Source organism: Vombatus ursinus, unplaced genomic scaffold, assembly GCF_900497805.2.
Source record: "Vombatus ursinus unplaced genomic scaffold, bare-nosed wombat genome assembly UNPS02014798.1, whole genome shotgun sequence".
In the NCBI taxonomy this organism is placed as follows: Eukaryota; Metazoa; Chordata; class Mammalia; order Diprotodontia; family Vombatidae; genus Vombatus; species Vombatus ursinus.
This window is the reverse complement of record NW_020954576.1, coordinates 53059818-53129666: the sequence shown is the minus strand read 5'-3', so window position 1 is coordinate 53129666 and position 69849 is coordinate 53059818. Positions and strand designations below refer to the sequence as shown.

The window sequence follows — 69849 nt, the reverse complement described above, 5'->3', positions numbered from 1 at the left end:
TGTGAGTCAAGAATCATGGGCTCTCAAGCAGGGATGGGGGGTGGTGGTGTTTGAGCCAAATTCAACATCTTGCAGAACTGCCTCACCCTAAGCAGTGTTATGACATCTGCTGGGTCAGAGGGTTTGTTTGGCTGGGCATCACTGAGAAATGGAACCCAGGCTGGGGCCTGTTCACCTGAGTCCTCTGCCTCTCACTCTTGGAGGGTTAAGAAGAACAGGGATAGGCAGGACAGTGGATTCTAGTGGACACGGAGAGAGCAGAGAAATAGAGAAAGAGAGAGAGAAAGCGAGAGAGTGTTTGTGTGTGAAAACTAGGAGGTAGGACACCTGGCTCTGAGAAGTGAGCAAAAGAAGATGGACACAGGAAGAAGGGGAAGTGTTTCCCAACTGACTTAGTTGCCTCCAGTCTTTCCCTGTCTTGAATTCATCTTTCATAATGGTTACTTAAATTAATTTACTTAGGTAGAGATTTGATCTTGTCATTTCCCTACTTAAAACCCTCTAATGACTCCCTATAAACTTTCTTGTTTTGTTTTTGTGAGGCAGTTGAGGTTAAGTGACTTGCCCAGGGTCACACAGCTAGTAAGTGTCAAGTGTCTGGTCTGAGGCCGGATTTGAACTCAGATCCTCCTGACTTCAGGGCTGGTGGTCTATTCACTGTGCCACCTAGCTGGCATCTAGCTGCCCCCCCATAAACTTTTTATCCTAGTATTTAATGCCCTTTATAACCTAACTCTCTCCAGCCTTGCTTTGTTGCATTCTCCACACTCTCCATTGCAGCCCAACTGTGAGACACACACACACACACACACACACACACACACACACACACACACTCCCCAAACTACTCTGCACAGAACAACCCTCATGCCCAGATCATGGTTCCGTCTCCTGTTCATAGGAAACTAGAGTTTGAAGCCAGAAGGGGCCTTTGAGATCATTTACTCCAGCCCCTTAATTTTATAGAAAAGAAAGTTGAGCCTTGGAGAGGTTGGGAACTCTGCCCAAGGCTACTTAGGCAGTGAGGAGCAAAGCTGAAATTCAAACCCAGATCCTGACTCCAAAACCAGAGTTTTGTTTTTTTTCAACATCCTCTTCCTTCCAGCTCATCATGTCTCCTCGGAGAAGTCTTCTCTGATCCTCCTCAGCTAAAATTAACATCTTCCCTCCTCAAATGTTCTTCCAGAATGTTGTCTCAGCTTCTCCTACAGTCCTGTCACATTCTCCTACATTTTTGATACTCTGTTGTACTTATTTGTTTACATGTTGTAGTTCCCTTTAGTGGGGTGCAGGCTCTTTGAGGCCAGGTGCTCTTATTTTGTCATCTTTGGTTGTGTTTTTAGCACCTAATATGGTGCTCTGAAGAAACAAGGGTAAGTACTGGACCCGTAATTTCAGTGCTATGCAGAATTCCCTGATGGGGAAATTCTGCTAATGCAGGCCTCTATCTGGAACTTCTGGTCTTAGAGAGTTTGTCTAGAGCACTAAGTAATTAAGTGACTGTCTGGGAGTGGGTGGTGTCACAGAGCTAGTGTGTCAGAGGTGGAACTAGAACTCAGGTCTTTCTGCCTAAGGCCAGCACTCTATCCTCTATGCCTCAGCCGCTCCTCAACATGTAACAGGCATTACTAAATAAGGACTTGGTGAATGAAAGAAGGAAGGAAAGACAAGACAACTGGATCTTCTTCTCTCATTCCCAACTGCAGAGAAATGGATTGGGACTTCTTGTGTTCTTTATTCCCAGGAACACTAACCTAAAAGGCTAGATGAGGAGCACTGTTTCTGGAATCCAGGACCTGGGTTCAAAACCTGACTCTGCTATTTCCTACTTTTGCCATCTCAGGCAAATCACTTCAACTTTCCAGATCTCTGTTTCCTCATCTGTAAAATGAAGGGGTTGGATTATGTGATCTCTACGGCCCCCTCCTTCTCCAAATCTGACATTATGACCTTAGTATTACGTTCAGTATCTCAACCCTATTTCAAGTTAAGATGTCAGATCTCTTGCTGCCCAAGAAGACTGTTGTTATGGTATGGGGGTGAAAGTAAGACGACAAGATCTTCCCAATGGGCATCTGGGAAAAGAGGAGAAGATAGACAGGAGAAGAAGATTAATAGCTTCCTCTCTGGAAGCAGAGCTGGGTTAGGGAAAACGCTACCTGACGTGGAGGATCCATGATGGCTTTACCAGGAAACCCTGGGATCTGAAAGATGGTTTTCCTTGAGAGATGTGGGTGGGAGGAATCGGGAGATGGAGGGTGAGAAGAGACGGGATTGAAGGTAGACAGAGAGCAAAGAGCCTGCCGGTTCCTGGGCTGGGATCCTGCATTTGTTGTTCTTGGCCCCACCTGCCCAGTTCCCAGCTCCAGCTGCCAACAACTCTCCCCAGGGCTGGGCTGGGCTAGGCTAACTTAAGGGAGGAGGTGGGGACTGTCGGGCTGGGAGGTCAGGATGCCTGGGTTCTTGTTCTAACTGGGAAGAAGCACCTAGTCCTGACTCTGCTTTCTGGTAAATCGAGGGAAAGCAGGACTATTGAGTGCTTTGCGATTTTTGGAAGGTGAGTCCTGTCCATTTGTCTCCATTTTTGTCTCTTCTCCTGACACTGGTGTCTCGGTCTTTCTACCCGTCCGTGAATGTCTTCCCTAAGCACTCCAGTCTCTTCGGTCCCATTCAGCACCCTCTTCTTCCACTCTAAGGAGATGTAGGTTAGACTTCTCCCATTTTTGTTCCTGCAAAACACTCAGTCCTGCAGGAGAGAGTGCAGACCCCTTAAGGAAGAAGAAAGGAGAGGACGTCAGGGGTAGGCAGTAAGGGAGTTGTTTGGGAACAAGGGAGGCAGCTGCCAACATCTGGTGCTAGGCAGGTCCCAACTTGACTGTGGCCAGCTGCAGCCTCCAAAGTGACCCTCCCCCTCTCCCCCAGGGCATTAGGGCCGGATGATGAAGTTAGTCAGTTCTGTGACCTGTAGTTAAACTCCTCTCTGCTTTTATGATTCAATTACCCAGGGGCCCCTGCACCCCTTCACAATCTTTATCTCAGTGCCTTCTCTTTTAGTGCCTATGCTGCCCCTTAACCCCAGGCAGCCTGGGTGGGAGGGGGTGGAGTACAGAGGAAGGCCAGGGGCCTGGTGCCTGGGTTAAGAAGTCTCTTTGAGGAGCATCTGGGAGGGGAAGCCCAGAGCCCTAGGAAAAGATAAACAGCCAATAGTCTAATCTCCATCCCTCCCTCTGCTTTTCACCAGCTGTAACTTTTCCTATTTGACTGAAGGAGGCAAAGGTGCCCTGTCTGCAGTTCCCCATCTCCATTGGTCTCCTCCCCAACCCCCAACCCCTAGAAAAACCTAGGAGGCCCCTAGGGAGAGAGGGAGATCAAAGTCAGATTCAGAGGAGGAGGGAAAGGAGGGGAGGTCATCTCTCTCCTCCCTGGGCTTTAGGAGGGCAGAGAACAAGAGCAGGCCTCCCAGGCTCAGAGGCCCAGAAAAGATCAAAGAGGACTGGGAATGGGGGGAGGGAAGAGGGGCTGGGGGTCCTGCAGGAGAGGATGCGAAGGGGGATACAGGGCTAGTCTCTGAAGGGGGATGGGGGAGCACAAAAGGAAGCTCATAAATTTTCTTCGCAGGTGGTGGCAGAAGCACATGAAGTGCTTGAGGGATAAAGGTCAGACAGAAGGAAGGTCCACTAATCAATAATTATAATAATAATAATAATAGCTAGCATTTATATGTGGCCTTAGACACTAGTTGTGTGACCCTGGACAAGTCACTGTTTGCCTCCATTTCCTCATCCATCAAATGACCTGGAGAAGGAAATGGTGAACCACTCCAGTATCTTTGCCAAAATAAAACAAAACAAAAAACCCCAAATGGGGTCACAAAGAGTTGGACATGACTGAAACAACTCAACAACGACAACAAAGCATTTATATAGCCCTTTGAGTTTGCAAAGCACCTTACATGCTATCTCAGATCATTCTCACAAGCTCCCTTCGAGGTGTTTTTATCTGTTGCATAGTTGAGGAAACTGAGGCTGAGGGAAGGGTCTCACAGACTCTGAGACGTGATTCAAACTCAGGTCTTCCCAACTCCAATGCTCTATCCATGGTGCTATCCATCTGCCTCTGCCTAGAAGTGAGATTAAACTAGAATGGAAATTGAAGTTTTCCCAAAGTCCCTTTTTCTTGTTTTCCCAGTATCTCTTCAAAATAGCTGCTTCTCCCTCATGGCAACCAGAGTTTAGGCTAATCCTAACCCAGCTGAGAACCTCTCTGGGATTCTCTCTATAATAGGACTGGGAAGGGGACTGATGACTTTAAGACATGAAGATAGGGAGAGGGGAACAAAGAACCATCAGCTCTAGCCTAGCCCCAGAAATAGGATCATATTGGGGTTCACAGGATTTAGGGCTGGAAGGAACCTTAGAGATCACCCAACCCTCTCATTTTAGAGATGAGGACACTGGGGCCTAGAAGAGGGAAAGTGATTTGCCTGAGGTCACAAAAATAGTAAGTACCGGGTCTTATGACTGCAAATCTAGGGCTCTTTCCACTATATTATGCTATCTAATTATTACCTATGCCACAAAAAAACAAAAAAGCAGGTTGCAGAAAATACCCCAGTGTGGTTATGGAATTGGACACAGGTCCAGCTCAGATCCCTTCACCAATCCCCACTTTCACTCCAGCTTGTGCATAACACAATATAATCTAGGACCCTATGCCCATACCTGAAGCTCCACTTCATTTTGGCTCTGCCCTTCCAGTGACCTCTTTCCCCCAGTATTCCCATGTGTTATGCAGGACCAGAGGGGTGGGAGAGAGGGACAGGAATAATAGGCAACTGGCCTGAACCTGACCCCAGGGCCCTAACTGGTGGCAAGATGGAAATGGGAAAAAGATGTGGGAAGCAGGAGGCTCTGATTTTCCCTCCCTAATGGGGGAATGGGGCTCTGGATACGCTCAGCTGTCAAGGGAGCTGAAAAAGACAGCCACCACCTACTGTGCCTAACTGCTGCCCTGTTCCCAACCCCCTCTCTGCTTCCCCACTGTCCCCTCAGCCCCTTTTCTCCTAGTATGTCCCCCTAACTCTTACCCTTCTTCCTCACTGTCTCCCCAAACCCCTTTCCCTCATAATTCCCTCAGCCTCTTCCCCATCAATGTCACCCCAGGCCTTTGCCCTTCTCTTCCAGTACATCTCAATCCTTTCTCCAATTTTCTGAAGGAGGGGTGGTGTGATTCTTGAATGTTACTGGGCCAATTATAGAGGGAACATGCAAATTGTCTAGTCCTAGTCCCCACCTCAACAACACCCCCCCCACACACACACCCCTGTCCAAACACACACATCATTCTGTCTCCTTTTACCAAGGAAGAGGGAGGCATCCGGATTGTAGCTTTGATAGCTTTGGGATCCGCAGGGACATGTCGCTGGGGGATCAAAGGAGCCAGCAGCTCCTGGATTTCACAGCTGCCAATCTCCCAGCCAAGGTCTCACACCTCCTAAATCCTAAAACCTTCAGATTCCAGATAATCTGATTTCCAAGTTAGTCCTCTGAGAGTCTCCAACACAAAGAACTATATCCTGGGCACTGGGTCCAGTGATCAATCTCTGAAATCCCTTATCACTTAACAACTATTAACATTTATTCAGATATTTCATCATATTCTACCTGGTGTGACCTGTTACCTGTCAGCAAGTCTGATCTCTTTAGAGAAGGGGGTCTATAAGAACCTAGGGTCTGCAAACTTGGTTTTTAAAAAAAATTTAGTAATTATATTGAAATGTAATTGGTTCCCTTTGTATTTTTTTTGTAATCGGTTTTTGTAAACCAATTTATAAGTGGTTTCCTATGTGTTTTATTCAATGCATTTAAAAATATAATTCTGAGATGTGGTCCACAGGCTTCATCAGACTACCAAAGGTGTCCATGACACAAAATGGTCAAGAGAACCTTACTTAAGACTGTCATCATTCTCCTCAATCTCCCACATTTTGCAGTGATAGATGGAGCAGGTTCTCAGTTAAATGTCTTAAAATTGAATGCTGAGGGAGGAAACACTATCTCTCAATGGGAAGTCCCAGGGTGAAAGGGGAGATAAAGCATTGTGCAGTAGAAAGGATAGGGTAAACAGTAGGGATTGGTTTGGGGGTTTTGGTATTCCCAGTGCTTAACCAGTGCTTTGCATTTATTAGAAACTTTGTTTGTTGGCTTTAATTTGGAGTCAGAAAACCTGGTTTAAATCTTAGCTTTGCCATTGTGACCTTGAGCACATTTCTTTTCTCTGGGTTTTAGTTTCCTCACCTTCAGAAAAAGGGGAGGGTATTAGAGTAAGTGAACTCATTGTCAGTTCTGACATCTTGTGATCCTGTGAATACCCTAAACACCATGCCCCACCAAACTACTTCAGGAGCCCTCCCCAAACAACATTTGCTCCCAAACTCTGGCATCCCCCTTTACCCATCCCGCTTCTTTCTCCCCAGGTACTTCTGTCTAGGACTGTCTGGCTTTATTATCTCTCCTTTGTCTTTGTTCTGGGTGTGGACTCCATCTTCCCCATTCCACAAGGGCAGGGACTGTCTTCTTTCTCTTCTCTGGAATAATTTGGCCTGTTTCATTTGGATACCTTTCCTGGAGTTCTTCCAAACAAGCAATAGAACAAGATTCCAGGGTGTGAAGGGCATTCCTTTATGAACCATGCATCCAGTATGGGATGTAGGATGAGCTATCTACCACTGGGAGTCTTCAGATGAACTGGATGACCACTTGTGAGGGACAGGGTATCCATACTCTGGTGGTGTTGAACCAGATGGTCTCTGAACCCTCTTCCAATGCCCAATTCTCAGATGCTCTCATATACACGTCTTGGACAAGTCACCTCACAGTAATAACTCACATTTAAATGTTTGAAGGTGAACAAAAAGAGCGTGGGACTATATCTTATTTCATCTTTTTATCCCCAGTACCTAGTACAGTGCCTCATACCTAACAGGTGCTTAATAAATGCTGAATTGAATTGAGTTTAACAACTCTGTGAGGAGGGTAGTACAATTATTATTTCCATTTTATAGATGAGGAAGCTGAGCCTCAGAGAATTTAACTCACATTCATCGTCACATGAAGTTACAAAGTATTTTATCTCATTTGAACCTCACAACAACCCTGTGAGATAGGCAACACAGGTGAAATAAACCCCATTTAACTGAAGGAAAACCAAGGCTCAGAATTTACGTAACTTGTTCCAAATCACACCTAGTAAATAGTACGCTGGGGCTCAAAGGTGCTACTTGAATTAGTGTTGAACCTTCCCTCCCATCTCAATGCTCCAGCTGGATATACAATCACCGACTGTTAAAACTGGATTCAAGGCCTTAGATATTATCTAATTCAGCTTTCTTATGGATGAGAAAAACAGGGCCAAGAGAGGTCATTGGAGCAGACTTTTGAGTGGGAAGGGCCTCTTGGGTATTATTACTGAAGCATGGAGGCAAAGAGTGGGAACTTCAGCTCGATATTTATTAAGAAAACACTGTCTGCTAAGCACTGTTGGGTACTGGAATGTACCCAATGGAAAGCTGTCTCAGAGGGGGAGATGACACAAATAAGCAGAACACAAGATAATAGATGGGTATTTAAAGTAGACAAGCATAGAGGAGCCGTAAACAAACTGTGAAGAGAAATCTAAGGTGGGGAAGTTTTTACTTGGAAGGAAGGAGAGGGAGATGGGTAAAGCTTTCTAGAGGTGGCATTTGAATTAGGCTTCAAAGAATAGGAATTCAAATGGGGTGTGGTGGGTGAGGGCCATACAAGGTGAAAAAAGGCAGTCAGAAAACTCTCCTGGGGAGTGCCAATAGTGTGGTTTGGTGATAGACTGAAAAGGGAGGATCAGGAGGGCCTTAAAGTGTTTGACCTTTGCTGTCAAGTACATAAGCACTCATCAGATACTATGTTTGAGGGATGTGCTCTAGGTGCTATAGATACAAAGACAAAAATGAAAGTCCTTCCCTTTAAGTAACTTAAATTCCCTCTCAAGAAATAACAAGGATACAAATAAGTAGATACAAGATCTACACAAAGTATATACAAGGTAGATGATAAAAGGTGATTTTTAGAGAGGGAGCACTAGCCACTGTGAGGGTTAGGAAAGGCCTTGGATACTGACAGTGGTGCAGAGCTGAGCTCAGAAGTAAGCTCGAGAAAAGGTGGAGATGAAGGAGAGCATCCGAGGCTCAGAACAGCCTCTGCAAATGTACAGAGATCGAAGATGATGGGCATGAGGATCAGCAAGTAGTCACCACTTCAGAGGGACCACACAGGATGTGACAGCAGTAATGTGCAATCAGCCTGAAAGACATGTTAAGAGTCAGAAGGGGAAGAGCTCTGAGGAGTTTGTATTTGATCCTAGAAGCAACTGGGAATGACAGGACCTTCTTGAACAAAGGAGTAGTGTAGTCAGACCTGAGCCTCAGGAACATGCTTTGTCTGGCAGCTGTGTGGAGTTGGGATTGGAGAGGGGAAGGACTGGAGGCAGGGTTCAGATGAAGCAGGCTATCACAGTAGGTCGAGCTAGAAGTCATGAGTGTCCAGGGCTAAGAAGTAGGCAACAGAGTCACTGATGGTTGATATGACCACCTCTACATATAAGGAAGTTTTAGTCTGGCCGAAGTCTGGATAGTTTGAACTAGGAAAGAGAGCAGAAGTGGAATGATGTCCTATGAGGCTATTAGTATAGTCTACATGGGTGGGAATGAGGGCTTTTATGAGGGAAAGGGGAGGAGGAAGGTTGCAATATAATAGGAATCAGAGGCAGAAGATAAGATGTGCTAACATTAAATATTGGCAATTGCTGATTAGATTGTATGGGAAGTGAAGGAGACAGAGTTGCCAAATTGATTTTTTTTCCCAACTTATCTTCTTAAAGAAAAGGTCTAGGGGGCAGCTAGGTGGCGCAGTGGATAGAACACCGGCCCTGGAGTCAGGAGGACCTGAGTTCAAATCCAGTCTCAAGACACATAACACTTACTAGCTGTGTGACCCTGGGCAAGTCACTTAACCCCCACTGCCTAACCAAAAAAAAAAAAAAAGTTTCTGTGGTTCCCAATTGCCTACAAGAAAAAATATCAACTTTTCCAGTTAGCATTTAAAGCCCTGGTCAGTCATGTGTCATGATTACAGGACATTCTACCTCCCACTTGTACCTCTGCATAAACTATTCCCTGGGCTCCTTCCCTTTACTGCCACTCTTTGGAATCCATGACTTCCTTCAAGGTTCAGCTTAAGCCATGCCACTTATCCCAATCACACATAAGCGAATGCCCTTGACCCCTGGAAATTACTTCAGATGTATTTGACACATACTATGTAGAGATTTTGTCTATGTCCTTTCTCCCCAATAAAATGTAAGTTCCTTGGGAACAGATATTTTCTTTTTGTCTCTATCCTCAGTGCCTCGGTGTGGCATGATGGGCCCTTTATAAATGCTTGCTGAATAAATTCAATTCCATAAACATTTTTTGTGCAAGGTATGATGCTGGATGTTGATGCAAAGATGAAAAAGGACACAGTCCCTGCCCTCAAGGGGCTAAGACATGCACACAAAACGGGATGAGATATACACAAGTAACCATGATAATGAGTGGGAAGGGCAGTGGGTAGCAAGAAAGGCTTTGTGGAATAGGTGACATCTGAGCTGGGCCTTGAATGAAGGGAAAGATATTAATCAATGGCAATGGGGAGAGCACGGAAGTATTGAGACAGCAGAGGACACAACAACAAACAGTCAATAATCCATTTTGGCTGAAGTGTTGAGCAGGTGGAAAGGAATACCAAGTAATAAAACTGCAGTCAGACTGGGAAGGGTCTTAGATTCCAGGCTAGGGAGTTTTACTTTATCCTATGAGCTAAGTCATCTCTGACAAGTTTCTGAATAGCTAGAACATGGTCAGACTTGTGCCTCAGGGTAATTTTTGGTAGCTGTGTGGAAAGATGGTCTGAAAAGGGAAGATACAAGAGGCTAGGAGAGGATCTGACTAGACAACTGTAGACATCTAGCTGAGAGGTAATGAGAGCCTGAACTAAGGTGGTAGTCATGTGAATGGAGAGAAGCATATGAATACGAGATGAGCAGAGAGAATGGATACATCTGGGTAATTGATTAGATATGAGGAGTGAGGGAGAAGAGTCAAAGATGACTGCAGTTTTCAGTCTGGGAGAGTGGCAGAGGGAAGCTAGGAAGGCACTGATGCTATAAAAACAAACAAACAAACAAACAAACATGTTTGTTATTCACAGGGGAAAAAAAAGGGAAGAAAAGGAGGCAAGGAATAGAGGAAGGTCAGATTAGATGCAATGGAATACCTGTCCTCAACCGAGGGCTCAGCCAGATTCTAATAAAAGAGGGTGGCAGAAGAGGAACAAAGATGATGGAGCAGCATAAGGAGAATCACGCAAGGATTCTTGTGGCTGTCCTCCTGGGGAGGGGGTGGAGCAAGAGAGAAGGCCAGTTTTGCAAATAAACACTAGGTTTTGTAGTCCCCCAGGGGTTTTTGTACCACAAACACCTAGACTGTGAAATACCCTGACGCATAAACCCAAATAGTGAATCCAACATGCTTTACATGGACAACAAACTAGTTATATGGTGTCTGCTGCTCACTTGCATTCCTAATGATCTATGGTGTTTTGTTAAAGACACTTAACTTTGACTAGAAGTCAAAGACCTGGATTCTAGTTCCAGCTGTGCCACTCAATACCTTGGGCAAATCATTCCACCTCAATTTCTTCATCTGTGAAATGAGGGGGTTGAATTAGGCCTTATAGTTCAGTGGAAAGAATTCTGACATAGATCCATGGATAGGAAAAGAGTTCATAACCAAACAAGGGAAAGGATCACAGAACGCAATTTGGACAATTCTGATTACATAAAATTAAAGTTCTTGAACAAACAGAACCAATTAAGCTAAAATTAGAAGAGGAACAGATAGATGGGGGAAATCTTGCAGCAAGTTTATCTGATAGAAGTCTCATTTCTAAGATAAACAGAGAAATGATTCAAATTTATAAGAATAAGAGCCATTCCCCAATTTCTAAAAGGTCAATGATAAGCAGTTTTCAGAGGAAGAAATCACAGCCACCAATAGCCATATGAAAATAAAAATGCTTTAAATCACTAATTAGAGAAATGCATATTAAAGCAACTCTTAAGGTTCAATCTATCCCTCAGATTGTCAAAGTTGGCCCAAAAAAGGAAAAAAATGCTGGAGATAGGAGGGCAGCATATTCCATCATGAGTCCTCTGGAAGCCTGACTGGACATTGAGTTGATCAGAGTTCTTTTAAAGAACAATGTTTAACTATCTATCTCTCTGCCATTTCCTTCTCTAGCTCATTTGACAGATGAGGAAACTGAGGGACACCTGGTTAAGCAACTTGCCCAGGCTCACACAGCTAGTTCTGAGGTCACATTTGAACTCAGGTCTTCCCGATTCCAGGTCAGGTGCTCTATCCACTGCGCCACCTAGCGGTCCAAGTTTTAAGTAGCAAAGGATTTTAACCAGGTCCCCTAATTTCAAATTCCATTCTCATTTCATTGATATTATAGGCAGACCACAGATGACCAGAGGTCATATGGACCAACTTTCTCATTTTATAGATAAGTAATCTTTAAATTCAACTCCTAAATCCTGTAATCTACATCAGTCAGTTGTATTTTAGCTACAACATATATTAGACAATGAGAAAATATATGTAGTGAGCTTTGCAAACTTTAAAGTATGTTACTATTATTATTAGACACATTATAGAAATACAGGATTTAGACTAAAAGGGATATTTCAGATTATCTAGTCCAATCCCCTCATTTTACAGTTGAGGAAACTGAGATCCTGAAATGAATGACTTGCTCATGGCCCTACAGACAATAAAGAGTAGAACTGGGATTTGAAAACAGGTTTCCCAACTCCAAATTCAATTCTGTTTCTGCTGTGAGGATACTTGGTTGCCCTTGATGAATTCAATTCACTTACTTGTCCCAGACAAATCAGATGCTCAAGAACTGAAAGAACTGGCAGACAGTGAGCCACCATCTCATAGTCTTTGAAAGTTTTTGGGAGAACTCAGGAACAGAAAAAGGTAGAAGGGTGTTTAAATTTTCAAAAAAAAGGGAAGAAAATGGAAACTACAAAAAACAACCAAATAGTTTGACTTTGATTTCTGTGGGGACTCAAGAACACGTTAAAGAGATGTGAATATCTAAAAAAGAAAGTGATCAGATTCCAAATAACCATCAAAAATCGGCTTATTTTCATTTTTTGACAGAATTACTGTACATCAGGAGAATAATCTGGTTTACTAAGATTTTAGCAAAGCATTTGATAAGGTCTCACATGTTATTGTTGTGGAAAAGATGGCAAAATGTGGGCTAGATAATATTACAATTAAGTGGATTCTGAAATGATTGGCTAGGTTCAAAGTGTAATCATTAATGATCCAATGTCAACTTGGAAGGTTCCTTGTGGGATCTGTGCTGGGTCCTGTGCATCTTGATGTCTTGCACAGATATGGGAGGCATGCTTTTCCAATCTTCAGATATATAAGAATGTAAAAAGATCTTAAGGCGAGCTAGAACACCGAGTCAAAGCAAATATGATGAAAGTCACAAGGATAAATGTAAAGTCATGCTCGATTTCATAAAGTCACTATCACAAGTACAAAATGGGTGTTAGAGAGTCCAGTTAATAAGGTGTAGAGGTTTTAGTGGGTCACAGGCCTCAATAGGAGTCCACATGGCAGCCTAGGAAAGCTAATGTGATCTTAGGCTACACAATGAGAGGCAGTATCCAAGAACATGGTTGCTATTACATTCTTCATTGGTCAGACCACAGTGGGAGTACGGTTTCAGTCCTGCACACATTTGAGTTAGGACAATGATAAATTGGAGCATGTCCAGAATATGGTGACAAGGAAGGTGAAGGTCTTCAAGTTCCTGCCATACGATGGAAGGAGCCAAACTAGCTTAGAAAAGACACACTGAAGTTGTATTCCAATATTTGAAGGGCTTTGTGAAAAGTGAACTAGACTTGATCTGCTTGGCACTAGAGGACAGAACTTGGAGCCATGGATGGAAGTTGCAATAAGGTGGATTTGGCTTTAATTTGAGTAAAGCTTTTCTAGTAAGTCAAATAATTCAAAAGTGAAATGGGCTCAGAATGTCTGTAGGTTCCTCTTCATTTGAGGTCTTCAAACAAATGTTTGATGACCACTTATTTGATATGTTGTACAGGAATCCTTTTGGTATAGGACGGACTAATCTCATTTCTAAGATCCCTTACAACTCTGAAATTCTGTGACACTAACACATTCATTAATCATGGTAGTGTTCTATTGTCAACTGTTGTCATTTGTTTGAGAAGCACAGTAGATAGTTACCTTAGAATCAGGAAGATCTGGGTTTGAATCCAACTCTGACAAGTAACGATTGACTGGACAAAATCACTTAAAAGCTCAGTGCTTCCAGGAAACTCTCTGAGACTATACATTGCGGAGCAGTTGGTTATCTGCATCGGTAATGGGAGTTTTCTCACTCAGACATCTCTAAAACAATGAATTCACAATTCTGAACCAGTCTCAGTCACTTATATTAAACTAAATGTTAAAATTCACCACTCAAATGAAATCTCAAAAAGAAGACATCTAAGTACACGCTGAAAAATAACATCTGGTGGACACTCAGGTTTTGCTCAAATTGGACCAATATGGTAAATACACTGTTTCTTGCCTTAGAGGAGTTTATAATCTAGTAGAGAATTACAGGTACTGATTTCAGTAAGGCTAGATATATGTACTATGAATTCACATGTATAAGCTGGAGTCTGGTCTTTTCCCCGCAGTGACCATGTCACTGTTTTCATAAATAGTTCCCATAAAGGCAAAAGATTTGAATTTTAGTCAATAGTTACCTGGTCAACAGGACCCAGATTCCATGAGTTTGCTAGTAGTTTTTCTTCTTCACTGACCTTGATGGATATTTGTAACTTAATTCTGTTTTCGTGTCCAATTCTGATTCTTGATGTGGCCAACATAGGTTACCCTTGTTCAGGTTATGCAGACTTCACAGACTGCCTGGTTCTCTCTGTTCATGGACCAGGCACAGTGTCACTCCTTCTGTGCCAACACTGACATTAATGCCTGCTAGGCTTGACAGGAACCAACTTGCTCAGGCCTTGCTGGCTGCCTGTGCACATAGACCATGTTAGGAAGGAGTCAATGAGCTAACGCTTGGGGCCTGGCTGGGCTAAAGGAAGAGATGTTATTGTGGTGAAGCTCTTCTTTTCTGATAGCAGCCAAAGAGGTAGCTCTGGTCACCAGAGGCAAGGCAGTGAATACAGAACTATGGACCTGGGTTTTTGTGTAGATAATAAAATGCCTGCACGGCCAAAGTGAATACAAACTGCACACCCAGATTGAAAGGGAAGAAAGAAAACCCTTTGGGTTTCCGCGCTGAACAGAGCTGGTGTTTACTGAAAAACTAGCCTGCAGTTGCTTCAGAATACCCTTTTTTTTATCCATTTATCCCCTTTTCTTGCACCAAATGATCCATTTTATAGAATTATTTAACCTCAGAACTGCAAAGGATTTCAAAGGTCACGCAGTCCAACCCTCCCTGGAAACATATATCCCATTTATGTGTCCAAAGGCAGTCATTCAGCCTCTGCTCACACACACAGATTGGGGAAGACCTCCAATTTGGAAAAAGAGACCTGAATTCAAACATCAGCTCTGCAGCTTACTTCTTGTGTTACCCTGGGCAGGTCAGTTAACCCTGTCCTCATCTGAGAAACAAGGGAGTGATTTTTTTTTTTTTTTTTTGCGCTTAGGCAGTTGGGGTTAAGTGACTTGCCCAGGGTCACACAGCTAGTAAGTGTCAAGTGTTCAGTCTGAGGCCGAATTTGAACTCAGGTCCTCCTGACTTCAGGGCCAGTGCTCTATCCACTGCGCCACCAAACTGCCCCCAAGGGAGTGATTTCTAAGGTCCCTTCCAGCTCCAATTCCTTCTCATATTAAGATGAAATCTGTCTCTGGGTAACTTTTTAGCTCTAACCAATGGAGTGAGGCAAAATAAGATTTATTCTTTTTCACATGAAAAACCTTGCCTCTAATGACATGGTTTTAAGCCCCCTCAGTACCAGCTCCAAGCTTATCAATATCCCTCCTAAAAACGGGGTATGTTTAAAATTGAACACAAAATTACAGACTTGATGGGATTGCGGCAGAGCACTCAGACATAGTCTCTGCTAAGAGAAATACCATCTAAACGTGCACATGTACTGACTTTGAGATGCCACACTTCTAGCCATTCTATGTATCCTGCTGCATTATTATCCACAATACATCTGATTTACGAGTGGGGATATGCAGCAGAGTTGTGAACAATAGGGCTCAGAATAGCAACCTGAAGATCCTTAGTAAATGTTTGTGAAGAGGAGATTGTGTGATTGGCCTTATCCACAAACAGGGCGCTGTTCAGGGCTTTTCAAATTCACAAACCAGGAAACTCCTTTACTGAATTACTTGTAGCTAGCCCATATTATACATTCTTTTACAAAATACACTGTCCTGAATCTGTTTAATGAGTAGCAAAAAACAATACTTCTTCCTTTATAAAAATTCCTTTGTGAGTTTACAAGGCAGTAACTTGGACATTTAGAGGCTTCACTTAACATGAAGGAGGGAGCATTGAAAACATAAATGCTTTCTCAGCAGGCACCTGGGACTCAAATAAATACCTCTTCCCCTTAGGAAAGAGGGTATTTTTTTAAAATGTAACCATGAAAAAGTTGATTTTCTTGCTTCCCATTACCCAGTGAAAAAACAGGGAATCAACTGATAATCAGAGGTGGCTCCTTCAGGTATCAAAGCTGGGGAGAAGAGGGTCCTGGGCTAAAAGTGGTATTAGCTGATGGTACTTTGGGACAAAAGTACTTAATCACAGCCATAATGCTTTAGGGGAGATTGGGGAAACTACACATCCCAGCATTGTTCTGTTAGCCAAGCTGCCTGGCTAAAGCAAAGAATGCTGGGACTGGTGACCAGCCTAAAACACCAATGCTAAGGGGTGGGTAGCAAGGGGCTGGCTTTCAACGTAGGGAGCTTCCCCTTACCCCACACCCCTTCACTGGGACTGAGAGGGGAAACACTCTAGACAAGTAGGACACAATACCTGTGGTAAAAATTTCAATGGTCTATGGTTGGAGAGATTCGGTCTGGGTTAGACTCATTTCCCAACAGCTCCAGCCTAAGTTTTGGGCTGTTGGATAGTCTGCTCCCCCTGGGGTAGCTGTTTACCCTCAGTTTGATGCCTTCTCTCTGCAATGACTACCAGTCTCACAACCCCACTTCCCCTATTCCTGAGAGGGAGGAGATCGGGCCAGCTGCTGCTCCCACTCAACTTCCACCAACTTGTAGAGGTCCATGGTTGCCTTGGCATCTTCAACTGAGGAATGCCCGCTCTTCCCTACCTAAGGGAAGAAGGGATGAGAGTGAGGCTTATAAGGTGCTGCTTCTCCATTTTCTCTTTATTTCTCTATGTGTCAACTCCTTTCTCTCAATCTTAATTCTACCTGGCACTTAATAAGTGATCTAAGTTGTACCCTTTAGCTACAAGGAGATTAAGTGGTGTAGTAGATGGAGGGCTAGCATCCGAATCAGGAAGAACCTGGTTCAGGTCACATCTTTGACACTTACTGGTTATGTGACTCTAGGGAGATCAATTTAATCTCTTATTGCCCCAAGCAGAACAGCTACTGATCTGCATTTTGTAGAAGGAGTTCCATCACCAAAATGATATCATAGGTTTTTAAAAAATAAACCAAAAACCCATCTCTGTCTCTCCTTTGATAGTCGGACCTCTCTGGAAATAAAGCCCCTATTGTGAATTCCTTTCATCTCTTCATTTTAGAGTTTCACCTTTGGGAAATGCATATTATTGTGTAATCTCTGTCCCTCCTATAGAATGCCCGCTAATTCCATTTTATTCTGCATTCTGTACTGATAAAACCTATCCTCTACTTTCAGAGAACTGCCCTTCAAATCACTGGAGTCTAGGACACCATTAGCCCTCAGTCATTTCTTCTCTGGGTTCCTGCTCTCAGTCCTTTTTCCCTTTTCTATGTGACTCAGGAAATAGGCTGAATTCTGGGAGAGATTGGTACTTCCCCGAGGTTGGTATAGGTAAGTCATATCTTTGTTTGTACTTGTTATGACTATTCTTTAGATGAAGGTCTACCCTTCTCCTCTTAGCCAAACTCAATTCCAGGGCCTATCTACTTATGGTTACCGTCATCAGTTTATTCCCAAAATCAAGCTGTGAAAAAATGAGAAGATATTATTATCCTCATTTGCAGATGGAGAAAATGAGGCCAGAGAAGGCAGGGGAGTTGAGAAAGGTCACATATAAGCAAATTAGAAGCAAGGCTAGGGCTAGAGCCCAGTTGCCTTGCCTTTAAGTCGAGGACTATCCCTATTAGACCTCCACACTAGAAACACACAGTCAGTCAGAGTTGAGGTGGCTTAATCCAGGAAAAAGAGGGCTGAAAGGACCATCAGAACTCTAAACTGGGGGGATAGGGGGTGGAGATGGCATTAGTATATGAAGGAGAGGCTTAGAGATGCTTTCTGGAGCTTGGAAAAATATTCACCCACCCCCAGTCACTTACCTGAATGTCCTGATGGAGCAGCTGCTTGGTCAGACGCTTCAAAGAGATTGACTCATTCTCAGGGAAGCCAGCCCGGGAATTAAGGATAGGGATTCTGGAAGTGTCTCGGGTAAGGGGCTTGGGGTGAAAGTAATGGAGGGCTTTGAAGTCATTGTGGATGGCATGGCCCACTACAATCTTGCCAAGGAGTATTTTCAAGATCTGAAATTCAGGGAGGAAGGGTGGTTGAAGTCTCTCCTCCATGTACAAATGCAACACAAACCTGCTTAGCTGATACACCCCTTCCATATCCTCTTTGTCCAGTGTGTGCCTCTCACTGTGTCTCAGTGTGTCCCGCTCAAACTGCTCTCGAAAGCCATCTCCACATCTCCACAAACTATCTTTCTCCTAATAGTCAAACTGTTTCTAAATTCTCTAATTCCCCTCCTTCAAGGCACCTCTCGCCTAGCTTAATTAGATGAGAGCAGGTGATTTCTCTTGCTCTACTCTATCTGGAACTAGAAATAGAATGGTTGATTCTCCCTTCCCCCCCACCAACTCTCCAACCCAATGATAAACTTACTTACCCTTACCCCCAAACTGTACTCATTCCCAATGTGTAAAGTTGTCTAAGTTTCTACTGGACTGCTAGGTTTGTCTTAGAACAGAATACTCAATGATTTTAGTGCTGATGACCTTGATCTGTCACCCTAATTTTGTAGATAATGGAACTGAGGCCTTAAGAAATGACTTAACCAGGGTCACAATGCTAATCCAAGACAAAGATGGGATTAGAATCTAGGCTCGTGACTCTATATTTAATATTCTTTCCACTAGACCAACTCCTATGACCCCTATCATATATGCCTCATAAGAAGATCACAAATTTAGGTGCTGTAGTGGATAAAGCTCTGGCCTTGGAGTCAGGAGGACCTGAGTTCAAATTTGACCTCAGACACAAGACACTTACTAGCTGTGTGACCCTGGGCAAGTCACTTAACCCCGATTGCCTCACCAAAAAGGCAAAAAACAAACAAACAAAAAAAGATCACAGATTTAGAGCTGAAAAGGACTTTAGAGGCTATCTAATCCAACCTCTTCATGTTATAGATGAGGAAATCAAGGCCCAGGTTAAATAATTTTTTCCCAGGTTACAAAGTAAAAGGTGGGATTTGAACCAAGGTTCTCTGAATCCAGGGTCAGTGCTCTTTCCACTATACTGTATTAACACTGCCTCCCTTAAAAAAACGATCGGTCTCACAATATTATAATCATAACTCTCCTTCTAAAAATTAAAGACTGCATCTTCCTAGTGTTATCACTCGATTTTATTGCCACACTTGGCTCCAAATGACTTCTGGCTATTTCAAAAAGTCAAAATTACCTTCAAAAGATTATATGCCACTACTCTGAGGGTCAAAAGAATAGCTTACAAGCTATAAAGTGAAGGTTCTTAAGCTGGAGTCCATGAATTTTTTTAAAAAATACTTTGAGAACTGTATTTCAACATAATTGGTTTTCTTGGCATATAACATTTAAACACATTATTCTGAGCAGGGCCATCAGACTGCCAAAAGAGTCCATAATGAAAAGTGAAGAATCCCTGCTCTGAAGGTAATTCCCCAGCTCAGTCCTCAGAATATCTCAGGCAGGGGCAGTGTGACTGGAATAGGCACATGGCCTCCTGAGGCAGTCTACTCTGCGAGGGACAGCACTCATGGTTGGATATGTTCTGATGGAGGCATTAATTCCATCAGTTTGTATGCCACCCAGCATATGGCTACCCATAAAAAGGCAAGGAGCAAATGCTTTCTGAAGATAACTCAACCCAGGCCAAGTATTCATGCTCCTCCTTTCTAGCAACAACTAGCTATCACCCTTATTTCTTCCAATCTCCCCAGGGTGAGCTCAGGACTCCAATTCAGCTCGACTACCTCGAGCTTTACAAGTCCTCACTACCTGGGACGCTTCTCCTTCTTTTGTATCCTGCTACATTCTCCTTCTTCTAAACCCTTTCCAGAGTTCAGGAAACCGTCTCTTGACCTAACTCAACCAATTATGACTTTATTTGGAATTTCCCCTACATATTTCCATTTACACTACACTGTATTGGCATAAACCAGAGAGGAAACAGAGTACCGGAAAGAGCCCTAGAGCAAAAGACCTGGATTTGAATTCTGACTTTGCCACTTACCATCTGTGTAACTAGAAGCAAATCATTTCCTTTCTTGGGACCTCAATCACTAAAATAAGGTTCAGCTAGATTGTCTCTAAGATCCCTTTCAACTCTAGCCCCTGGCTTCTAGTATTCCCCGACTAGACAGAGACAGCTTCACCAACAGCAGGGATTCTCTCCCCTCTACCTGGGTCAGTCTTGGAGATCAGAACAGGATTCTGTACACTGTGAGCTTATGGGACAGGCTATATGGGCACAAATAAAAAGGCACAACATACCAAGTACCTTAGAACAGCAGAGAGAACTGGCCCAAGGGCACCACCTGCAGGTTTCTGAAAATTACTGCAGCCAAAGACTAAGTTCTTACTGTGTCTGATACAGTTGGGTATGACAAGAGGTATTCAATTTGAATACTCACAAATTAAGGACTACCTTGGACAGTACAATGCTGATGTAATACAGAAACAGGTCCTATGATGGAAGCCAGGAAGCACGAAGCCCACAGAGTGGTATGAATGCTGGACTGTAAGCCCTAGTTTTGCGTTCCAGTTTTAGTTTTGCCTTGAATAACTGTGTGACTTTACTTCTCTGAACCTCCATTTCCTCATCTGTAAAATTATGGTGTTGGCCTAGATACTTCCTAAAGTTTCCAACCAGTTCTGACATTCTTGTATGACTTCTAGCCAAGTGATGCCAGCCACTGAGCATTTGAAAATTGGATGCATTCACCTTCCTCCAAAGGTACTCTTAGATCCCTCCTCTATGTGATAGGGAAAAGCAGTCCAAGGCCTGAGTGCAGTGATGGGAGTGAGAAGGGATCATTCAAGAGCATCTCATCACCCAATTCTGCATTGTGACTGAGACTAGCCACAGGACTGAGAAAAAAGCACCTAGGAACATTCCATCACCTAAATTCCGCATTATTATTCCTTTCATCGTTTGTCCTCTCTCCCAAAATTATTCTACATTTTTCTCCTAGTTCAGGAAGCCTTCCCAAATTGACATCCCTCCTTCCCCCATAATATTTAAATATCTCTGTACAACTTGATCCTTTGCTCTAGTCTCTGTCCAAGTCTTGGTGGGAAACCGGGAAGTAGGGTTACCCTGTCTTAGGGATCTAGTTCCAAAACAGGGCTCTGTGCTCAGCATATGTTAATTAAGATGCTACCTCCTCTCTCACTCTCTACTACCTTTCACCAAAGCCCAGGCCCTTCCTATCTAGAAGCCTTCTTCTTTACCTAACCTCTGTCAAGCCTTTTCCCTGACTATTCCCTTTTCGGGAGAAAGACCCCAGACATCCTACACCCCTGCCCTTCCCCATTCCCATCACCTCTTTCCGGGCTGCCTTGAAAGGGGTGGCATTAACCATGTGCTCCTTTTTGATACCGCTCCACTTGGTCCGGTAGTCCACAATTTTGCAGGGAGGACGAATGTATTCATCATATAACACGTCACCATTGTAACTTACAATGCTACATCGGGCCAAAGAACTGGTATGGCCTTTAGGCCCTGTGCCCACCATCTCACAATCAAGAGCTACCATTTTCTTGTTGCAACTCTTCTCTGATGCAGGTGGGAGGGTTCGGGCAGGTGGGAGAGGGCGGAGGCCACTCTGGAACTCTGACAGGAGATCTACTTTAGATGCCACAGATACTGAACTGGTCTTCCGTGAAGGAGCAGGTGTCAACCAAGACACTGTTGATACTTTCCTACTCAAGGGCTTCTCAATTCCATTTTTCTGACTGGGTGTCTCCCCTATAGGTTGCAGGAGGGGATGGAGTTTCTGTTTATTATTTGTGCTAAGGGCCCCCCCCTTATTTTGGAGTTTAGAATGCCCTGATCCTGAAGGCCTGGCAGGGACCTGCATCTGTTTCTGCTTAAAGTTCCTCTGTAACCGCCGTTGTCGCTGGATGAAACGCTGGTGCTTGTGGTTTCCCTCAGTTGCCTTCTTTGGGGGAGGACAGTCCCCAAAGTCCAAGTTGAGAATCAGGGTAGACATTGTCAAGAAAGGTTGGAGAGAAGAGTGACCAGGAGGGATCTTGCTTCAGACAGTGGCTTCTAAAAACAGGGAAGCTTGGGGGCTTATTCCTGGCCAAAGGCCAGAGACCCACATCTTGAGGTGTGTAGCATACCCTATGGAAAAGAAGAGTGACCAAGCTGATCCCAGAGTCTAAGAGTCCAACAGATGGATGGTGAAATGACTCTTTATAAGCCTCAGCATAACCTTAGATATCAGGAAAAATACCCAACCTGAAGGGTTTTAAGATAGGGAATAGAGGAATCATTTTAAAAGAGGAGGTGTTTGAGGGGAGTGAAGATGAGGCAAGACAACTTACTCAAAAGCACAGGAATGAAAGAGATGTTGAGAGACAGCATGATACAGATGAAAAAAAAACAAACAAACATTGGATTTAGAAAGAACATGTAAGTTTCAATTCTGTTCATGGTAAGTCAGTTTCCTTGGGAAACTGAGGCACTCAAGCTGAAAGGAAGTGATCTGCCTAATGTCCTGCCACTAGAAAGTGGTTACAACCCACACTGTTCAAGATTCCAACACCTTCCAAAAAATGTGGGTTGTCATACTTCCTACCTCTATTATTACCATGGGCGATGTCAGTCAACCAAAGTGTCCCTGGCCTACCTCATTCAAGTTTAAGTCCTAGAAAATGGGTCTGCTCTCTGCCCTTGTCCCGTACCCTAATCCTCCAGGTTCTTCCTGCTTCCCCCAGGCTCTTCCCCTTTCAGCACCTCAGAAGCCAATGTAACTCGAGGCTTCGGGCCCTTGGTGTCCACCTCCCCTTCTCTGGGCCTCAGTTTCCCCATTTCTAGAGTCGGGAGATTGGACAAGATGTTCTCTAAGAGGCCTGCGGCTTTCAATCGCGTGATTACGAAAACTGTCCTCCCGAGCAGAGGCTCCTGACCCGTGAAGGGGATGAATGAACAAGAGGGGAAACTGAGGCTGAGGCCAGGGAAGCTGCTGCAGGATGGTATCACTACCCCACGGCGTCGCGGAAATCAATCAGGGGCTCGGCGAGCCTTCCGGCCCGGGGGTATGGCCCCACCCCGATCGAGCCCCAACACAGCCGGAGGGTCCCGGCCGGACGCCGGGCGCACGCCCCATCGCGTTTCACTCACCTCCTCTGGCGGCCCCCGTAGAGGGCGGAAGCGACCGGAGGCGGAAGTGGAGATGGGACCGCGCCTGCGCGGCTGCGGGCGATAGATACGCGCGCAAATGCGTGGAGGCGTGTGACGGGAACGCGTCTGAGGACCCACTGGCACCCCGGCGACCCCCACCTCGGGGAGGGAGGAGAGCGACTCCGACTGTGGGGAAAAGGGAGCGGAAGCGGAAGGGGGGGTAGCGGGGGGGGGGGTCGGCGGGGGCGGGGGCGGCACGCGCTTCCCGACCCCTCGGACCCCGTTCAAGTACAACTCGGAGGGCAAGGTAGGGGACTGAGGGGAGCGGGGCCGGGGGGGGCGCCGTAGGGTCGGGCCTCACTTCCGTGAGGAGGGTGGGCGGGGCGGAGCCTGGCGTTGTTGGGGTAGTCTTTTCCTTTGCCCTCATGCCTGCCTGGGCCCGGAGGCTCCGCCCCACACCGGTCTGCGCGTGACGTTGCCTAACGTTACTCCTCTGTGACGTGTCTACGTTCCCACGCTGTCTCCGCCCCCTTTTCTCAGGCACGTGTTTGGCCTCTGCGACTTGAGTCCAGCGAATGTGCAAGTGGTCACAGGAACCTGGCTCATTTTTGCTTCCCTGTCTTCCTTATAAGCTATTTTTAATCAGGCAATCAGTGAACATTTATTGTGTCTGCAATGTGCCAGTCACTGTCCTAAGTGCTGGTAATACAAAAAGAAGCAAAAGATGGCCCGAGCCCTCAAGGAACGTACAATATAATGGGAGAGACAGCATGCAAACATATATGTGTGTATACGTATACATCTGTGTGTATACGTATACATCTGTGTATATACCGGAAGCAAAATATATATAAGGATAAATAAGAAATAATCAATAAACATTTTCCAAGCACCTGCTATGAGCCAGTCACTGTGCTAAGTTGTGGGGATACAAAAAGAGGCAAAAAACAGCCCCTGACCTCAAGATTACAGTCTGATGTTGGAGACAGTATGTATACACACACACACACACACACACACACACACACACACACACACACACACATTGTTTGCTGGATAAATAGGAAGCAATCAACATTTTAAGCACCTACTATGTGCCAGCCACTGTACTAAGTGCTGGGGACACAAAAAGAGGCAAAAGACAGTCCCTGCCCTCTACTTTGTCTACTATGTGTCAATCACTTTGCTAAGTGGGAGGCGGGAGGAGACAGGGAAGGATACAAAAAAGGCAGAAGACACTTCCTGACCTCAAGGAGCCTACAATCTAATGGGGGAGACAATATGCAAACAAATGTATACAAAGTAAGCCATATCCAGGATAAATAGGAAATAATTAAAAGAGGGAAAGCATTGGAATTTAGAGGGGCTGGGAAAGACTGCCTGTAAAAGGTAGGATTTTAGTTGGAACTTAAGGAAAGCTAAGGAGGTCAATAGTTGGAGCAGAGGAATGAGAGTGTTCTAGGAACAGGGGACAGCCAGATAAAAGCTCCAAGCAGAGAGATGGTATGTCTTATTCATGGAACAGCCAGGAGACTATAATTTTCAAAATTAGCTCCTACCATTATCAGGGTCATTTTTCCCCCTAAATATCATTTTTATTCAGATAGTTGGCAAAATAAGTAGAGCAAGGGTGGGATCCTCTGTGGTTTCAGTCACTTAACTGTGTGACCCTGGGCAAGTCATTTTGAGGGGATTATGGGATTCTCACTGGACCCCTAAAAGGAAAAGACCTTGTCTTTGAATGCAACCCAGCCCGGGAACTTCCCACACATTTCTACCCAGATACTCAACAGTCCTTTTAACTGCCCTTTCACTGTGGCTCTCCAACCACTTACCTACTTTCATTGTCCACCCCAGGCTATTTACCACTCATTAATCCCATCCAGATCGTCTCATTGTATTCTCTTGTATATAAGTACCAATCTTACCCCCGTTAAATTGCGCAGATTCTTAAGAGTCTTGTTGTTCCTGTTGGGGACACAGTAGCAGATTTACTAGGAATCTTGCTCGACTAACCCGTATTATAATAAAACCTTGCTACTCTGATTGAAAGAAGGCTTGAGTGGTCGAATTCTTTTGAAGCAGATCCTTTGTGCCCTTGCATTTCAGGGTCCCCAGTACCCCAGACTGCAACAATTTCACCTCTGCTTCAGTTTCCTCAATTTTGAGATGCCAGCACTTACTTCCCAAGGTTGTTGCGAGTCTTTCTTTTTTTTTTTGGTGAGGCAATTTCGGTTAAGTGACTTGCCCAGAGTCACACAGCTAATGAGTGTTATGTGTGTGAGGCCATATTTGAACTCAGGCCCTCCTGACTCCAAGGCCAGAGCTCTATCCACTGCCCCACCTAGCTACCCCCGTTGTGAGTCTTAAATGTGATATTTGTAAAGCACCTGGTACATAGCAGGTGCTTTATAAATATAGCCTTCCTTCTTTTCTGTGCTTTTTTTCATTCATTTAAAAAAAATTATCATTTAGTTTTGTTTTTTTCTCCCACCTCCTCCCAACCACTGGAAAGATAGAAAAAAAGAAAGAAACAAAGAGCCATTGTCTCATAGAAGCATAGTCAAACAAAATAATTTGCCACATCAAAGAATTATTTTTTTGTTCTGCATGTCAGTCCATCATCTGTCAAGTTGTGCACAGCATTCATCATTCCTCTGAAATCATGGTTGATTGTTGATTAGAGTTATCTTAAGATTTTCAGAATGTTTCATTTTTTATAGTATTGATGTTATATCATAAAGTGTTTTGGTTCTGCTCCCTTGACTCTCTATCATTTCCTACAGGTCCTCCCAGGAATCTCTGAAATCATCTTTTCATTTCCTTCAGCACAATAGTGTTGTTATATTTATATGCCGTAATTCATATAGCCATTCCCCAAGTGATGGGCACCTATGTAGTTTCCAGTTCTTAAAAAAAAAAGCTGCTGTAAATATAAAGATCTTTTCCTCTTTCTTACTGATGTTCTAGCTGTGCCCCCTCTCTCTTTAAAATCTAGGCAGCTAGATGGCAAAGCAGATGTAGAGCTGGATCTGAATGCAGAAAGCCCTCAGCTCAAATCTAGCTGCAGATGCTTACTAGCTATGTGACCCTGGGCAAGCGATTAAATCTGTCTGCCTCAACTTCCTCATCTCTAAAATGGGGATAATTTTATCTATTTCCAAGGGTGTTGTAAGGATCAAATGAAATAGTATTTATAAAGTGCTTTGCAAACCTTAAAGTGATGTATCAGTACTAGTGATTATTAATATTATTGCTAGAACCAATTATAAGCACCTAAAAATCTGGTCTCTGGGGGAAGACAGGCAGAACATGAGATGGAAACACCACTCTAGGTGCCAGTTTCCCCATCTTTAAAGGAAAAGGTTGAAGTACATGGTGTCCAAGATTCTTTCTGACTTTTGACATTCGATGATCCTAACTCTTTCCTCATGGTCTAGAGGTAGTAGGATTTAAAGAAATAGGATACAGGTCCCTGATGTCTCCAAGGCCCTCTTTGTCACAAGGGCCAGTGGTCAAAGCCTTGCTCATTAGGGATCACAGAAGAGACCTCAGAGGTTGTCTAGTGCAAACCCAAACAAGATTCCACAGGGCTATACCCTGAATTAGTGTTCATCTAGCCCATGTGGAAGACTTTTAGTGATGAGAAACCCCATTGCCTCCTGAAGGAGCCCATTCCATATTTTGATAGTTCTGTCATTAAATCGTTGCTTATATTAAATCTCAGTCTAATTCTCTGCAGCTTCTACGCATTGTTCCAAGGTCTGCTTTCTGGGGCCAGTCCCTCCTCCGTGGTAGCCATTCAGATTGGTGTTGTTAGCTGTTAGCTGTTAGATCCTCCCAGTACTTTTCTTAGCTAAACATCTTCAAGATCCTGCACTCTCCTGGCCTGCCTCCTCTGGACACTTGCCAGCTCATCAATTCTTTCCTAAAATAGGTTGCTTCAAAACTGAACACAGTACCCAGGAATGGTCTGACCAGGACTAGGTACGTTATTCTTGGATACATGCCTGTCACTGTAGCCTAAGCCCACTAAATCCCACAGATCTTTTTCATATTAGGTACAACCTCAATTAGAGGCAGGAACGGTCTCATCTGGAGTTCTTCTGTCTGCTCTCTCTGTAGGTCTTCAGGATGCCTGGCCTTACTGCCAGAAACCTCTCTTTAGAGGGAAGGCGACAGCTAGCTGTGGACCTGACCCGTGTTCTTCCCCTCTATGGATTCATCCTGGATGCCTATATCATTGTAAATAAGGCTGGGGGTTGGAGCAGTTTAAGGGCAAGAATGGGGGGATATGTGTATGGAAGAAGGAATGGATGGTAATGCAAAGTATGTATTTTTAGGATATTTATGGATTTCATTTGTCCATTCTCGCTTTGCATGTGCTTCCAACTAATGCTTAAATAATAAAATTGCAGGTACAAATGAGAGGCATTCATGGATTCAAATCCTGGCCCTTTATGACCTTGGGAAAGTCAGTTAACTACTCATGTTCCTAGGATCTGGATGAAAAATAACTTCAAGATCATCTGGTCCAATTTTCATTTCTCATATCAGGAAGCCCTCCAAATTTCCTTTTTTTTTTTTTCCTTTCGGTTGGGCAATGGGGGTTAAGTGACTTGCCCAGGGTCACACAGTAAGTGTTATGTGTCTGAGGCCGGATCTGAACTCAGGTCCTCCTGAATCCAGGGTCGGTACTCTATCCATTGTGCCACCTAGCTGCCCCGAAATTTCCTTTTTTCCATCTTTAAAACAAGGGGAAAAAGTAGAGTAGAAGGGAAGAAGACCTCTAACTGCCCTTCCATCTTTAAGTATTATGACCCAAAGTTCCTGGAAACATACATGCCCTGTCTGGGGCATGAGGGAGAAGTGGTGATAGACAGTTTAGGGGGCCCTCAGCAGTGTGCAGCTACTGACTAGTTTTCTCTTACTCCATAGGAGTTTTTTACAGACTCCTTGTGGGAGAAGCTCCCCAGCTCATGGCAAGAAGTCCTAGATGGGCTGACCCCACCCCAAATTGCTACGATGCTACTTGAGATGCCTAGTGCCGGAGAAGAGATCAGGTATGGGAGTGGTTTCCACGTAAACAAAAATTATCAAGAATTAATTTCATGTAACCATCTATAAATTCATGGCCAGGGTCATTTGGAGGTAAAATTGCCCAAAGATTTCATGAACACCTTATTTTGTAGTCAAGTTCTGTTCTGGTTGTAGTGGGAACATTCACAGGAGGGCCTGGGCTATCTCAGGTACAGAACAGTGTGGCCACTGACCCTTTTGGCCCTGAAGACTACTGCCCGTGCCTTGGCCTTTACCCGGACAACTGAGTCCCTGGGCCCATCTGAGTTCCAGGAGAACCCCAGCCAAAGCTCCCGGCTGGCGGCCCAATTCCGGAAACACGTCAAGCCCAAGAAACAGCATGAGATAAGGCGACTAGGAGAGGTGAGGAATGGCCTGGGAATGAGAAGGGAGGACTGAGGGAAGAATGGTGGAGGTAGGGTTGGTGAGGGCAGAGGAGGGAAATGTGGAGATCTCTGCCCTCCCAAGGACTCCAAGGCCACAATCCCCCCCTACCCCAACCCCCCATGTTTCTCTTCTCTCTAGTTGCCATCTTTCTCTGAGTTTGTTTCTGTTTTTCCCTTTCCATCTTGGTTGATATCTACCTCTCTGGATGTGTCTGTGTAGCATTCTTTATATTTGTCTCCAGCTCTGTCCTTTTGTCACATCCATAGCCCCTAAGGCTTGTGGAATTTGTGGGGAGATAGGGGCGGGGAGGGGATATGGGGATAGGCTCCTTCACTCCATGATCCAGGGAGAAAGTGAACAGGTTGGGGCAGGTCAAGCCAGGTTCTGTTCTCCAAGAAGAGTAGGGACCTGCTTCCTACTCTTTCTCACATTCTTCCCCACCTGACCCCCTGCTATAGTTTCTGGGTTTCCTGGCTTTCTATACTGATCCTTTCATCTGGCAGATTCCTCTTATCCTCTCTACCTTCAGTCACTGGCTTCTGCCTAGTGAGCAGGAGCCAGTAGCTGAGAGATCTTTGTTCTATTTTCAAATCCTCTCCCCCAGCTGGTAAAGAAACTGAGTGATCTTACAGGCTGCAACCAGGTGGTGGATGTAGGCTCTGGCCAGGTGAGTTCTTACCAGTCTTTCCCAGATCTATTACCCTTATCTCTGTTGGTGAGACACCTCCAAGTTATTAGGTAGAATTTGGGAGGTAGTTCACCCAAGGTCCATTCTGGGTTTGAGGAAAGAGGGAGATAAGGGCATGTTACCATAGGTACAAAGTTGGAGAAAAGATGAAGAAAAGGATTTGAACTGCAGTAGGAAAGGGGGAATGTCCAAGAGATAGGATTGAGGAGACAGGGATGCCTGAGTCCCCATACTTTCTGATGTGATCTTAGGCCTCTGAGCCCCTGGTGGAAAGGGTAAAAAGGACAACTGAGACATATTCTGACCCCTACCCTCATGACTGCAGGGTCATCTCACCCGATTCCTGGCCTTGGGGCTGGGGCTCTCTGTGACTGGCATTGAAAAGGATAGGAGACTGGTGGAGAGAGCCCGGCATCTGGACCAGGAACTCCTTAGTATCCTGAAGAAGGAAGAACGGAGGAAACCACAGGTAAGACTCGTTCCCCAAGAATATGGTTGAGAGAACTATGCAAGGCTCTTTCGATCCTGAAATGACCTTCTCCCACTTGAGCTGTCTCACTTACAAGGTCTGGGCTCCCTGCCTCAGTTTCCATCCTGTCTTTTGCATAGCTCTGCTTACATCTCTGACCTTGGGAAGGATAGAGTGGAAAGCTTCTCTTCTTGGGAGAGGGCCTGTCAATACATAATAAAACTCATGGTACTTAACAGCATTTATAGCAGGGGTTATAACAGTTACTCCCAAAAATTCCTGGAATAGGTTTCCTATTGGGGGTTCTTCCATCAATTCCAAAGACTTGGGCCAGAAAGACACATATCTGTATCTCTTCTTCCCTGCTGTCAGAATCAAATAATTTTAGACTTTCTCCTCAGGACAGGCCTGACCTGCTCCAATCTGTTACCCCCACCCTTGACCCTGGGGGAGAAGGATCCTGACTCCACACTATCTCATCCCTAGCCCCTGATTACCACAACCCCTGGTGGGCCTGTGCAGATTATGACAGCAGAGGAAAGAAAGGGAGTTTGAGACAGAGACACAGAGAGTGCTACCTACTTAACAGGTACTTAGTAATGCCAAGCATAGTGCTAGGCATGGGGGTGGGGGAGTGGTAATGTTAGATAGATAAAGCAGGGCCCTCCCAGCCCTGGGGAACTTACAAACTAATGGAAGAAAAGAGAAATACACAGTACTATGGTACTTAATAACTGCATCAGAAAGGTTTGAAATAGATTGCTAGGTAAAGTCCAAGATGGGTGGGTGGAGGAGGTGGTCAAAAACGGCTTCCTACCTGAATTGGGCTTGTTGACTTAAAGGGGTAGGAATTTAATAACAAGAATGAAAGAAAGAACATTCATGGGATTGTTAAGGGACCTGGAAGAGAACAGTATAAGAGAATACTAAAAAGGTAGGATGGTACCAGACTGGGAAGGACCCTTTGTACCAAAGGATTGTGAACTTTTGGAAATAGGTGATAGTGAGCAAAGTACTAACCTGATTAGAGGTATGTAGAAGGAAGACAATGTGATGCCTTCTTATTTCTGTCCAAGTGGAAAGAATGCTCTCTTTGCAGTTGTAAAATCGGAATTCAAATCTCAGCCCTGCCTCTTATTGATTGTGACAGAGAGGTCACTTCTCTTTTCTGGGGTGTTTCGTCACCAGTACAAATTAAGGAGTTGAACTTGGTTATCTCCAGGATAATGTTCTTTCCAGCCCAAACTCTGCGATCCTTTAGAGGCTAGGTACTACTGAATTTAGGCCCCTGTAACTCAAGTCAATAAGCATTTATTAAGTGTTTGCTATATGCTAGGCACTGTGTTAAGTGCTGGTTCTTTCCTTCCCCCACAGATCATATCAGCTGTCCCTCACCGCCCCCCAAATCATGTCGTTAGCTGGGTAGACCCAACTGCCTTGTCTCAGGAGCTCCTGTCTCCCCTGAAGTCAGAGGCAGCTCAGGCTCCTGCTCGACGCCTGCTCCTGACTGGCCTCCATGCCTGTGGGGACCTAAGTGTGACTCTGTTGCAGCACTTTGCCTGCTGCCCCGAGGCAGTGGCCTTGGCATCTGTGGGCTGCTGCTACATGAAGCTGACCACCCCTGGGGGCTACCCCCTAAGCCACTGGGTTGGTGGGCTGCAGGACCACAGGCTGCCCTACAAGTTCCGAGAGGGTGCCTGCCATGCTCTGGAAGAGTACGCAGAACGGCTTCGGGGAGCAAGCCCCAGCCTCCGCACCCACTGCTACCGAGCAGCACTAGAGACGGTGATCCGGGCTGCCCAGCCAGGGCTCTGCAGACCTGGGGTGCAAAGCATCCCAAGGGCCCATGAGCTGCCCTTGGAAGAGTAAGGAATGGGGATGCATGGATGGGAAGGGAGAGAGGCACCTCAGTAAAGGGGTTGGGAAGGTGGAGATGTCTCCAAGCATGCAAGCTAGAAGTCTTACTCCAGACCTTGGCCTATAATTCTTTAAAGTAGAATCTGGAAGGAACTTATGATGGAGGGTTCCATCTCAGAACGCTTCCAGTAGGGGAATCTCCACTACCCTAAAATGCTCTTGTTGCCACTCACTGCCCTGCAGGTACATACAGCTAGGGCTACAGCGGGTGGGATTGGACCCTGGGCTGCCCCTGGACCTGGCCTCCCTGCATGCCTGCATGGCACAGGAACATCGGGTGGTGGCATTCTTCAGCCTGGCACTGCTCCTGGCACCACTGGTAGAGACACTAATCCTACTGGATCGGCTGCTTTTCCTACAGGAGCAAGGTGAGTCCCAGCACAAATGGAGTGAAGGCACAGCGTGATGTGGAAAGGGGTCAGGTTAGTGCCCCAGCAGAGAGGGCATAGAATCAAGAATGTCTACACCCTTACTCTCTACTGCTTTCTAATGCCAGGGAACCAAGAGGTACTCAAAAGATCTCTCCACTGGAGAAGCTTCAGGGGTGGGGACCCAAGGGCAGAGTTGAAGGAGGAGCAGCTTCTAACATCTTAAGCCTCCTTCCCTTCTTCCCACCTCAGGTTGCCATGCAGAACTCCTCCCTGTCTTCAGGCCTGAACTATCTCCTCGAAATTTGGTCTTGGTGGCCACTAAGACCCCATTGGGCCCAGCACTTTCTGACCTGGAAATAGAGGAAAGCTGACAGTGTTGTAAGAAGGGAGGCCTCAAGACCCTTTAAAACTTCCAAGTTCCCAAAGACCATACATGAGACCACGACAGAGATGAGGGCCCTCGAGCTAATCATCTCTCACTTAGGGAACCACATCTTTTTACCTTTGGCCTATCCCTAACCATACTCTTCTTGGACCTCGGACTTTTTTTCTACCTGTTATATTAAAAATGGCCTTCTAAAAATCATTTAAAAAAATTAAATCCTTCCTGCCTGTTATTTCTCTGAATGCCGTATGAGCAAAGGGTAGATCTTTGTTGTTGTTGTTGTTTTGGAAGGCAATCAGGATTAAGTGACTTGCCCAGGGTCACACAGCTAGTGTCTAAGGACAGATTTGAACTCAGTCCTCCTGGCCTCAGGGCCAGTGCTCTATCTACTGCACCACCTAGCTGCCCTAAAGGGTAAATCTTGAGGATACCTTGCCACCCAGGTCTCTTTGGTGTATTTCACAGATGCCCCATTAGGTTAAGTCCTCCATCACTCCTGCCCCCTCACCCACTGCCATCCACTGGCAAAGCTGACCTGCCTCTTTCTGCCCTCCTGGTGGAGTCACAAAGGAGTCCTCAAATTATAGAATTTAGAACTGTAAGGTACCTGAATGATGGTTCAGTCTAACCCCCTTATTTGAAAAATAGTGAAAGAGGCCCACTGAGGTGAAGGACCTTGTCCAGTCATCTCCCCTTTCTGGTCCTGTTTTCTCACCTATGAAATAAATAAAATTGGCCTAATATTCTGATCCTCCTTGCCCCCATACCAAGTGGCCCTGGGGAAAGGAAAAAGACAAACCTACACACAAAACCTCATGCCATTTCTCATTCCTGAGAGTCTGAAAGGACTTCATAATGTTTAACCTCTGACTATTCCAGTACAGCATCATTGCATCACTGGTGAAATTCAGTTTAGCCAGGTTCCTTTATTCTTCCTACAAGACAGAGATCTACACATTCCTCAGAAAATCCTTATCTTTATTAGACAACAGTAAAGAGAGCAATTCCTCAGACACCCACGGTCATGATCTGCGGGGGAGGCAGTGGTGGGAACAAGACTGTCTCCTCTGTAGCTTTAATACCAGTAGACTTTCCTGTGCCTCCGAGTCTCCACGATCCCCATTGCCTCCATCACTTCTTCTCCCAGGGTCTTCAAACAGGGGACGTAAGTTCTCTCCAGAGCATCTTCCACTGATGTATCTTTGGGGCCATCTGTAGAGCCAAGGTGGTTGCATTAGGGATACACAAATTGCTGAATCTCAGAGTTGGAAGGAGGCTTAGAAGCTGTATAGCCCAGTCTAACCTGTACCTGGGCATAAATCATTCCTACAGTATCCATTACAAGTGCTCAGCTGCCTCACTACCCACAGTGGCAGGCCATCCTACTTTTGAACACAGCTAATAGTTGGGAGGCTTTCTTCATATTGAATTAAAATCTGCCTCTGGAAATGCCCACCACTGCTCCTGGCTCTGCTCTCTGAGACCGAGCAGAACAAGACTCATTCCTCCACCAACCCACCTATAGGCGCTGCCCTAGATCCTTCGTTCCATGCTCACTGATTCCCCCCAATCCCTAACTCTGCATGTTTCTTAGGATCATAAAGACAGAGAAGCAAGAGGAGGAAAGGGAAGGATAAGCATTTATTAAGTGCCTACTATGTGCCAGGCACTATGCTAAAAGCTTAACATACATTTAATTTACAACAACTCTATGAGGTAGGTGTTATTATTTTAGAGTTGAGGAAACAGGCAGAAAGGGGTTAAGAGACTTGCCGAGGATCACACAGGGCTTTCTGACTTCAGACCCAGTGTACCACCTACCACCACCTAACTGGAAGGGGTCTCCCAGTCTTCTAAGATAATATATCATCAGTCTCTCCAAATTCCACTTGCTCCTTCTAATTCTGTCCTCTGGAGCCAAACAGATATCCTTTCTTCCATATTACTGCCTTTTACATAACTAATGATCACCAACACAAATGCCATGTCTATACCAGTGACACCTCAAGACCTACCCCAAAAGACTCCTTGTATGAAAAGCCACCCATCCTTGTTAAGTTCTCTCTTCTGTATAATCTGACTTACCAATCCACTGCTCAGGGATGATGCCATCAGGTCTGGGGAACTCTGGCTTTGGGATGATTCTCCCTGTCCTCAGGGAGACTCGTACACGCTCACCTTCCTCCGTAAACCTCCATTCCACTTCAGTTGGCTTCCTGCAGGGAAGGAGAGTGAACCAAATTTGAATGGCCCCACATCGTTTCTCCACCACAAAGAATCAACTTCTCAGGATGTAAAAGACTGAATTCTTCTGATTCCAAGGAAATTCTGTGTGACATCTAAACATTCTCCTGCTATAAAGCTAACCTATTTCTCTTCTTATTCTCCAAAATGGCACCCCTGCCCTAGGCTAGGCAGCATTTCCTGAGGTTCTGTTTCAGTCCAACCCCACAATGATCATTTTGATTGAGATATGAAAATTGGCCATAAAGGCTACTCATTTTACAGATGAGCCTAAGGCACAGAGATGATGAAGGGCTTGCTTAGGGTCACACAGCAAGCAAGTGCCTGGAGCAGGATTCAAAAATCAGGTTTTCCTGACTTCTTAAGTCCAGTTTTCTGTCCTTTTCACCACCGAGAAAGTCCAGGTGCCAGCCCTCATGATCCTCCAGAAGGTCAATGTCCTGCCCTCTTGCCTGTCAGTTGGATCCACAAGCTTGACTTGACGGAAAAGCAGGGGGGCCTCGCTGGGGATCATGGTTCCCCGGTAATCCTTGCTCCTGCCAATGTATCGGAAATGCTGTGAGGAGAAAGGTGAGAGAAGTCAGAAACAGATATAAGGAAGCCCCTCCCATCTCTCCCAAAGATCATCAAGGGGATTTAAACTGAGAGAGTGTCCAGCCCTCAATCCCTCTCTTTGCTATTATCAGTGATTGATTTTTGGCAGAGAGGGAGGCAAGAAAGTGAGGCTAACAGAAATATGAAGGTCCCAGTCCCCACTACTTACTGTGTTCAGTCCTTCTAAGACAACCCAGTTCCTCTCCCTGATGATCTGAACCACTTTTCCCTGCTTCCCAGCATCTTTGCCTTCCAAGATCTCGACCTGTAGGTACACAGTGTTAGGAGAAGAACCTCAGGCCCATTTTCTCCTTTGCCCCAACATCCATATCTGTCAGCCCTGCATCCCTCACCGTGTCCCCACAAAACACATTCCAGGAATCCTCAGGTATAGGCTCCACAAGGACTGGACGTTGTCTTCTCCAGGGAGGGTTTCTCCTCTTGTCAGCCATAGATCCAGGTCGGCTCATTCCGTAGCGGTAGTTACGAGGCAAGTTGGCCTTGGCTGCCAGGGCTAGCAAGGCTGAGAGACGCATATCTGGAGGCTGGGAAGATAGTATGTAGGTGAAGGGAGATGAGAATTGAACACTAATGTCAATTAATTGTCCACACCAGAAATAGCATCAATCAACCCAGGGACCCATGAGGTAGAGGGAACCAAAAGGGAGGTGAAAGCTGACAAGACAAAAAGTTGTCTCTAGCCCAGAAGAAACCCCGGGATCTCGGCTAGAAGGCATCAGAGAGATCATCTAATCTCCTATTCCATGCAGGTCGCCCTGCTCCTCAAAAGCTTCCAACAAATGATCAACCAGTCACTATCTTCCAAAGATTGGAAATTCACTACATTTCCTGAGACATCTGCCATTTTCAAATAGCTCGTTTTTTTTTTTTTAATGAGCTGAACTATGCCCAGTAACTTACCCAGTGCTTCTAGTCTGTCATCTGAATCTGACCTCTTTCTATATAATCTTCAAATACCTGAAGAAAACTGTCACAGACTCAATCATTTATTAAGCACTTACTGTGTGCTAGGCCCTGTACTAAGTGCTGAGGATACAAAGAAAGCCAAAACCTTCAAACAGATCCCAGTCTAGGAGGAGATAACATGTAAACAACTATGCACAAACAAGGAAAAACAGGAAATAAAAGCACTAGAATTAAGAGGGACTGAGAAAGGCTTCCTGTAGGTGAGATTTTAGCTTTTATTTGAAGGAATTTAGGAGGCTCAAATGAGGAAGAACACTGAAGGCATTGGAAAGAGGAAGAAAAAATGGCGTTAAGAGATGGGTGTCTTGTTTAAGGAACAGCAAAGAGGTCAGTGTCACAGATTAAAGAGTACATGGGGGCAGGGGTTGGTGTAAGATGAAGACAGGCTAGGCTATGATAGATTTTGAATGACGGATACAATTTTGTATTTGATCCTTGTTATTTGTCCTTAGTTCTTGAGGAGGATCATGACATCAGGGAGTTGAAGCCATAACATGCAGGTGAAGTGGACTGAAGTGAGGGAAGGCTGTGTAAAATCATCAGCCTCACTTTTTCCTCCTGAGCCATCTGAGTCCAGTGGCACAATATAGATCATGACAATTGGAGATGGCCCTGGATGCAGTGCAAGCCTTTTTCAGCTAAAGTTTTTAACAGGTCTCAAGTTTGACTGAGGCAACACCCATTCAGTGATTAAGGCTAAGTAAGAAATGAGGCAGAGAATGGCTTCGTTTACCTAGTCAAAAAAGAAAAAAAAAAACCCAACAATTTGGGAGGGGCCAAAACAGAAACAATTGCTATTTACATTCACTCTGAACCAATCAGGGCCCAAACAATGACCAAGTAAGGCTTGGCCTGGGACCTATTGTTGGCCAATCAGTGAAAATCAGGGTCTTCCACTGCATCCAGAGCCATCTCCAGTCTTCCTGATCTGTATCTTTTCACTGGACCCAGATGGCTCTGGAGGAAAGAAAGTGAGGCTGGTGACTTTGCACAGCCCTCCCTCATTAAATCCAATTCACTTGCATGTCATGGCATCACCTCCCTGATGTCATGGTCCTCTTCGAGAATGAAGGACAAACAACTTCTGTGAATAGTAGTAGGAGCTAACTCACTGGGGACCCAACTGGAACTGGCCAGGTGGGCAACATAAGTCCTCCTTCCTTCCTTCTTCCCTCCCTCCCTTCCCCTTACCTCTGACCACATAGGGTATCATACCCTTACCTGCACATGCTCTGCCAAAGGAATGTAAATTTTGATAGCTGAAACATTGAAAGATATCTTGAGGTTTACCAGCTAGATTTCTTTCTTAAGGACTGTACCTTAAACCCAAATCCCTCCAGCTCTCATTGATTGGCCAACAGGTCCCAGGCCAAGCCCCACTTGGTCATTGTTTGGGCCCAGATTGGCTCAGAGCGAATGTAAATAGCAATTGTTTAAGTTTTTGCCAGAAATCCTGATGGTTTTCCCCTCCCAGAAGTAAGAGGAAGCCTCCAAAGTTTTTTGTTGTTTTTTTTGTTTGTTTGTTTGTTTTTGTTTTTGGAGGGGGGAGGTTAATGGTCAGACCTATGATTTAAGAAAATTGCTTTGGTGGCTGAATGGAGGATGGACTAGAATGGGGAATGACTTGTGGCACGCAGATCAACCAACAGGCTATTTAATTGTCTAGGGGTGAGTAGATGAAGGTCCTAAATGTGAGAGCTGGAAAGAACCTCAGAGGTAATCTAGTCCAGAAGTGTCAAACTCAAATAGAAACCTAGGCCACTAAACCATACACAAGAATCTCTATAGGTCACATATCGACTTGGTTTTAAAATATATTATCTGTTTCACTGTATTTTTATTTAGTTAAATATTTTCCAATTACATTTTAATCTGGTTCGGGTTGTACTTGGGAGTGCTGTGGGCCTCATACTTGAATCCTCTGAACTACTCCATCCTGTAACAGAAAAGGAATCCAGTATGTGGGAGTACTAGGCCTGTAATCAGAAGGGTAGTAGTAGTAGTAGCAGTAGTAATAATTTAGGCTTTTCAGTCATGTCTGACTCTTTTGTGACTCCATTTGGAGTATTCCTGGCAGAGATACTGGAGTGATTTGTCATTTCCTTCTCCAGTTCATTTTACAGATGAGGAAACTAAGGCAAACAGGATTAAGTGACTTGCTCAGCATCACAAAGCTAGTGTCTGAGGCCACATTTTAACTCAGGAAAATAAGGCTTGCTGACTTCAGATTTGGCACTCTAGCCACTGTGCCACCATTCAAATCCTGCCTCAGATGTGACCCTGGGCAAGTCTCTTAACCTCTAAGGCCCTCCATTTCCTCCACTGTAAAACAAAGGAGTTATATTAGATGACATCTATGACAACCCTTCTAGCTCTTGGGTTTATGATCCTACAGTACACCTAGTAACTGAGTAGCCACATCTTTACTTCAAGACATCAAATGAGGGGTAACCTGCTGCTACAAATGGCAGCCTACTCCACTTCTGGATAGCTCTATTAGGAGGGCAGTTTTTTGGACTACATTAAGCCAAAATGTGTTTCTTTGCACCTTCCACTCGAAGCTTGGATTTTGTCTCTAGGGCCAAACAGAACAAGTGTAATCCCATCTTTTAGCCTTTGAAGGACTTTAAGAGTCCCATCTGAGCTTTCTCTTCTCCAGGCTAAATCCCCAACTCCTCCAATCAGTTTCCCAATGAAAGGCCTTCCTCTGAGGGATCTTCAGCTTATTAATGTTTTTAAAATATGTCTGCCAGAACTGAACACAATACTCCAGATATAGTGTGACCAGGACAGAATATGTTTTGGGGTAGACAGGCCGAGTTCTCTTAGAGCCATAGACATGGAATCAGGAAGACTCAAGTTCAAATCCAACCTCAGACGCTGGGCAAGTCACTTAATCTGTGCCTCCGTTTCCCCAACTGTAAAATGAGGATAATAGTAGCACCTACTTCCCAGGGTTGTTGTGAGGATCAAATGAGATACTTGTAAATCGCTTAAACCGGTGCCTGCAACATAGTATGTGTTTCATAAAGACTTGTTTCCTTTAATTCCTTCCGTTCCAACCTTAAAATTCTGTGATTCTGATGTCCGTATTCCTGTATGTCACGGCAGCCCCTGGCTTCACACTCACTAATGTAAGGGTTGGACTAGATGGCCTCCGAGTTCCCTACCAGCTCCAAAGCTACCATCCTATTACCTGAATACCCACAACTGTCTCGACAAGAGCCCTCCAAGCTCCCTGTAAAGACTTCCACGGGAGAACGAACTATTTCTGGGACAGCCCCCTCCTCCCAACAAACCCGCAGAGGAGGGGGCCGGGGGAAGGCTTTCCCTAGGTCATCGAGTCCCTCCCCCGGCCTCCGTCCAGATAAGCGCCAGGCAATAGGAAGGGGGAGGGAAGGAAGGAAAGACCTTGTCGCCTCCCAATGTCCCCTTCCCTCCAGCCTCCTGCTGTCAGATGTCTGTCAAAGTCTGGATGACCCTTCCTCATCCTGGCACACTCAGCACCCCAGGCTCAAGATCTCCAAGCACCTTACCCTGATATCCCGGGGGGCAAGCACCCTTTTCCCAAAGGTAAACCAAGTTCCTACAGAAGGTGAAAGGAACAAGTTCCGCCTCCAGTACAAATCTCAGATCGCCTCAACTCCAGCTCCTGGGGTACAGTCAGTTCCGACTCCGCCTCTCACTTTCGCACGTGGGACGACAAAACTGAGCCGCTTGGCTTTCTGGGAAATGTTGGCCGGCGCGGGAAAGGAAGATCGGGGCTCTAGGCATGCTGGTAGTTGTAGTACACTGCTGCTCAGCATGTCGGGAGCAGTAGTTGAGGAAGAAGTGGTGAGACCGGAACGCCGAGGTGCACCTTGGGCGTTGGAGTCATGGCTTCCGGGCTTCCTGGTCCGGCAAATTTCTGCGCATGTCCTAAGTTGGGGTCCCTGGGAATTGTAGTTCCACGAGGAGCAAAAAAGCTGCTCCATTTTCTAAGTGGTGATGGCTGGGTAATTAGGGCACATGGCGAATTCCCTTCTCCATCCTCCCTCCTCCATCAGCCCGTGTCTCCCAGCCCTCCCAAACTCCTCAGTTTAATTATTGAGCCTTCCAATAAAGGAGAGGAGGGAGGCCAGGAGAGAACTGGATTCATAAAGGAGCTACATTGAATGCAAAAAGCACTGGAACTGGAACCCTAGAACCTGTACCAGTGTGGCCTTGGGCAAATCACTGAATTTAACTGGGCCGCAGTTCCCTCCTCTCTTAAATGAGGACGTACACGGCTTCTAAGGTATCTTCTCACTCTAAGCCTATGATCCGATGGGAGAACGCAGAGTGCTCTCTCTCTGTGCCTCTCTATCTGTGTGTGTGTGTGTGTGTGTGTCTGTCTGCCTCTGTCCCTGTCTGTCTCTCCCCTTCCCCTCCCCACATCTTCTAGCTGTCTACGTGGGTTTGTGGATTGAAAGTGCAGGCTTACAGAAAGGAAGATAACCGATTTACACATGTCAGTTAACACTGGTCACCAACATTACCAACCAGGCTCTCCAGTATTAACCAGTAACAGGCTTACTAACCTCTGAAATGCTCTCAGCTTCACAGATGCTGTTGTATTTGATTCTTTCTTCTCCAGCCTTTCTCTTTACCCACCCAGTCACCAAGTTCATCTTACCTCCGTCCCATCCTCTATTCCCACTGCTGTCATCACCTAGCCTACAAGGAGATCTTCCAGGTCTCTTCCACTCTTCCGATCCTTCCTTCATACTGCCACCAGAATAGGTTGTGGTGGTTTGTTGGGGTTTTTTTTAAACTCATAGATCTGTTCACGGTACTCTTGTCTCAAAAATCTGTAATGGTTCTTGATTACCTACCCAGTAAAGTTCAAACTCCTTAACTGGCATTTAAATCCCTCCTGCCTCCCCCCTCTTCCTGCTGGTTTTTCTTTCCCAAGCCTTACATGACACCCCTCTACTTACTCTGTACTGCAGCCAAATTGGACTATTCAAATGTCCAGCAAACTAACAAATCCACCACCTCTCTACTGCTTCCCAGTTCAGAGACTCAACCTAAACCACATTCCCTGACACTCCCCCCCACCCCATGTCTGTTCCTTGATTAAAGAAAGCCTATTTCAAATGCTGCCTCTTCCAGAAAGCTTTCCCTGATCCCCTCTCAAGGTCTCATACAACACTTTAGATGCATCTCTCTTTCTATCCTTATAGTAACTCATTTCTATAACCCTTTCAGGTTTACAGTGAAGGACCCCTACAACAATCCAGGGAATTACTCAAGACAAGAATTATTATCCCCGATTTATAGAGGAGGAAACTGAGACTAATCCTAGTGTCAGAGATGGGCTTCTAACCCAAATCTTTCCTAACTCCAAATCCAGCCCTCTTATACTGAATTGCTGCTATTAGGTATTAGTTTATTTCGTTGTTTCTCTGTGTGTCATATCTTCTACGATATTGTGAATTCAGTCATTTGGAGTTAAAAAAACAAACAAACAAACAAAAACAATCTGAGCTCTGATTGTGAGTCTGCTGTTTAGTAACTGTGACCTTGGATGAGTTAAACCTCCCTGAGCCTCAGTTTCCTCATCTGAAAAATGAAAATAATGTTTTACCTATATCACGGGATTGTTGTGAAGATCAAATTAAATGATTGAAAACAAGTGCTTCTTAGTTATAAAGTACTATGTAAAAGACAGCTATTTGTGAGAGCAGGGATCATCTCAGAACTTCATGTTTCCCTTCGTGTTCTGCTTAAGTGTTGATTTGAACTGAGTCTTTCTCCAAAACAGAACATCCCGTAAGGTAGATCAGGTAAAATAAGGTAAATCAGGGCTATTGCCCTTGGGTTCCTATGTGATCTGTGGTATGGCAAGGTATGCATGACAAGGACTTGGGAAGTAGTGGGTAGGCAAGAAGTAGACTTGAGGTTCTGCCTCAGCAGAGAGCATGCTCTGAACTTCAAAGAACGTGGAGTGGGGGCAGCTAGGTGGCGACGTGGATACAGCACCGGCCCTGAAGTCAGAAGGACCTGCGTTCAAATCTGGCCTCAGACCAAACACTTGATAATTACTAGCTGTGTGACCCTGGGCAAGTCACTTAACCCCAATTGCCTAAAAATAAAAAAATAAAATAAAACAAAAAAATAAAAGTAAAAAGGACATGGCGTGGCTATCTGGTGGAAACCTCAGTGGAGAACATGACTCTTCAGAGATGATCTTCAAGAGGAAGGGTAGTAATAAAACTCATGGCTGTTCATATCTTTACACAAATGTGCAAAATATGGATAATAAATAAAATGAATGATCAAAGGATCATAGATTTTGAACCAGGATCTAGTCCAACCCCTTTGTTTGACAGGTGAGGAAACTGAGTCCTAGAGAAGTTAAGTGACTTGCTCAAGGACACAGAGGTAGTAAATGGGAGAGTTAAGATTCAAACCCAGGCCCTGACTTCAAATCACCATTCTTTCCACTGTATGACTCTTCTTCCTCTTAACAGATGCAGGTAAATTAATTTCATACATACTACTAAAGTTAGTTGTGATAGGAGATGTTGTTGTTATTCAGTCATTTCACGTATGTCTGACTCTCTGTGACCCCAGTTGGAGTTTTCTTGGCAAAGATGCTAGAGTGGTTTGCCATTTCCTTCTCCAGCTTTTTAAAGATGAAGAAACTGAGGCAGACAAGGTTAAGAAGCTTGCCCAGGGTCACACAATTAGTAAGTGTCTGAGGTTGGATTTGAACTCAGGTCTTCCTGACTCCAGGCCAGGTGCTCTATCCACTGTGCCACCTAGTTAGGTTCAATCATATCCCTTCTGCAAGCCTGTTTCCTCACCTGTAAAACAAGAGAGTTAGATTAGATGAGCCCTAAAATTCTAGGGATCCTTCCGGCCCTAAGTCCTGTGATCTTATGACTCATTAATGAAATATGGTTATGAAGAATTTAAAGGGCTTTTTGGTTTTTTTTGGTGATCTGGACCTGTGATTTCACCAGTACAATGAATTATCAGTGTGAGGACTTGTCAATGTAGACAGGCAACTCTGTTATTTGTAGTCTTAGCCAGTTGCCTAGGCACCAAGAGGGTGAGTGACATGCCAGTCACAATGCAACAAGTAGATCACCTCTATCAGAAACAGGTCTTGAACCCAGGGGATTTTTCTGATTCTTGGTCCAGCATGCTCTCCATTACATCATACTTCCTCTCACACAGAAAGATACACTTCATTCAAAAAGAATAGACAAAAGAGGTGATTAAACAGTGCTATTATTAGAATAGACTAATGCATATCTACATTCCAGCCCAACTGAATTATGAGCTATTCCCTGATTTCTGTGATCTCGAACCTCTGTGTATCTTTCTTCAAGTATCAGCTAAGGTGCTGTTTCCTCAGGGAACACACACACACACACACACAGAGTTATTTTGTATACATGTTGTATTTCTCCATTACAATTTAAGCACCTAGAGGAGAGGGACTATTTTGTTTTTGTCTTTGTATAGCAAACCTAGCACAAGACCTAGGGGTAGTAGGTATTTCCGCATGGTTTGTTTTGTATTTTGTTTGTTTTGTTTGTTTACCTGTGATTTCATTGGTTTAGGGAACCCCCACTATCAATGCAGATCAGCAACTATTCTGCAACTTACAGTCTACTATTCCACACTGTGTCTGTGTTTGTTTAATTGAATTGAATGTGTTAAAAATAGAAAAATAGAAATGATTTTTGTCCTGGAAGTATACTACAAACCACTTTGACAGAGGAAGGAAATGGATGATCAGTCTGGGAAAGAGATCATGAAATAGACAGAGACATGGCATAATAGTGATAGGAAACTCTTGATGCTGATTTTATTCTTTAGGATAAAGATCTGATTCTGACCAAAAAGGAGGAACTTGTTGCCAAAATAGAAATGATTTTAAATTTCATGATGGCTTAGGACATCTTTCTCTAAGGCACAGCTTAGATTTTGGGACTGTAGTTGAAAGGAATATTAGAGGTCATGTAGTTTGACTGCATTATTTTACAGAGGAAGAAACTTCAAAAGGGTTCAGAGAAAGGATAGGTAGGATCCCAAGACCTAAAATTCTATATGGAAAGTAAATGCCACAAGACTAGAATGGTTTAAAAAAAATTCTAAAAACACAAAAACAAATCTTTCTAATTAAACACAAAAAGGTTGGTTTAAATAGACCTGTATGGATGCTCAGGAACTGACAGAATTAAGTAGAGTCTTAAAGATCATAGTTTTAGAGCTGGAAGAGACCTCAAAAGCTATTGAGTCCAACCTCTCTCATTTTACGGATGAGGAAACTGGGGCACAAAGGAGGTTAAATGACTTCCCCAGAGTCACACAGCTAGTAAGTATCTGAGGTAGAGATTTGAACCCAAGTCTTCCTGATTCCAAGCCCAGTGCCCTATCCATTACACCATGCTGACTAGCTTAAAGGGCTGAGACCTCCTAAGATCAGAAGGTAGTAAGGCAGGAGATGAATCCTAAATAGCAGGGCTGAGCATTGATAGCACCTCTGTTTAGGGAGGATTCAACAACAAATCCAACAAACATAAATGATAATGGAAAAATAGGAACAAGATAGAACTACTCAGCTCTCATATTTCTTCTGATTTCTTTACTAAAACAGAAAGACATCATGCTATAGCAAAAAGATCGCTAGAGTTGGAATCAGGAAGACCTGGGTTCTAATCCTGCCTCTGAAACTTACAAGTTGTGTGACCTTAGGCAAGTCATTTAACTTCTGAGATGCAGGCAACTAAGATTTACCTCCTAAGTCATAGCCAAGTTTTGACCTTCCTTAGTTAAGAAGATTCCCAAACCTGTGAAATCCCAGGTTTTTGAAGTATTAATGTTTTCCTACTAAAAATAATCATCAGACTGGGAAGACTAAAACAAAACTTGTCAATAAAGAAAAGATAAGTTAGGAGATGGTAATAACAACTTACTCATATAAACACTTTAAGGTTTGTGAAGCCCTTTCCTCACAATAGCCCTGTGAGGTAAATCGTGCAACTCTCATTATTCAGATTTTACAGATGAATGAAGAAATACAAGTGGAAAGAGGCTAAGTCATTTGCCCAGGATCATATAACAAATACATTTCAGAATCAGGATTAGAACCCAGGTCTGACTCCAAGGCCTACTATTTCCACTATGCTACACAGTGTTTTAGTTTAGCATTTCCACTATGCTACACTGTGTTTTAGTTTAGCATATGAACCTAGTTTGACTGATTCTAAGTCCAACCTATTTCTACTGGTCATAGAATGAATGTAGGGGCCAGAACAGGGTTCAAGGGATTTAGAGCTGCCCAGAGCCTTAGACGTCACCAAGTCAAACCCTCTCCTTTCACGTCTGAGTAAATGAAGCAAAGAGAAAGGAACAGAGGCAAAATTTGAACCTAGGTTCACAGCACCATTCAAAGGCACAGAAAGAATTAATGGATAGAATTGTTGAGCCACTGTTGAAAATATATGAAAAAGTCATGGTACAATGTACATGGTACATGGCTTACTCTGGAATCATCAGAATTATTCAGATTCCACCTACCAGATTTGCTGTATGCTTTGAGCAACTTCACAGCTTCCTTTGGTCTGAGTTTCCTCACCAATTAAATTAGGGAGTTGGATTAAATAATAATAGTAGTTAACATTTATATAACACTTATTATGTACCAGGCACTATGTTAAACGCTTTACAATTATCATATCATTTGATCCTCACAACAATTCTGTGAGGTAGGTGCTATTATCTTTATTTTACTGATGAGGAAACTGAGGCAGGCAGAGGTCAGGTGACTTGCCCAGGGTCACACAGCTAGTAAGTGTCTGAGGCCAGATTTTAACTCAGGTTTCTTTCACTTCTAGATCTATGATTCTGTGAACCTACCCTTGAGTTCAAAAAAATCAATTGCACAAGCATAGAATCAAGGAGATTTAACAGTCCATGTGGAAAAAAAAAATCCAGAGACTCAGAGTCGATTTAATATGTCAACAATGTGACAAAGTGGCCAAAAAAGTTAATGTGATCTTTCCCAGAACATTACAAATCTTCCTTAATAAGACCTGTGGCCACTCAAAAGAGATTGGTTTAACAACTGGCACAGGAAAAACAAAATAGATGAAGAAGGCCTGTTTTCTAAGCCAGAGGTGTCAAACTCCCAGCCAACAAAATTCCAAGTTCAGGGAGAACTGTATTAAAAATATAATTGGATGCATTGATCTAAGACAATTCCAAAAGACTAAAGATGGAAAATGCTATCCACATCCAAAGAAAGAACTATGGAGTCTGAATGCAGATTGAAGCATACTATTTTCTCTCTTTTTTTCTTTCTTGCAGTTTTTCCCTTTGGTTCTGATTCTTCTTTACAACATGACTAATCTGGAAATATGTTTAATATGATTATACATGTATAGCCTATATCAGATTACATGCCTTCTTGGGGAGGAGGGTGGGGAGGAAGGGGAGAAATTTAGAACTAAAAATCTTATAAAAGTGGATGTTGATCGGGGCAGGTAGGTGGCACAGTGGGTAGACCACCAGCCCTGGAGTCAGGAGGCCCTGAATTCAAATTTGGCCTCAGACATATAACACTTACTAGCTGTGTGACTCTGGGCAAGTCACTTAACTCCAATTGCCTCACCAAAAAGAAAAAAAAAAGTGAATGTTGAAAACTAAAAATGAATTATTAATTTCAAAAAACAAAACCAAAATAAAATATAATTGGAACATGTTTAACAAAATAAAACAAAAATACAACAGAATTAGATAATGTTAATTTGTGGTTTTCTAAGTCAATATGTGCTGCAGGAATCTATTTGAGTTTGACACCATTGGTCTAGGCTATGACATGCAGCTGGATGGCCAGTCTAGTGCATGAACACATGTGCATATGTGTACACACACATGGATTTTATATGTATACACACGTATATGTATATACACATACATATGGAGGTAGACAGTGGGCCTAAGCCATAACTGAATAAAAGAGGATGGCACATTACATTTGGAAAATTGTGCAGCTCTTTCAACAGTTCTAAACTGCTCCTCTCCACAAAGACCCTTAAGACCCAACAGTCACATTTGCTGGGGATTGACAGGGCCACTGATAGACACATGGTGGGTGCAAGGAGGCTCTAGCAAAAGTTATCTTCATTATCAGACCTCAAACTATGTTCTAGTGCAGAAGTCTCAAAACTCTTTGATACTGGTTAAGCAACAGAAAAGCAGACAAATGGAACAGACCAGATAACCAAAAACCTTAAGTAATTGAGAATAGTGGCTCAGGATTTGATAAATAAATAATTGGGCAGAGAATGTCCTTTTTGACAAGAACTTCTGGGAAAACTGTAAGGTAGTTTGGCAAAAGTTAAGCTTAGACCAAGATTTTATACCATGTAGCACAATAATCCCCAAATGGATAAGAGACTTGAACATAAAAGACCACACCATTAAAAAAAAAAAAAAAAGAAAGAACAAGGTTAGGTACCTTTTACAACTATGCCTGGGGGAGAATTCTTAACTAAATAAGCAACAGACATCATAAAAGATAAGATGGAAAATGTTTACTACATAAAATTAAAAAGCTTTTGGCCAATAAGATCAATGAAGACAGAATTAGACAAACAGTGAAGAGAAAAATATTTGCAATATATATTACCAGAAGAAATGTGATAAGCAAAGCATGTAAAGAATTGACACAAATACAAAATATAAGACACCAAGTGCAATCCTCTTTAAGATATGTGGTCAGAGGATATGAGCTATTTTCAAAAGAATTGCAGACCATAAATGATCACAAGAAAAACACTCGAAATGACTAATAGAGAAATACAAGTTAAAACAGCTCTGAGGTTTCATCTCACACTCTCCAAATTGGCAGATGACAAAAGATGGGGGGAAAAGGGAAATGGAAAGTAGGCATACAGATACCCTGTTGGTGGAACTGTAAAGTGATCCTATTATTTTGGATTTCAGTTTCAATGAAACAAAAAGAGGGAGGCAGGGACTAAACTGCCCATGTCCTTTGACCCAGTGATCCAACTATTGGGCACGTATCCCCAAGGATGTCAAAGACAAAACCCACAAGCTGATGTATAGCAAAATATTCACCGAAGCACTCTTTGCCGCAAAGAAACAAAGTAGGTGCCCATCAACTGAAAGATGGCTGAAAAACCAAGGTAAGAATGTAATGAAATATTATTATGCAGTAAGATTCAACAAATATCAACAGTTGAGAGAAATGTGAAGTTTTGTGTGAATGGATGCAAAGCCAACAGATAAATAATAATAATTATAAAGATTGAAAATAAACACTGTAACAATATTAACAAAAAGATTGCAGGGAGGAAGTTGAATTCTGGGTAATGGAAAAACCAATGAAAGTCCTAGAGATGAGATAAAGTACACCTCCTCCCTTACTACAGAAAGGTGGGGGACAACTATGACAGATTACTGTATGCATTATCAGATATGTCACTTCGGCTTGTTTTTCTTTGACACAAGGGAGGATTTGGCGAGATGTGACTGTGATGAAAAAGATAAGAGCACCAGTAGAACATACAAAAATGGATGTCTTTAAAGACATGTAAATTTAGAAGAGGAGGTGAGCTGGTCACATAGGGAGAACAAAAGATAACAAAAGACTAGTATGCACAAAATGTAGATGTTTAAATGTAGGTTAGGGGCAGCTAGGTGGCGAAGTGGATAGAGTAGCGGGCCTAGAGTCAGAAAGACTCATCTTCCTGAGTTCAAATCTGGCCTCAGACACTTACTAGCTGTGTGACTCTGGGAAAGTCACTTATCCCTGCTTGCCTCAGTTTCATCTGTAAAATGAACTGGAGAAAGAAATGGCAAACCCCTCCAGTATCTTTGCCAAGAAAACCCCAAATGGAGTCACAAAAAATTGAACACTATTGAAAAAATGGCTGAACAGCAAAAAGGAAGGTGGGTATTGGGATAACATGGACAAGAAGCACACAAGTTGAGATGGGTTCTGATCTGTATCTGTGGAGATTACCTAAATTGGTGGGATCATAGATCCATTGATATTTTGAAGAGGTGAGGTATAATCTTTGCCTACACAGAAGAAGTAACCAAAGTGAGGAGGGTAATAGTTCTGCTGTATATGGTTGGCCCGTCAGACCACATCTTAACATGTTCAGGTTTACATGCCACATTTTAAGGACATCAACAAATTCCCATTTGTTGAGGCTTGGGGTGGGTGGAAATCAGGATGTTGAGACTACAGACCTTGCCAAATCAGAGCTGTCCCACGGTGGAATGGATTGCTTCTGCAGTGAGACCAGAAGTCTTCAGGTATACAAGTATATGCTAGAAGGAGCCCTTGTTGTTATAGAGAGGATTTCTGTTTCAGTTACAGTAGGTCTGCTAAATGACTTCTGAGGACCATTCCAACTCTTATGATTCCATGAGTCCTCCCCACATACCCTCTTATACACACCCACCCCTCCACCTACAGACTGTACTCTTGTTCTTCCTCATTCAAGTCCCCTTTGGTGTTCATTGTAGCCTAATGTTTTGATACTTTGAAAATGAGTTTAATAACATTAATAGTGATCATTTATGTAATGCTTTATATGGCTAATATATATTATCTAAATCGTTATCTAATTTTATCTAAATTATCTAAACCTAAGATGTTATCTGAGTTGGTTCTCACAAAAACCCTGAGACAAAGGTGCTGTTATTATCCCCATTCTACAAAAGAGGAAACTGAGGCAGACAGCAGTTAAGTGACTTGCTCATGGGTCACACAGCTAGTGTCTGAGACAGGATTTGAACTCCTCTTCCTAACTCTATCCTGCACTTTATTCATTGGGCCAGCTAGCTGTCCTAATATAGGTGATATTAGGATGCAAATAAAAACTCTTTCAGACTTTAGCAGTCTCACACGTCACTGTGACCAAAAAAGTCTCATCTCCTGATGGCCAGTGCTCTGGGGATGAGACTCTCTCTCCCTAGACAGGTTGGTTCTTGGAAGACAGAGAGACAGCAGGGCAGACAGTAAAAATACATGAATTGGGAGGTAGGTATATGTCCTTTCTCTACCACTAACTCCCTGTGACCTTAGACAAAGCACTTTTCTTCCTCTACGCTTCCATTTCTTCCACTGCAGAATGAAAGGGTTGGCTATATACCATCCTTCTAGTTCTGACGTGGTATGCTTCTGCAGAGTCCCATTGCCATGCTCAAAGTCATGCCAGCCCAGTGGGACTTGGAGGAATTTGTCCTTCATTGGCAGAGCCTTTGAGACGTCAGGGTCTTATCCATGTCATGCTGAGGCATCTGAGGACAACGTTAATAGAGAAGCTTTATGTCATCTGAATAAAAAGGCAGCTAAGTGGTAGAATGAATAGAGGGCTAGTCTTAAAGTCAGTAAGACTGGAATTTGAACACTTACTAGCTGTGTGATCCTGAGCAACTTGCTTAACTTACCTGGTTTTGGTTTCCTTATCTATAAAATGGGGATAACAATAGCACCTCCTTCACAGGACTGTTGTGAGGATTAATGAGATAACATATATAAAGCAATTCGCAAACCTTAAAATGTTATATAAATGCTCACTGTTATTATGAAAGGGCATAAGGCTTGTTATTTTTTTTAAGTTTAGGGCAGTAAAGTCCACACTTACTAAACTGCACCCAGTATTCAAATTCTGTAAGATGGCCCTGTCTAAGCTCCAACCAAGCTGTTATATATGTGGTCCTAATTCCAAATAGTTTGGGCCAGGGGGCATCGAAGGGGAGGGGGAGAACCCACACCCAGTCTTCTCCCCATGCCCCCCACCAAAAAAACAGAACCAGCCAGGGCCCCAAATAATAATCAACAGGTTTATTGTCCTAGAACTGAAATTGTCTACCGGTTCTTAGAGCTAAACTTCCAAAGCTACAGTCGGCAACTTTTCATCAGAGCCCAGGGAGAGGGAAGGAGAAGGTTGTTGGGGAAGGGAGCAGATGTAAAAGAAAGAAAGAAAGAGAGAGAGAGAGAGAGATTGAGAGAGGGGGAGAGAGAGATTGAGATTATTGGGAAAGGGTAGGGCACTTTTTTTCCCTCTTTTTGTTCTTTCTGTAGGTTACAAATTGAATCTGGTGATAGTAGCAAGAGGAATGGGTTTATTTCTTGGCAGTAGGTGGGGAGACACCAGGGAAGAGAAAAAAACACAAGAGAGACACAAGAAAAAAACCAAAGCCCAGCTACAAAAAAGAAAGTCATTAAACCCCAAATAAGACAACTACATTTCCAGCAAATCAGAAAATCCAGGTGCAGCAGTAGGGGGTGGAGGATAGAATGGAGATAAGGGAAGTAAGGGTCAGGAAAGTCAAGAGGATGGAGAAGAGGAAGGGGGCAGATAGGGGTAGGGGGTAGAGGGGGGAAGAGGGGCATGGAAGATTAGGGAATCTTTTAAAATTTTTTTGTAATTTTTTTTTATTAAAAATGTTTCCTAAAAAATGCCACTTCACTTTTTCTTTGCCTTGGTGATAAATATTTCTGTAGGGAGGGCCTGAAGCACCAGGGGATGGGGATTAGAAGGAGTAAAGGACAGGGATCTAATGCCCGGCTTCCCCACCTCATCTCACTAGGGCAACTTCTTCCCAGGTGTTGGACCCTGGGAGGGAGACTTATGATGCCAAAGGCAGGAATAGACAGATAGCAGTATGAAGAGCAATCTCTCACCTCTCACTGGAGATGGTCTTTTAAATAGTCACACCCTCCCCGGGCCACCTTCTCCATGAACTTAGACCCTCAGTGCCCCAAGGTAATAACCCTAGAAACAATGACTGGAACAACTGTCACTCCAGAAAGCTCTAGAGTACCAGAGGCAGGAATGGGGCCAATCACCAAGCATTTATTCCCCTACCTAACCCCACTTCAGTTGTCAGACTTTCCCTGAATCAGCAAATCATCCCAGGGCATGGGGATGATAGATCAGGGGTGGAGGGCAGAGATTATTCTCTCAAGAGACAGCCCCTTTTCTCATGTAATGCTGCACCCTCCTCCCAGACTTTGGGCAGCTCCCTTCCTATAGCCCACCTACCATCCTTTCCATTCCAAAACCCACATCCTAACTCACCGGTATTTCCAGGGATGGGGGTGGAGGTGGGGAAGGACTGAGGGAAAGGTCAGGAAGTTAGCCAGTCCAGGAAAGCCCCTGTCAACTCCCCACTGAAATAACAGCCCTCAGAAGCTAGCACCCTGCCCAAAACTGGGTCCTCCCAAAAACCAGATAATGGGGGTAATGAGGACAGTGTGAAAGGGGTTGAGACTCGGGAGAGGGGAGAGGCATTCCACTGCCAAGTTGAAGAGGGTCAGAGAGAGTGGTGAGAGACAGTGGTGCCAGGCCCTGATCCCTTCCTTCCTTACCCAGTTTGGGCTGGGCCCAAGGGAGAGTGGGGAGGGGGTGCTCAAAGAGAGAGAAAGAGAGAGCTGCCGATGTCAGGGTATCAGGGACAGGGGGCAGGAGAAGGGGGGTTCCCAGTTTGCAGGCAATGACCAGTTTCCCCGATAGCACCCAGACAGCAGCAGGAACAGGGTGGGGGCTCCTCTGGAAACATTGTCGGCTACAGGCTGCAGGAGACAAGCAGGAGAGAAGAGTTACTTTGGGTCCCTTCTCTCCTTCCAGCTCACTGGAGACTCCTTCCCTCATACTCTATACAAGCTGCTTCCAGAACAGGATACGTCCCCCTCCCCACCCCCACATTCATGCAGACATCAGGAGACAGACCACAGGAAATTCCTTCCTGGTCTAAGGGTAGAGACGATTCCCCCCTCTCCTCCAAATCCTTACATCCTAATGTATACTATCCCAGGCCTTGGAAAGTCTTTCCTGTAGACTGTCCTTTATCCTTTCCTCTCTCCCATGCCAGGACAGTACCTGGTGAATAATAATTGTACCATAAATATTCGTTGAGTAATTCCAAAAGCCCCATCCCAATTAACATGGTGCTAAGTCCCACCTCTTAAATAAAACAGTCCCTGTTCTCAGTTTGAAGAGTCAGTGTGCAAATGAACATCTGGGAAGGATCCTAAGAGGGCTCTTACAGGAGGGTGGGTCTTTTCTTATTCCTCATTCATTTACCTCTCCTTGTGATCTCTGACACCCTGGGTAGGGCCTTCCTCCTTGGCAGCCTCTTCTTCTTCTTCCTCCTCTTCTTCTTCCTCCTCCTCCTCTTCCTCTTCAATCAAACCCCGGCCGGGGCCTGGCTCCGAGGGGGCACTGTTCTTCTCCCCCTCGGTGGGGAGGGCTCTTTCTCCCTCTAGGGCCAGCTCTTCTTTCTCATCCCCCTCCCCCTCAGGGTCCTGGGTTTCCTTAAGTCGTTTGGGGGAATCCTAAATTCGATCGGGGAGGGCAGGGGGGAGAGTTGGAAAGGAAGGGAGTGACACATAGATGCAAAGATCAGGTTAAAGGGATCTCTACATGCGCCTCCTTCCCCCTCAGTTTGGCCCCAGACTGACTTCCTTCATGACCACTGCCATCTCACCTCTTGTTCTTAGTTATAATGATTTTTAGTAATAATATACTTCTGCAAAGCTTTATATCTTACAGAGCACTTACAGATATATTATTTCATTTAATCTTCACCGCAACACCGAGAGGTAAATTATTATCATTTTATAGATGAAGAAACTGAGGCTCTGAGATGTTGACTTTGCCCAAGATCATACAGCTAGGAGCTTGGAGAGCTGGGATCCAAGTCTCCTGACTCCAAGCTCAGGGCTTTCTGAGTTTCCACACAGGTTTCTTCCCTTCAACTCCCTTCTCCTACTTATTCTGCCTCTCAATTCAGGTCTATTACCCAACTTCCCAGAATCTCAGAGGTGGAAGAACCCCAAGAGGCAGCATGGTGTAATTGTAATTTAACCTCTCTCAGACTCAGTTTCCTCATCTAAAAAATGGGGATAAAAATTGCATCTACCTCACAAGGTTGTTGTGAGGATCAAATTTTATACACACACATATATTTTATACACATACATGTGTATACATATATACTTGCACACATTTATCTGAGGTTTATATCAATCTGCAAAACTCAAAGTGCCACATCAGTGCTAGCTATAACATAACATATATCATAATATAACATAAAATAACTTAACCTATGCCTGAGCAAGAATCTTCTCTAGAGTCCTCGATAAGTGGAGAGCAAGTTTTCATCTGAAAAACCCCCATGAACGGAAACCCACTATCCTTTAGAATAGAACTAATTGTTTGGAAGTTTCTCCTCATACTGAGCTTTGCAACTTTGGGAAAAGATGGAGTATTCCCCATGCCAGGGAGCTGGTAGTAAGGACAGTGTTACCTCCAGTGAGTCCCCTGCTCGCCTCTTCAGTGCTCCCTTCTCATTCTTTTCCTTTGAAGGTTCATCAATCACCAGCTTTCCCTCCTCATCACTGCTGCCATCTGTGTTCCCCTTCTTCTCCCCATCCCCCTCTGACACCTCTCGATCCGGCTCGGCATCTTCCGGACACCCTTTTTTCTGGGATGGCTGGTGGGGGGAAGCAACAAGAGGTAGGTCCCAGGAAGTGGTTTAGGATCCCTTATTTATGCCTCCTTCCCTAGTCAACTGCTTCTTTTTCCCATGAGCAACTCCTCCTCCTCCACCTGTCCTTGTTTAAAAAGGGGATCTTTGTTCTAAGCCCTCCCCCCCAAAAAAAAACCATTGGTCAAGATGGTTTGATGGGGAGGGAGATACACGTAAATTTGCATGTCCCTCTCTCTCTATGACAAACTTTCCTTTCCCCTCCATCCAAAGGATACTTCCCAGGAAGTCTCTTTGATGAGAGTTATTTCTTCAAATCTCTATTTTTATCTTAGACAGACTAATTGGATTCACTTCCAAAATCTCCATTAATTTCAACATTGTTACCTTTAATTTACTACTTATAACTCTACGTGTTATATCAGGTAGACCCCCTCAGTAGAATGTAAGCCTATTATGGGAAGGGACTTAAGATTCCATCATAAATAGGTGCTTAATTAATGCATGTTGATGTGAGTTTATCTTCATTAATGTCTACTGTGATTAGAGCACTGAGACACAAAGTTTAGATAAGATCCCTGGGCTCTAGAACTCACATTCTAGTAGGTGGTAAGCCCCAAGGACTAGGGTCTGTAACACAGAATGTTACATGATAAATGCATCAGATAAATGCCACCAAAAAAGTGCTCAGTGAAGTATGAGAGAAAAGGTTGTTGAGACCTAGAGAGCAACTAGGCGAAACTTCTTGAGAAGAGATAGTTTTTAAGCTGGGCTTTAAAGAAGGAAGTAGGCTTTTAGAAGGTAGGGGGTGAGACATTCCAGGTTTAGGAATAGGATAAATAAAAGCAGGAAAGCTCTGTGTGTCCACAGGAAAGGGAACAGTCCTTCTATACTGACAACAGTATAGAAGTGATACGAGAAAAGAGTATGAGATGAAGGAGAAAGGTATTCCCCCTTCCCCTTAACACCTGCCTCCCTCTGTCTGGAGAGGGTGGAGGATGGACAGTGGAGAATTCCTCCAGAATTGTCCATGTTAGGAGGTGACCCGGGGCAGCTATCTTATCATGAATTGTTTTCTCCCATTAGATTGTGAGCTCCTTGAGGGCAGGGACTGTCTTTTGCCTTTCCTTGTATACCCAGTGCTTCTACTGGATGGCATATAGTAGATGCTTTAAAAATGTTTATTGATTATATAGAGATAGCAGATGGTCTCAAATGCCAGGTCAGACTTTGAACTTTAGTCTTCTGGCAAGAGGGGACCAATGAAAGTTTGTGAATAAGAATAACAAGATTAGATGTATGAATTAAAAAAAAAAAACAAAATATTTTCGGTATTAAGAAGGTTGTATTGGAGGGAAGAGTGGAGGAAGGTCTGTTAGGAGGCTAATACTGTCACTTAAGATGGATGATTATGAAGGCCTGGGGTAGCAGCAGGGATAGGCAGGAATGACCAGATGCCAGACATATTTTATTGTGATTTCAGACTTGGTAACTGCCTGGATATAAAAGGGAGGAAGCAGGAAGAGTTGAATATAAATTCTGCTTCACTCCCACCCTAACACCCTTCCTCACCAAGACAGAAAAGTCCCTCTGCACAATCCCAACTCCCCAGCTTCCTTCTCTCCCCACTTCCTGTTCTTCCTTTCCTTGGGCCTCAGATTTCTAGACTCCTCAGAGTTCTGACTCCATACTCCAGTGGATGAAGCCCCAGTCCTGCCTGGGTACTTCACCTTCCCTCATCTGAGCTTCTAAATAAACTGTTTCAATGCCATGTTCTTTCTTGTTATCCCCTTCTTCTAAACTCTTCTGCTAACACTCCCCCACCAATACCACTGCCAGAAATCCTCAAGTTTATCCCTCAAGTGTGTATCAGTAGGGTTTTTTTTTTAATAGCAGCAACTTGAGAAAAGTGACTATTTCCTCTCCTTGGAGGTTCCTGGGTATGTGGGAGTGGGGCTTACCTGGTAACCAGAGGCCTTCACAGTAGGATTGTTTTCTATCTCCCACAGACCCTCACTGAAACCTTTCCTCTTGTTGGGTTTGCCAAACTTCTCCTTGGATTCCTCATATGGGAAGAGGTCTTTGGGACCCAAGAATGCTCTGAGAGATGAAGGAAATGCAAGGTCATTCTGTTGGGCTGATTCTATGCAGAAAGGAAAGCAGAACCCCCCTCTCCACCTTTCTCTCTTCACACTTTCTCCCTACCCGCTCATCCTGCTGTCCTCTTTAACCATCCTACAACCCTCTATCTTTCCATCTCTCCAGTCCCTCCTTCCCTCTCAACTCCCCCTCTTTTCCCTTCCCCCCCAAACCACACTCACGTCTCATGGGTCCCGAAAAAAAAAACTTGGTACTTGTTGGCTGTTGACTTCACTGCAGCTTCAGGCATTTCATCAATCTAGGTAGGAGTGGGGGGTGGGGTGGGGTGGGGGGAACAGGAGAAGGGAACATGAACCTGATGGCTCAGCCTCTCATCTAAGTCTCAGGGACATCTGCTTGAGGGATAGGAGGTCACTTCTGAGGGAATTATAAGACACATCATTTGGACCATGGAAGAGCCTTAGATTGAGATCATCTAGACAAACCCCCTGATTTTATAAATGGGGACACTGAGGCTGGAGATCACACAATTAATATATGATGGCGGTGCTGAGACCAAAACCCAGATCTACCTAACTTCCAAATTAGGTCCCCTTCCATCTCCTTGGGCAGTGGAAACCACCATCTGTGCCAGGTCCCTCTGGAAAGAACAAAGCTTAACGATAGCCATGGAAACAATATCTCATTTCCCTCCCCACTCTCACCTCCAAGGTCTGGAAGGTTGTTATTAAAAGGTGTGAGACGATTAGTATGTGGACAAACAGGAGAGGAGAAAGGGGAAGGCTCTGGAGGGGTGGGAAGAGCTGGAGGCCCCATAGCAGAGGGGACATGAAGCCCTGCAGGGCTCCCAGGATCTGGGGCTAGGCCACCAAGAACAAACTACAAAGCCTGGGAAACTACACCTCCCAGCAGCCTCTGCAGCACCACGAGCAGCTTGGCTTCCCGCCGGACAGAGGCTGGGTAGCCATGTTGGCTGAGGACCCAGAGGTTGATTCAGGGTGGGGGAGACAGGACTGATAGCTGACTTAGGATATAATTAACACAGACAAGACAGACAGACAGACAGACAAAGGCAGCAGAAAGAAATATAGGGCAGGAAAAAACCTACAAAGAACCTCACGAGAGATGGGAGACATCCCTCAGAAAGGCAAACAGCGCCCCTCCAAAAAAAAAAAATAGAATCATCTAAACTCAAAGCAAAAGGTTTTGGTTTTCTTTGGTGTTTTGCTTTTTTTTATTTGAGCTCAGTTTTGTCCCCACCCCCACCCTAGCTTCCTTAAACCACAACCTCCCCCCCATGTGTCTCATCCAGAGCTCCTCCCCAGGGCAGAAGTCCTGGTCCCCAGCTGCCTCCTCCCCCGGGGGCCAAGAAGCAGCCCAGCCCTGAACCGAGAACGTGGTCTTTCCCACATGCACGTGTGCTCAGGGTGGGGGTGGGGGGTGGAAAGGCAGGTTCTCCCCTCCCCAACACACAATCCCTGTCGCCATGACAACCCGGCCCCGGCCCCGCCCCCGGGCCACTCAGCAACCAGGAATGTGGCCACCCCTCCCCCACTGGCCCTTCAGGATAAGTGGGTGAGGGGGGGGATACACTGGGCCACTTACACAAAACTCTCGCCCCACTCCCCTAGTCTCCGGCCTGGAGTCGGACACCTGAGTCCTTTCCGTTAAACCACAGCCTGGAGACTGGAGCACCAAGGTTCCCAATATGGAGAACAGCACGGGAGCCCAATGCCTGGAACCCTCAGACCTGGCCAGGGGCGGGAGGGAGAGTTCCCCTGCCAGGACACCTGGGCCCTATTACCAGCAGCCTTCCCACCCCGCCTCCCCAACCTCCCTGAGGGGCCAACAAGAAGCAGAATCTGAAACACCAGTGCTTAGAGATCCCAGGAGGGAGACAAATGATAATAATAGTAAAAGCCACGGGTCCCAGCCTTTCCTTCTTGGTAGAGCTTCAGGAACTATAAACCAGGGCTGGGGGTGGGGGGTGAAGATTAAGGTCCAAGGGGCCAGAAAGGCAGGGCTCATTGAGGCCAAGAGAAAGAAATCGAGGAATATGGAGGATCTCCCAAGAACGAAGGCACCCACTGGGCCGCCTGTCACTCCCACGATGTGACTCCAGCCGTTTATGGGTCAGAGCCAAGGAAAGGCCTGAGACTTCCATTACACCAGATTCCAGAGATCTCAAAGAACTTACACCTCCCTCATAAGTCTCCACCGGAGCCCACGCAGAAGCACACACCCCCACCGGAAAACTGGCTTAGAAAGGGTCAGCCACTCCCCTCCCCAAAGCCACACAGCATGGCAAAGAACCCAGGCATCCAGTTGCCCAGGCTTGGGGGTGGGGGAAGAGGGAAAACAAAGAATGAACATTAAAAATAGAAAGGATTCAAGACACTAAACTTAATCCCAAATTCCATCCAAAGAGAGGGTAAGGGAGCACACAAGGCCTTCCTAACCATAGCCAAAGGGACCATTCTGTCCTCCTCACCTGCCCCCCCCAGAGAATGGGCTTTCTTCATGTATGTGAATTGGGATGGAGGAGAATCCTCTTTCCCATTTCTGGATCTCCCAAGAGACTGACATCTCAATCTCTCACCCAGATCCTTGGGGGTAAGCAACTGGCAGTCAATAAACATTTATTAAAGGCTCACTACACGCCAGTCATTGCACTAAGTACTAGGGATTCAAAGGAAAGAGAACAAGACATAGGATCCAAAAGAACTGATCTTGTAGTTTGGTTCTGCCACTAACTGTGTGACTTTGAGAAAGTTGGTTACCCTCTCTGTTGTGCTCAATTTCTTCATCTGCAAAATGAAAGTTGGACTCGATCTTTAAGGTCCCTTTCTACCTCTAAATCCCTAGGATCCTACAAGTCTTCTTGCTACTCAAAAGAGGGAAAAGTCCTCTCTGCTGTCTGATCTCTGTTCTTCATGCTGCAAAAGAATATTTCCTCTCATTCAGAATCAAGGGTGCTCTTCCAATGAGCAGGAGCTCTGGGGTCCAGGGTCTCCCTCCCCTAAAATACACACATATGCTTTTGAACATGCGCATGCAGGCACACACATATATTCTTCCTCCCAAAGGACCTGAATCTCAAGCACTGACTTCAACCCCAGGGGGTGACTCAGAGTAGATGAGTCAGAGCTAAATGGGTCAGGGTGGAGCCCAAGCAAATAGCAAGGGACCCTGTCTCCTGCCCCCCATATTCTCCTAGCTGCCTCCAACATCCCCTGCCCCAAAACACACACATACTGGAGTTGTGCTGGTGGAGAGGTAAGAGGCCACTGAGCTATTTATAGCTGGCCATATCAGGTACTTACTTAAGATATTCCCAAGTCCTGTTTGAATTCAAGGTTGGTATAATAAGACACAGGGTTCAGAGAATCTTGGTTCTTCCACTTTCTCTCCCTACCCTCTCTGGGCCTGTTTCTTCATCCATACAATGATTACAATATACTAGATGGTTTTTAGAGACTTCCAACTGTGACATTCTGTGATTTTTATGAAGTCTTATGCCTGCCTTATTTTTATTTGGCTCCAAGGTCCAGGCTCAGGGAGGCTTCCAAGATGAATTTACAAGTGCTTAGAAATTTTCAATGATTTGGGGGACTAGGCATGAAAGGACCTCCAAATAACTCTTCCCTGGCCTGGAGACCACCTTGAGCCTACACAATCTCCCCTGGATAATCTCTGAGAGGGCCTAGAGAGGGACAAAACTGAGCCAGGGACACAGAGCCCAAATAGGCACTGGCTTACTGCCAGTCTGACACACCCAATAGCCTAGGTTCAATTTGACCCAGGAACTGGAAAATCTGGGGCAGGAGACAGTTGGAACTAGAGGAGAAGGTGGGGAATGAGCCTGGGAAGATAAAGGGGGACCATGGATGTATGTATGGGAGGGTGGGTGAGAACTGGGAAGGGGACAGAGAAAAGATGTTACGTCTGGGTGTGTGATCATACCAAGAATTCAGGTTTCACACACAAACACCCGACTCACTGAGTTTCCATGCTGGAGATTGTGAGTGTAAAGGTGAAGAGAAGAACAGCTACTAAGTGCTTGGAGATCCCACAGGAAGTTAATGATGATAATGGTTATCAGCTAGTAAACAGTGCTAATCTTCTCTAAGTAGTATAGTTAACCACTCACCCACAACCATTCATTTCTTTCTCTTGGGATCTTTATGTTCTTCAGTCATTTCAGTCGAGTCTGACACTTTGTGATCCCATTTGGGGTTTTCTTGGCAAAGATACTGGAGTGGTTTGTCATTTCCTTCTCCAGTTCAATTTACCATGGGGAAACTGAAGCAAAGGGGTTTAAGTGGCCTTCCTGGGGTCACATAGCTAGTAAGATCTCTGTGGAGATCTCCTCAGGCAAGAGAAGACCCAAGATCTGGAACCATCTGGACTCCTAGGCCCCAGCCCTGTCCTATCCCACTACACCTGAAGATATTCTGAAGCAAAGCATATTTTGCCCCAGACTGAGAAAATTGTACTCCCTTTCTCATAACTAAGTTGATTCCAGGCAACCCCAGTGAAGGTGTTTTAAATAAAGGAGGCACTTTGGCTCTGCCCTCTCACTTCTCATCAGCCAAATGAGGGGTTAGAGTCAATTAGATCTCTGAGGTACCTTCAGCTCTTCTTATTAGCAGTAATAACACCACCAACAACAGTGCTTGAAGGTTTGCAAAGTACTTTCCCTACAATTATCCTGTGAGGTAAATGATATATTATCTCCATTTTAGGGATAGGGATTAGACCTATGGTTTTATTGGAATAGGGAATTCCCTCTTGGATGAGGAAGATCCTTCTACCAATGTAAGTCAGTCAATCAGTCAACATTTATTAAGCAACTATGGTGTGCCAGGCATTGTGCTGAGCACTGGGGATACAAAAAGAGGCAAAAGATGGTTTCTGCACAAAGGAGAGGTTGACTTGTCCAGGGTCACACAGCCAGTATGTATTAGAGGCAGTCCTTGATTTCAGGTTTTCCTGATTCAAGGCAATCTCTCCTCCATCTATTATACACCAGTGCCTTATCTAATGGATAAGGAAACTGAGACATGGAGAAGTAAAAAGACTGATCGTAGAGCTATGGTGTATCAGACCTAGGAGCCAATCCCAGGTGTCCTGAGTCCAGCTTCTATATTATGAGTCTAAAAGTCTATGACTCTATGATGTCCCTGGGGTAATGAAGTACTCCTCTAGGAAAAGGCAAGGGGATCAGGAGATTTAGTCCCAGTTTTGCTACTGACTTGCTGTGTGAGCTGGCACAAGTCACTTTATTTCTTTGGGATGTTTCCGTATCTGTCAAATGACAGGGTTGGATTAGATGATCCTTGAGGTCCTTCCAAGCTGTCTCTGGTTCTGTGATCTAGCTTCAGGAGAGGAAAGAGAAACGAGAATGACCAGTCTCTCTGGTCATTCAGAGCTGATTTCCCTTGGGGTCCCAGTCTTATGATAAACCTAAAATACTAACAACTCATATTTTTATAATCCTTTCGGGATTACAAATCTCCCTCTCAACTACCTTGTGAGGCATGGAGTGCAAGTATTAGCTTTCCCATTTTACAGATGAGGAAACTGAGACAGGAAGAAGGGAACTGACATGCTCAGGGTCACACATTTAGTGTTAAAAACAGATTTGGACCCAGGCCAAAGTCCAGTATTCTTCCCACTTTATCATGATGCCTCTCCTTGAGGCATCTCCCCATGATATTCCCACCTCACATACCTGGGATGGAATCATTGGACTTAGAGTGAGATTTAGTGTGTTCTGATCATCCAGTCTAAATGTCATTTTACAGGTGAGGATAACAGGATTTATTGTATTCATATTCATTCATTCAACAAACATCTGTTGAGGACCTACTATATTCCAGGTACCATGTGCTAGGCCTTCTCCAGTATTCTTATTATCAAGGAATCAGAAGACTAGGGAGGGATAGTTGGGTGTGGAAAGGGAGCAGGGTCAAAAAAGGGTGTGATTCTGGACACTAAGGGTTACTAGTAAAACAGGCTCCCATGGGGGAGGAGAGAGAGCCTGGGTTCCTATCTGCTGACAGTGGCCCTGCCTGATCTCCCTGCTTCTACATAACCCTATCTGGAAGGTCCAGGCTTGAGGCCTGGGTAGGGCTAGATTATGGAACCCTGTAATGGTTTTGGCCCATCCCTTCCCCATCCTCTCACCAGATCTGGGCCTAAGGTGAATAGAGGCAGAGAAAGATTGAACCCCAGTTTCCTCATTCTTTAATTCCAAGACCCAGTCTTATGTCAAACCAAATATTGGCCTCTCCCCAAAGTCTACCAATAGGAACAGATGTTTGGAATTCTAGCCCTTTTCAATCTCCCCTCTAATCCAGAAGGGGACCTAGGCAGGCACCTCTTCCAGCCTAGGCCACTTCCTTCATGGTGCCCCCAGCCTAGCCTGTGGACTTTGCCCCCAGTAGGAGTTGGAGCAGGGAGTCCTGCATTTGGTGCTTGTGCTGACCCACTGCAGCTCTGGCACCAAGACCAAGATGCCAGCTGGGTCAAAAGGGTAGGTTAAAGTCCAAGTGTGCACATTACCCACACACATGTGCTCATATGTGCCAGTGATCCCGGAGCCTTGGATCTTCCTTTCTCCACATGGAGGGGTGGGCAGGATAGAGAAGAGCATGGCAGAGTGATAAAATGTGTGTGTGTGTGTGTGTGTGTGTGTGGCATTCAGAACACATCCTCAGCCTCTGAGGCAATGGCTTGGGGTTGAGACCTCCTGGACTTTCCTTGGGAGATCAAAGGCCTAGTGGATAGTCCTCCAAAAGGCCAAAAGGAGGGTGTGGCTCAAGTTTATAAAAAGGGCCAGGAAGTTCAGGACCTAGAGATTCTGCACCTCCCCACACCCACAGGAGCAAAGATTCCTCCCCTACTATACAAGAAATAGACTCCCTCCCCCTCCCAGCAGGCAGGCAGGCAGACAGACAGACACACACACACACACACGTTATAAGGACACTTGCCTCCCACCAGACACACATATAAGACCCCATTCCCAGTAGATATCCACACCAAAAAGAGATTAACACCCCCCCCAGCATATACCACACACATTAGAGATTCCCCCCAGCAGACACACACAAGATTTCCACACACCCCCTCCCAGCAGACATACATTAACAAGATCCTTCCCAGAATGGACTCGAGCTCGAGTATGTATACACACACACACCCCTAGCAGATACCAACCAGAAGGAGACACTACCCACATATACCCCTTTCCAGAACATACAGCAAGGAGATTCCCTGTCTAGACACACTCAAAAGATACTCCCCCTGCCCCCAATAGACACAGACACACCATGAGACTCTTCTAGGAAGCACCCATAAGAGGACTCCCTCAGACCACTACCAGACACAGACACACAGACATACACAGGGACACATACACAGGAGATTCCCTCCCCAGGATACACACAATTAGGATTCTCCCCCAAGCAGAAACAAATAAGAAGCACTCCACCCAAACAGGTACACACATAATCTCGCTCCCCTCAGTAGATATATATTGTAGACTTCCTCCCACCAGACATACACACAGACATACCAACAGACGCAGACAATAATTCCTGCCTCCCCACCCCCCCCAATCCAGTAGATATACACAGGGAGACTTTACCAGCAGACACAGATATAACCTACCCCCACACACATATACACACAAGATTGATGCTGTGCTCCCCTCTCCAGCAGACACACTCATGGAAACTCCCCACCTCCACCCCAGCAGCAGACAAACACATGAAACTACCTGGACACTACCAGACACACTCAGGGAGGGTCCCTCCCTTCCCAGCAGACACATAAGGACACTCCCCCACCCCCAGCAGATACACACATTATTTTCCCCTCAGCATATACCCAAAAACACAAGAAGACTCCCTCTTTAACATCTACTTGAAGAAACCCAACTACCACTACAGAACACACAGACTCCTTCCCTTTCAGTAGACACAAGTAGATTCTTTTACCAATCAGATGCATACACAAGAAGATTCTCCCTCCCCAGATACACATAGAGTTCCCCTCCCCGCCATTTTTAACCTTCCCCACCCCCTACAAGATGGAACAAGTGATGGAGTGGAATGATCACTAGACTTGGAGCCAAGAGACCTATGTTCAAATCCAGCCTATAATACCTACAGACTGTGTGACCATGGGCATGTCACTTAACCTCTCACCTTCAGTTTCCTTATTTGCAAAATGGGAATAACAGGACCTACCTCAAAGGGTTCTTAAGAGAACCAACTGAGACCATGCATATAAAATACTTTACAAATCTTAAACAAAAATTAGCTATTGTTGTTGTTATTGAGACTCCCCCCCACCCAAGAAATTGGAAAGTCTCCCTCTCTCCAAATTGACCCATACAAAAGAAGACCTCCCCCAGACATACATACATAGAAACTCCCCCCACATACATACCAGAGGAAGGCAGCCCTCCCCCAAACACAAAACACATAAAGTAGATTCCCCTGACAGACACGGCCCCCCATTCCTTTCTGGACATTCAGACATCCCTATACACAAGAAGAGATTTTCTCCCTCAGGTACAGTCACTGGTACAAATGGCACCCTCCAGACTTAACAAACACTCAATAAAACTCCCCTTGTTCCAAATATCTAAGATTTAGGGCTTAGCCACATAATACCCAGGGACACAAGTAGAGGAAAAATCTCTCCCACCCCTTACTCTTTTTCAATAAATTGGCATTTGTCCCCGAAGTGGACCTTCTCCAATTGGGTTCTTCTCCACAGTCTCCCCTCCCAATTTCATTTGGTCCCTCATTCTGATATTTATTCTAAAAGAAACCTTATAATTTTAAGGTACCTTACAGCCCCCCCTTACTATCTCTAAGTGATTAATAACACAAATCTTAAAAAAAAATCAGGAGTAGAGGATACTCACTTCCTCAACTCTGTCCTTCCTCTTCCTTCCTGTATCCACCACCTTTCGCCTCCTCTCCTTAATCTGAGTTCCTACTCTTCCTCCCAACCCCCTACTTCTACTTCAGTTCTAAGGGTACAACTTGAAGAAACAGTTAGTTATTGGTTTGATTTTCTCTCTTCCTCCTTACCCACCTCGCACCTGGACAGGTACTGAGGGCAGGGAAGGCCCAAGGCAGAACTGAGAAAGCAACCCAGCCTTTCCCCCAGGGGCCTACTGCAGGCGGAGGGGACAGTGTGGCGACCAGTCACATGGCCAAGACTAGGACGGTTGTGGCGGGAGATGCACACACCTGGGAAGGAGGAGCAACCACCCCCTCCCTCCTCAACCACAAAGTAGCTCCCTTTTTCCATGAACCCCCAGTCCCAAGAGCAGTCCAGATCCTTCCACTGGCTCCTAAATTAGGGTTTGGTTCATTAAAAAGATTTTTTTTTGGTGGGGAGGGGGCGCTTTTCTCTCCAGTTATCTTCCTAGCCAGGTAGACAGCCCCCACTCCCAAGCCCAAAGTTTTCCAGGATTTAGAAGCAAACTCTTTTTTCACTGCCAAACACGCAAACGCACACGCTGGCCTAGGCACTTTTCCCTCCCTTTCACCGTGGTGGTAGTGCTGTGAGTGAAATAGAAAGAGCGAAACAGGGAACTGGGGAGGGGAACCCCAGAATGGAGGTGTCAGAGGGAGCAGGGACATAGGGGAGGTTACATCTCTTATCCTCGGGGTGGGAGGAGTTTCTGGAGAGGGACTGAGCCAGCCCCCTAAGTGAGGCAGACAAGCTGGCGAGACTGCCCCAAGGGAGAAACTGACCAGGATGGGGCCTGGGGAGGGGGACATTGGCCACTGGGGAGAGGGAATAAAACTGACCTGCACGTCGTCCCCCTCCCTTACATACATATACTTTGAATCGGTCCCTCACCCTTTCCGATCCAGGTGCTCGCCCCTTCCTTTCCCCTCCCCTCTCTCCTCCGCCAAGTCCTACCCGGTCCCTGGGTAGAGAGGCCTGGCTGCCCCGACCCACGAGCTCCCCGGACCATTATATAACACGGAGGTGGAGAGACCGAGAACCCGGCTGTGATGGGGGCGGGGAGGGGGCAAAATCGGGGACCCAGGAGTCCCCTGCCCCCACCCCCTCCGGGTGCAATGTGCCTAGTGCCCGCGTTATGCAACCCGGGCGGCTGGGGCATAAGCGTGGCCTATCCCTCCCTCCCCGCCCCCCCCCCCACCACCACGCACTCCCCTCCGGGACCCATCAGCTCTCCCAGCTCAGCTCGGCCCGGCCCGGCCCCGGCCCCGGCCCCAGAAGCTCCGCACATCCCTTTCCTTCCTTACCCGGGCCGGCCAGTGAGGGTATCCCTTCATTTTGGCGAACACAAGGTCTCCGCATTTGTATTCCTTCTGCCTGTTGGAGCGGGACATCTTGGGGGTTCCGGTGGCTCCCCCAAACTCAATTCTGGAGCGGGAGGGGGGCCCGGGGAAGGAGAGAGCTGAAGTTTGACTCCGCTACCGCGAAGGGGGGACAGGGGGAGGCGCCGCTCGGGCCCCCTCCTCTTCCTCGTGCAATCCCCCCTGCCTTGAAATAGGCGCCCCCCCCCCCCCCCGGCCCCGGCTCCCGAGGCTCAGCTCTCCGCGCCTTCTCCTCCCTTCTCCGCCTCCAGCAGAGGGGTGCGGGCCGCCGATTGGGGGTCCTTAGCTCCCAGGAGGTGGGTGAGCGCTCATGCAGTTGTTTGTGTTTGAAATTCAATTGCTCCCTCCTCGGAGCGAGGCCTCTTCCCCCCACTCCCTCCAGTCCCTACTCCGCCTCCTCCTCCTCCCTCCTCTTACCTCCTCCCCCCTCCTCCCTCCCTTTTCCACTTCTCCCTTCCTCTCCTGCCCTCGGCCTCCAGCTCCCGTTCGATGCGACCGGCCACTCGATGCCTAGCGCCTGTCCCTGCCCGCCTTCCCAACCCCAGGCTTCTGGGGACCCCGGGGGGCCAGGCAGGAGGAGTGAAGTGCCGAGTGCAGCGATTGGGCTTTGTGTGCAGCAGCTTAGCTGGGTGGCAAAGGGAAGGTGGACAGATGCTCTGCTGGATAGCTGGGGGGGGAATCCAAGGCTCAAAGGGCCTGCTTCGTTGGCTCCCCGACCTGGATTGCATTGTGGTTACAGAGATCAAGGGCAGAAAAGCATCTCAACACTATTTGTGCCGACAACAAGTTTCCAAATGCTCTTGCTTTTAAGTTCCTGCCTTGTTTGTTTCATGTCAGCAGATGTTTACTCAGAGTCTGCTTCATGCCCAGCACTCTGCAACCTTGTTGTTGAGAGGAGGGACACAAGAGTAGAAGACTATGGCTGCCTTTGAGGAACTTATAGTCTAGTAAGGTTATTATGCGCATCAATAGACCATGGAGAGGTGGAACAAGGGAAAGAGTACTGGATCTTGAGTCTAGAGACCTCTCTGAAGACCATCCTAAAATGGAATGGTCTTATCTCCTGGGAAGCAGGTTCTCTCTTCCTACCGAGTATCTAGATGACCATTTCTTTTGGTGGTTTTAACTCAGATTCTGGAAGATTTCAGTTCAAATTCTAGGTCCTACCCTGAATTAGGGAAGCTAGGTGGTGAAGTGGATAGAGTGCCAGGTCTGGAATCAGGAAGACCCATCTTCCTGAATTCAAATCTAGCCTCAGACACTTACTAGTTATGTGACCCCAAGCAAGTCACTAAACCCTGTTTGCTTCAGTTTCCTCATCTGTAAAATGAGCTGGAGAAGGAAACGGCAAACCACTCTGGTGTCTTTGCAAAGTAAACCCCAAATGGGGTCACAAGGAGTCAGATATGATGGAACAACAACACCCTGAATTATCTGGATAATATGGAGAAAGTCACTTTATTTTTCTGGGCCTTCATTTCCTAATATGCAAAATGGGAGTAGTAATCCTGGCATCACCTATCTCACAAGAAAAGAGCTGATAACTATCAACTCAGATTCTATAATTTATAGTTTGAGTTGCTTTAGGTGCAAAGAGGGTTTTGCCCATGGTCACCCAAAGGTAGGATTTGAACCTAGAAATAGTTTTCAATTTCCCCTACCTTATTGTAAGATCCTTGAGGGAAGGGACCATGCCTTATCTAAACTTTTTATCTTCCCCCTGCAGTGAAAAAGAAAAGAGAATAAGTATTTATGTGGTATTTACTACAGGCCAGCTATTGTGCTAAGTGTTTTATACAAATGTTCTGCTCCTTATAGGCACCTACAATGTCTTACTGAATGAACAGAAAAATGGGTTTTGGTTATATTAAGGTGCTCTTTGCACTCAAGGGGGATAAGGGTAGAATAGCAGAGACAGCACTGGAAACGGTCCTGGGAGACCTTCAGATTCTGGCTTTTCCATTTGCTCCCTATGTAGCCTTGGTTAAGTCTATTTCATCTTTGGGCCTCAGTTTCCTCATCTCTGAAATAAAGAGGTTGGACTAGATAATCTTTGAGATCCCTTCCAGGCTAACTTGTAATTCTTCACAAGTTTCCTAAGCTTGACTGGAAATCCAGGGTGGGGTAGGAATCCAGGGCTTAGCAAGGCCTAGCTGTTGCCTCTAGAAAACGAAAGGGCTTGCTTCATGAGCCAGGTTTTCAGAGTTTGCTTTATAAGCTTTGGACAAAATGAAAAAATATTTACATGGTACTTTTAAACTTTTGACATCTATAACAAGGGTACAGAGATGGGCAACCAGGTTGATGAATGGCCTTGACTCTACATCATATGGGAATCAGGTAAAGCAAGTGGGGGTGTTTAGCCTGGAGAAGAGAAGGGGAAGAGATAATGAAAGGAGGGAGGGGAAGAAGGGAGAGGAAGAGTGATGGAGGAAGAGGTAAGGAGTAAGAAAGGGGGAAGGAAGAGAGATGGAGAGTTCTTATCAATTAGCCAAGGGCTGTCATATGAGGAAGTGATTAGATTTATTCTGTTTGGCTCTAGAAGGCACAACCAGGAACAAGGATAGAAACTACAAAGAGCCAGATTTAGGCTTGATGTCAGGAAAAGCTTCCTAACAATTAAAGCTACTCCAAAAGTGGACTAGGTTGCCTCAGGAGGTCATGGGTTCTCCCTCCTTGAAGGTCTTCAAACACAGACTAATAAAATGCTTGCTGATGCTAGGGATGTATGGTTGGA

At 45.1% G+C, this 69849-nt stretch overlaps 4 protein-coding genes across 7 annotated transcripts; 1 reads left to right on the top strand and 3 right to left on the bottom strand.

The window, feature by feature from the left end:
- Positions 1 to 15518: 15518 nt before the first annotated feature.
- Positions 15519 to 23181, bottom strand: ISG20L2 (interferon stimulated exonuclease gene 20 like 2). The gene is made up of 4 exons (XM_027871699.1): positions 22994 to 23181; positions 21189 to 21991; positions 17704 to 17904; positions 15519 to 16506 (listed from the first exon to the last, which is right to left on the bottom strand). Exons 2-4 carry the CDS (start codon positions 21855 to 21857, stop codon positions 16390 to 16392), a joined length of 987 nt encoding a protein of 328 aa, XP_027727500.1. The 5' UTR covers positions 21858 to 21991; positions 22994 to 23181; the 3' UTR covers positions 15519 to 16389.
- Positions 23182 to 23233: 52 nt separating this feature from the next.
- Positions 23234 to 32490, top strand: RRNAD1 (ribosomal RNA adenine dimethylase domain containing 1). Of its 4 annotated transcripts, none has more exons than XM_027871694.1 (10): positions 23234 to 23300; positions 26931 to 26980; positions 27119 to 27238; positions 27932 to 28056; positions 28243 to 28435; positions 29064 to 29126; positions 29473 to 29616; positions 30991 to 31481; positions 31717 to 31901; positions 32154 to 32490. In XM_027871694.1, exons 3-10 carry the CDS (start codon positions 27128 to 27130, stop codon positions 32273 to 32275), a joined length of 1434 nt encoding a protein of 477 aa, XP_027727495.1. In that variant the 5' UTR covers positions 23234 to 23300; positions 26931 to 26980; positions 27119 to 27127; the 3' UTR covers positions 32276 to 32490. The 4 variants fall into 4 exon arrangements, with proteins under 4 accessions (XP_027727495.1, XP_027727499.1, XP_027727498.1 ...); XM_027871697.1 differs by having other exon boundaries at positions 23254 to 23300; positions 26736 to 26980; XM_027871698.1 differs by lacking the exon at positions 26931 to 26980 and having other exon boundaries at positions 23239 to 23300.
- A 759-nt stretch (positions 32491 to 33249) lies between these two features.
- MRPL24 (mitochondrial ribosomal protein L24) lies at positions 33250 to 39802 on the bottom strand. Its single transcript, XM_027870799.1, has 6 exons — positions 39651 to 39802; positions 35481 to 35672; positions 35297 to 35392; positions 34986 to 35089; positions 34375 to 34505; positions 33250 to 33501 (listed from the first exon to the last, which is right to left on the bottom strand). The coding sequence occupies exons 2-6, from the start codon at positions 35661 to 35663 to the stop codon at positions 33365 to 33367; spliced, it is 651 nt and encodes a 216-aa protein (XP_027726600.1). The 5' UTR covers positions 35664 to 35672; positions 39651 to 39802; the 3' UTR covers positions 33250 to 33364.
- An 11439-nt stretch (positions 39803 to 51241) lies between these two features.
- Positions 51242 to 67506, bottom strand: HDGF (heparin binding growth factor). Its single transcript, XM_027871176.1, has 6 exons — positions 67038 to 67506; positions 56952 to 57028; positions 56592 to 56730; positions 54451 to 54636; positions 53226 to 53476; positions 51242 to 52714 (listed from the first exon to the last, which is right to left on the bottom strand). Exons 1-6 carry the CDS (start codon positions 67122 to 67124, stop codon positions 52708 to 52710), a joined length of 747 nt encoding a protein of 248 aa, XP_027726977.1. The 5' UTR covers positions 67125 to 67506; the 3' UTR covers positions 51242 to 52707.
- Between the last annotated feature and the right edge of the window lie 2343 nt (positions 67507 to 69849).

Bases quoted from the DNA above. Each gene is read 5' to 3' on its own strand.
- ISG20L2 (XM_027871699.1), bottom strand. From the start codon at position 21,857: ATGTCTACCCTGATTCTCAACTTGGACTTTGGGGACTGTCCTCCCCCA. The intron at 17,905-21,188 runs GTGATGGGAATG...CCTGAATTTCAG, and splicing joins TCAAGGCAGCCCGGAAAGAG to ATCTTGAAAATACTCCTTGG. The intron at 16,507-17,703 runs GTAAGTGACTGG...TTCTTCCCTTAG, and splicing joins TGCTCCATCAGGACATTCAG to GTAGGGAAGAGCGGGCATTC.
- RRNAD1 (XM_027871694.1), top strand. From the start codon at position 27,128: ATGCCTGGCCTTACTGCCAGAAACCTCTCTTTAGAGGGAAGGCGACAG. The intron at 27,239-27,931 runs GTAAATAAGGCT...CTTACTCCATAG, and splicing joins TCCTGGATGCCTATATCATT to GAGTTTTTTACAGACTCCTT. The intron at 28,436-29,063 runs GTGAGGAATGGC...CCTCTCCCCCAG, and splicing joins AGATAAGGCGACTAGGAGAG to CTGGTAAAGAAACTGAGTGA.
- MRPL24 (XM_027870799.1), bottom strand. From the start codon at position 35,663: ATGCGTCTCTCAGCCTTGCTAGCCCTGGCAGCCAAGGCCAACTTGCCT. The intron at 35,393-35,480 runs GTGAGGGATGCA...GTGTACCTACAG, and splicing joins ATGTGTTTTGTGGGGACACG to GTCGAGATCTTGGAAGGCAA. The intron at 34,506-34,985 runs GCAAGAGGGCAG...CCTTCCCTGCAG, and splicing joins CTTGTGGATCCAACTGACAG to GAAGCCAACTGAAGTGGAAT.
- HDGF (XM_027871176.1), bottom strand. From the start codon at position 67,124: ATGTCCCGCTCCAACAGGCAGAAGGAATACAAATGCGGAGACCTTGTG. The intron at 56,731-56,951 runs GTGAGTGTGGTT...TTCATCTCTCAG, and splicing joins TTTTTCGGGACCCATGAGAC to AGCATTCTTGGGTCCCAAAG. The intron at 53,477-54,450 runs GTAACACTGTCC...GATCGAATTTAG, and splicing joins GAGCAGGGGACTCACTGGAG to GATTCCCCCAAACGACTTAA.